Source organism: Amblyomma mixtum, chromosome 3 (genome assembly GCF_055824585.1).
Source record: "Amblyomma mixtum isolate Tamu chromosome 3, ASM5582458v1, whole genome shotgun sequence".
Lineage (NCBI taxonomy): Eukaryota > Metazoa > Arthropoda > Arachnida > Ixodida > Ixodidae > Amblyomma > Amblyomma mixtum.
Window position 1 is genome coordinate 127,561,277 of NC_143014.1, and position 72,089 is coordinate 127,633,365.

Genomic DNA, 72,089 nt, shown 5'->3' on the forward strand with positions numbered 1-72,089 from the left:
CGCAGTCATCCGCAAATAGTTTCATGGAAGACTGTATGCCATCTACAATGTCATTGATATATATCAGGAATAAGAGTGGCCCCAGGACACTGCCCTGGGGCACTCCTGAAGATACGGTTATGTATGATGAGCTACAGCCATTCAGAACAACACACTGTTTACGATTGTTTAAGTAATTACATATCCAGTTATGGGTTTTATTGTGTATGTTCAAAGAGTTTAACTTGATATTTAACAAGGGGTGCGAAACTGTGTCAAACGCTTTCTGGAAATCTAGGAATAATGCGTCTACATGTTTATTCTTGTCGAGGGAGTTACCTACAAAGTGCTGAAATTCGACTAATTGTGTGTTGCATGAGTGCCCATTACGAAAACCATGCTGTGAAGCGGTAAAAAAGTTAATGGATTCGAGGTATTTAAATAACTGACTGTACAATATATGCTCAAAAATTTTACAGGAAACTGAAGTCAAAGATATAGGCCTATAATTTTCCACCAGTTTCTTGTCTCCAGATTTGAAGATCGGATTGACAGCCGCGACTTTCCAGTCCTGTGGAACCAACCCGGTCTCGAGCGAGGCTCTAAATATGATACAGAGATACTGTGCAATTATGCCGTGACATTTCTTTAGAATGTAGGGTGGGATTCTATCAGGACCCATAGATTTAGAGGGGTCGAGTTCTTGTAAAATACAGTCAATACCAAGTACATCGATGTTTATTTCAGGCATGCAGTGATCAGAGGCACAGTTAGGAGGAAGTGATGCGGTTGTGGCAGGTATCAGTCCCTCAGAAAACACCGATTTAAAGTACTGATTAAACATTTCAACCTTTTCAGCGTCTGTCTTTATAGTGGTATCATTCGATATTAGTGCGGGAATGGAAGTGTCATCGGTTCTACTTGTCTTAACATATTTCCAGAAGGCTTTGGGGTTTTATTTCAGATCTGTGTTTAACCGGGCAAAAAATAAGCGCTTCGCATTCTTGATACCTAGTTTTACCATCCGGTTCGCATCCTTTAAATGTTGGCGGCTGAGGGAAGTATTACATTTAGAGCACTTTTTGTACGCACTTCTAGCTTTCCGTATTAACCTACGTACATCCGAATTAAACCATGGTTTATGTTTTTTCCTTAGCCGCAGGAATTTTTTAGGGACATATTTATCTAGGAGTTCCAATACTCTCATGCGAAACGCGGACCATAAATGCTCAGCGTCGCTACTTTCTGAGAGACGCTGAAAGATTGGAAAGATTGGCGATACTAGTTCTCCCTGGATGGCGTCAAAATTACCTTTCTCGTATATAAATACCTGCCGTGGGGGTTGCAGACGAGTCGGTACTATAGAAATGTTTAAGTTCGTTATCACCGCATCATGATCACTGAGGCCAGGTTGCGTAGACAAATTGGTCACAACGTTGGGGTCGTTACAAAGTACTAGATCTAATGTAGCCTGTTGTCTAGTAGGAACTAAAACTTATTGGGTTAAATTATTCAATGTAATCAGGTCACGAAAAGTTGTATTAATTCGTGCTTTATTAGTTATTGCACTTTTGGAAGTCCATGTTATCTCCGGGAGATTAAAATCGCCGCCCAGAAAAACGGTATCAGATAGCACTGATAAAATGTCAGCAAGATTATGAATTGGAGTTTCATTATTATCGGGTGGACGGTAGAAGGATTTCCCTTTGGGAGGCTCACTCGACACCAAACGGATTCCGCAGCACTGTGAAATTGAAGTTCCTCGCTAGGCAGGTCGTTTGATATTAAAATAAATACGCCTCCGCCATGCCGATGTCTATCTTTACGGTAGACAGTAAACCCCCGTGGGAATACTTCGCTATTCATAATATTATTTTGTAACCAGGACTCGGTGCCTAGTACAACGTGCGGCTGCACTGTTGCTACCATAGAGGAAAAAGCGTCCGTCTTATTTTTGATGCTTCTACAGTTTACCAAGAGCACCGAAAATTCTTTCGGTGCTCTTGGTTAGATTAGAAAATTGATTAGAAAAGCAGAAGAAAAAACAACCACTGCCGCCGGTGGGATCCGAACATATATATAGTAAGTTGGAGAAGTCACATTGAGAAACTTAACAGATTTATTCAACGTTTCGACCAGGGACTGGTCTTTTTCAAGAATGATCATACAGTGCATGGAAGGGTCTTCTTATAGCAGTGAACATGGCACACACAGGGCTTGAAAAAAAAAATGAGAAAAAATCAAAAGGGAAAGAGGAAGACAGCCGAGACACGAAACCCAAACGCCAAGGTGCGCCAGCAAAGGTGCAGCCGTGAAAGAGGTGAAAGAGGGTGGTGGGCCTGGGCGGGCACGCGACTAGTTAAGGGGGGAAAAAAAAAGAGCGTAGGGGTGGTTAACAAAAGAAGGCAAGTGCCTGCCAATTGTGTGCGTAAGTATCGCCTCTAGCCACCTCTGTGTGGCCCCGCGCGACTCCAGAAGAAAGCACGAGAACGCACAGGTTGCGGTTGAGCTAAGTGTCTCCACGGGTGGCACGCGGACCCCCAAAACCAGATGAGGTTGCATATGAAGACCATATGGAAAGCTCCTTCTTTAGAGGAGTAGAAAAACGAATAAGTAAAGACAAAAAATGGCATTGCGATGGCCGAAGGAAGAAAAACCACATGAGGGTCGCACGTGAGAACCACATGGATAGGCTCCTTCTTTACAGGAGTGGGGAAAAAAAAAGTATAAATAAAGCAGAAAATGGCACTGCGATGGCCGAAAGGAACAAAAACACACACACGCAGAGGCGACATGAATACACAGAATATACACAAAATTGTGTCACTTTTGTAGCATTCTTTAGCAGAGGATATGTGGGGAAATGCGTAAAAGCCCACAAATTATGTTAAAGGCAGCGCCAGAGTGTTAGAAAGTGTACCAAAAAGGCAAATTTCATTACAGGAAACACCGCTTAGGAATAACACAACAACAATATTAGAATAAATACAAATGGCACGCGAGATAATACAGGCGCCCACAATAATAGAGTTCAAGAGTGTGAAAAATTGTCCCAAGAAACAAAGTTTACCCAAACGCCGTGATCAGCACCAACAAAATGATAATAATGCGGTGAATACACATGAGACGAGCGTGACAGAATTCGTGCTTAACCACAACAAAAATAATGTCAGTACCTCGACTAGAAATGAAAGTGTTAAGTACATAACAAATCGTTATGCAACTGTCATCATAGTTGATTTAAGAAACAATATTTTCGATGCAAAAGAGTTCACAAGGAAAAAACAAACAAACAAACAAAACATTGCAGGAAGATTTAGCCAGAAAGGCAATAGAGTTTGCCAGGGCTTTCATTAATTCCAGCAGACAAGGTGTTAAATTTAAATATTAGATATGATTCACAGGCTTCCCTGTCGTAATGTGTCTGGAAGCCAGATTGGAGTATGGTGGCCTTGAAATTTCCAAATGAATGGCCTTTTGTCGTTACGTGTCTTGAAAGAGGCAGATCTGGCAGTGATCTTATGTGTGCTCTGTGGTTATTTATTCTCAATCGGAAAGGAGTTTCAGTTTGCCCGATATACTGAGCACGGCACACACCGCACTCGAGGAGGTAGACTACGTTACTGGTGTCACAGTTGAAATCTCCTCGAATTTTGAATGAGAAAGACAACGCTGTGCTGCGAGCTTCTGTGACCTTATTCATCATTGGACAAAGTTTACAGCGCGGTTTATTGCAAGGTGTGCACCATGAGACTTCACCGTTGTCTAGTTTCGAGGAGGTTACGGCATCTTTGATATTTCTTGCCCTCCGATATACGACACGGGGTGGTTCGGGAAGCAAGCGCTTCATTTTGTCGCTCTGAAGGAGAATGTTGTGATGCTTTCTGAGAATAGCGTTAACATTCGGTGCTGTTAGAGAGTATGTTAATATCAGATTAGTTGGGTAGTTCGTCTGCGCAGTCTGCATTGTACGGCGGTCTTGTACTGCAGCTTTTTCCAAGGCATCGTCGATGATAGGCTTCGGGTAGCGCTGTCGGACCAAATCCTTGCGGAGTGTCTCACAGTTAGAAGCGAAGTCCTCTTCACGGGAGCAAATGCGTTTAAATCTGAGAGCCTGGCTATATGGTATTCCTTTCTTGCAATGATTTACGTGGCTACTTTTAAAATGCAAGTATTGGTGCCTGTCCGTTGGCTTCCTAAACACGGAGGTGACAAGCTTGTTTTGCGAGATCTGAAGTTTGACATCCAGAAAGCTGATCGTAGTGGTTGAGTAGGTGTGGGAAAAAGAGATGCTTCTGTGAGCATTATTAAAGTTAGCGATGAATTTGAGTAGCTCTTCTTCACCATGGCACCATATAAGAAATATGTCATCTATAAACCTTCTATAAAAAAGGGGTCTTAATAGACAGCTCTCTAGGTATTGTTGGCGCTGCCACCAGTTGTTGGCGAAGATGGGTCGGTTCGGGGTCGTTGCTAGCTCGCTGCTGCTGCTGCTGCTCGCTTGACGGAACCGTGGTCAAGCTTCGACACCCGTTCCCACCACCACCAGGACAGGAGTGCCGCCAATGCAGAGTTAAGTGATGGGAGGAAGATTACAAGAGGGTTTATTTACATCTTTTTACATCATGGTTAAAGGTGAGGTTCCAAATGAGGGTCTATGGGAGGCTAAAGAGAGGCTTGAAGTGAGCTCAAAATGAGGCGAAGTGAGCTGATCTGCCGCATTCGTTCTCGACATTTATAGCCTTCTCGTTCCCCAAAGTCCCTAGGTTGAGGACGCCCACGCCGGGGTGGGAGGGGCCCAGATCACAAACAACACAAACTTGTGCGCACAAACACACCACTGCACTTAGGGCCACGCCCACGTCACATGTTGAGTCTGAGGGAGAGAAGGTTGTCGTCGAGGTAGCGTTGACTGGTAGGTGATGGCCTCCGGCCAGTCGAAGGTTTCTGCGGGTCACCGACATCTGCTGATAATCAAAGACACCCGCCGCTCGAGGCCGGACGCAAGGTCACGAAAACGCCGAAAGTGGTTCCTCGTGCTTGGGTCGGAGATGATGCCCGCCAGCTTGTCGCGGTGCTTGGCACACCAAAGAGCAACCGGAACGAGGCCCTTTGTTCCCCGGCATGGCCACGGCAAATGGGGAAGATAACGTTCGTCTCCCCGAGGCGACGGCGGCGTTCTACACGTGCAGGCACTTTGTGAAGGAGGTCTGGTTTTGGTCCTGCACTCCAACCGTGCAAACTCCGTAATTGAAGCCAGCTGTCACCTGGGTCCTCTCAGTGCGTGCGGTCCTTGGCGGCAGGCCCGAAGGTAATCACACTCTGCTCGCAGCCATACACAGTAGAAGCAGGCGTGCTGGCGGCCACCCGGCGAGACTTGTTGACGTCGATCTTAATAGTATTCAGTTTCCAGAATGCCCATAAATATATGGAGTCTGGAGTCGCGCGGGGCCACACAGAGGTGGCTAGAGGCGATACTTACGCACACAATTGGCAGGCACTTGCCTTCTTTTGTTAACCACCCCTACGCTCTTTTTTTTTCCCTTAACTATAGTCGCGTGCCCGCCCAGGCCCACCACCCTCTTTCACCTCTTTCACGGCGGCGCCTTTGCTGGCGCACCTTGGCGTTTGGGTTTCGTGTCTCGGCTGCTTTCTCTTTCCCCTTTGATTTTTTCTCATTTTTCTTTTTCAAGCCCTGTGTGTGCCATGTTCACTGCTATAAGAAGACCCTTCCATGCACTGTATGATCATTCTTGAAAAAGACCAGTCCCTGGTCGAAACGTTGAATAAATCTGTTAAGTTTTTCAATGTGACTTCCCCAACTTATTATATTTTTAATCATTTGCCTTGAAGATTTTGTTATCCCTTATATATATATATATATATATATATATATATATATATATATATATATATATATATATATATATATATATATATATATATTGGAGCATTGAAGCATGTAGATAAGGTTAGGCGATGCGCAGTTAAAGCCAGTCTTTATGTTGAAAATGAAGTCGCTTGCCGTGGTGTCATAAACGGTCATAAACGAGCTCATGGAGTTTGTTTATGACCGTCTGGATAAGATCATTTTTAGCAGTCGATGGCCGTGAGCTCATCGCCAGCCTTGGCAGCCGGGACCGCGGCTGAGCCGTATGCTAGCTATCACTGGTACTAAGAGCAAGAGAGTATAAGAGGGTGCTTTAGTAAGAGGATTTTCCAGTGCCAGTCCAAAGAGAAATACATGCTAGCACAAGGCTTACGTACATATCCGTCCATTATTCGTTACTTATTATCGCATACGGAAGCTTAAGGGGGCGATTCGCAGTGCATGTGCGTTATCAGCGCAAGTGGAAACAAAGACGTTGTGCTGCGGACAGCCGGTATTGATCTCACTCACACAAATATCACTTAAATCTGCCCAACGAGGACGCGGTTATTTTGCTCGTTTTACGTGTCTGCATTCTTCACGGAAAAGAAGACTTTCACTCTTGATATCACTACTTTGTTACATGCATTCATTCATACATACATATATGCATGTCATATATATATGAATGATGATTACGTACAAAAATTACATACATGTATTCAGCTATTGGTGCCAGTTTGGCTCAAACACGCAAGATGGAGCGATTTTGTTCGCAGCACAAAATTTGCGCAGGTTTTCGCGATTGCAAATAAAGTGATATGGTGATCTTTCTGAACCGCTTTTAATGAAAGTTAGGGTTCTATAAACAAAAAAAATAATTTCCAGTGCAGTCATAGTTGTAAAAAATTACAATAGTATTCAAATTGTTCAGTGGTTATAATTGAGCACGTTCAAGTATTGCGCCCTTCCTCATGTGTCAAAGTGGGCGTCCACAGCAGAAATTTTCATTGAGATTGGGCGTTTCCTGTGACACTTTCCGCTTCTTTCTTCACCTGTTCTCGTGGCTTGATTTGGATTTCCATGCCTTGGGTTGCTTTGAGTACCACTTCAATGGATAGCTGCAGCTGATCCATTCGAAGCTTGGAGGTTATGGTGTAACGCCGCATGATCTGTGTTAGCAGGATCTTTTCTTCCAAGTTGGCAAACCTTTGCCCTGGTGCGAAAAAAAGAAGCAGCTACTTGCACTTGCGCATATTCAAACTGCCACTTCTTCTCTTGATTACTGTAAACAAGGCTTGAAGGAAAAATAAGCGACACTTCCTTTGCTTGAAAACCAAGTGGCACCAAATATTCACAGTGACTACTGAATTCTATTGACCGCAGAAATAAAGGAGGTTTCGAGTAGAACAAACAAGAAGCTGTGAAGAAACTGCAGAAGATGCATCTGAAATTTCACATCGTGCAGAGTCTAGTTAAAGTGAATTCGCTTACTTCAAACTTTGGGTTATTCGAACCGACAATTGGGGTCCGGTAGCATAAAGCTTGTTAAGACGACTCTCATATTTCGAAACATTCATAAATGAAACCAATTTTTGATTCTTCTTTGGTGGGCAAGGATGAAAATCGGCTGTGCTATTCGTCCTGATACAGTGTGAATCTTATTGAAATGACAGTTGAGGCTTCGTTTTATTCACTTGATAAGCCAATCACCTTCTACTGGCTCTTCAATTCGAACTTTTTATATATTTTCTTTCTGATACTCACCAATGCAGTTCCTGAATCCACCGGAGAATGGAATGTACAGAAAAGGATTTTTTTCTTTGTTGTCAAGAAAACGTTCGGGTATGAAGCAGTCCGGCTTTTCAAAATACTTTGGATGTCTTTGTATGAAGTAGATGCCTGCCACTGCAACAGTTCCCTTGGGCACAGTGTACTCTCCTGTAATGGACCAAGGAATGGTGAGGTAGGAAATGTTGAAAACAAAAGCTAATTTCATTTTGTGCGCAGCATTTCTTCTATAAATGCATTGTCGAGCAGCACATACACAACAATGAAAAAGATTTAAACAAAGTCAACACAAAATGTAAAGTCTGTAAAGTTGAATACAGAACAGCGTCTACGCAGAAGCACGTCAACAACCCGTTTTCATAGGATCGCGCTGAAAATAAGACTTAACTGAGAATGCGAAAATTACGTCATTCAAGCAACGTGCGAACCCTGAATTGGATCGCGTAGCATAACTATTTCGAGCTATTGGAGTAAATTTTTATTTATCAAGCGCTCATGGATCGGGCAAATTCATTCTGGCAACGCGAACCACAATGAACTGCTCCAAAGCTCCTCTCGAGCACGAATAAAAGTACTGTCACTCGGATAAGCAATAATAGCGGCTTAGCATCAGTAGAATTACTCGCGGGCAGCCAAGGCGTCATCGGAACTGTGCAAAAGGATGGCCACAACTATTGCGGAACCCGTTCAGACCAATAAAACGAAAGCCGAATGAGGGACTTCCTTGCATGTAACGCGTGCTCTCGAGAATGTTACGCCTCTGGTCCAATAATGAGGTGTGCATGAATGTGGGCGCAGTTGTGGGGGCAGAATGGAGCACAACCAATCATTAAATGTCGTAGCCGAGAAGAAAGGCAAAATAATTATTCTCCTTTTTTTTAGCGAAAGACAGGAAACCAAACTAAAGGTATTAGAAAGGATCAATGTTGGCGATAATAGGAAAACAATACCGGAGTATTTTTTGTTCTTGTTCGAACTATTCGAAGAAAAACAGTGTTTGTCACATTGATATTAACGTAAAATGACGCATTCTGCGGCATAGTTGTTATACCGTCTAGCGTTCAATTATAAATTAAAAAGTGCGAACCGTCACCGTAAACAAAAAATAAAATGATAAAGTTTTAACGTAGTTAAACCTGGTAGACGTGCGAAAGAATGTGTTTAGATTGTTTGGATCATGGCTTTGCTTTGCTGGGTGGTCGGCACGTCTGGCGACGATATTAGACTCGGGTTAAGCTCTGACTGAGGTGAAGCTGATCTGACCTCTTCGCGCCGGAGATGGAAGTTCACGAAGACGATGTGCAATGCACAGCGCGAGACTGTGTTGCAGTTTAACAAGAGGCGTGTTCGGCTGCGGCATAGCATAGTGCTCTCGTGCAGGGGCCTACAAAGGGGATCTGTTCGCGTCGCCGGGAGTTCGAATCCCAGTCGTGGCAATATTTATTTATTTACTCAAGCTCAAGGCTTCAGCGATGGGCCGGCTTTTGGAGCGTAGGCCGTGAAGTAGAGCTTTCGCTCTAAAATTCCCCGTTATTTTCGCCAGTACGAAAGCTGCAGCGCTGAGCTTTATGCTCTCACGTCGCTTGGTCATAACGGCGTCGACATTCACAATGTTAATACCGTGGCGACTAGGCGCATTGTGACCTAAGAGACATTTGCTCTCAGCATATTTTCTTCCTCGGACGTCGCTGAGGTCCCGGGCAAGGCACTTGCTAGATGGAATAAGTAAAACAGGGAGAGCTCGCTATCTAACGTTCTTGAAATCATAACGTGTTTTTACTGCTCTCTGGCCTCCGCAGTCAGCAAAGCCCGTGACTGCACGTGAGTATCGGCGACAATTTTTGCTTCATAGCTAACTTTAGAAGCGCGGTTATTTTCAGTTGGCTTGGTGGCGTAGATGGCCGTTACTCGACTCCCAAACTTTGTTCATGCGATTTCTTCAGGATTGTCACGTGACGCTCTATTGCCGCTATCTTCATGGCGACAGTGCTCGACCGCTCAAACGAAAGCTGTCGAGAGCTAAATGTCCATACATATGTGTCGTGTCCGGTCGCTGTGTTCAATGCAGCGAAAGACGCACACGGTACTTGAAGACTTTGTTTATTTAAAGCTGATGAGGGTGCGACCAGCGTCGACCGAGGCAGGAGCCGAACTGGCCGCCCGAAGAAAGGAGGGAGCGGAGAAGCGTCCACGGGAGGGAGTGGCTTCCCAAAACAGGAGGAGGGTGCGGGGACGCACCGTGTGGGGGCATCTGGCGACAGCGCGCGAAGAGGGGCAAGTGGTCGTTAGGACGAAACACTGCACTGGTAACACACACACAAAAGCAATAAGGGGACACAACACTTCCTTCCCCCTTAGAAAGTTGCCTGGTAGCGTGCAGGTGGTCGGCGCTCACGCGTGGAGGCGCGCTGGCTTTGTGCGCTCGGGGGAGAAACACTTGTAGGCTGGCTGTTGTTCGCTGTGTCTGCTAGGTCTTTCCTGGGCGAAGTCTCTTCTTCCGGGGAGAGGTGCCAGGCTATGTGGGAAGATGGTGCACGCGTTTTATCCGCTGCCAGACGGCTCTCAGACGGCGTCGTAAATCTGCGCAGCTGGTTGAGGTGTCGGCGTGCTACTGTGCCATGTATGTTGACGAGCCAAGAGCGCAGGCCTATGCGTCTGACAATTGTAGCTTCTTCCCAGCGTGGCTTTTTGAGAAACTGGCGGGCGAGGACGCGCTGCCCCTCATTAAGCGTGCCGCAGCGCGGAATTGGTTTTTCTTCCCGGAACGTCTCTGGCCTGTTGTGCTCTGAACCGTCGTGTGCTGCTTGAAGAGAAAGCGCGCAAAGCGGCGCTGCAGTGAGCCTGTCTGATCTCTTTCAAGGGCGCGTTTTAGCTCGGCCACGTAGCGCTCAGCTTCTCCGTTTGTCGCTGGGTGGTAGGAGGCCGATGGAACTGATGAGATCCCGTTGTCGCGATAAAACTTGAGGATCTCCGCGGACACAAACGGTGTTCCGTTGTCCGATACCACCTTGCGTGGCAGGCCGAACGTAGCAAATAGTGATCGGAGGTTGTCAATGACTGCTGCTGAAGTCATCTGTCCCATTTGCCTTATCTCAAGCCACTTTGTGTAGGCGTCTACGACCACAAGGAAAGTGTGGCCCTCAATTGGTCCTGCAAAATCAATGTCCAATGTGTGCCAGGATGTGTCTGGCTTTTCCCATTATGGGACAGGAGCTTTCGGCGGGGCGCTCCGGCTGCTCTGACAAGGCTTGCATTCTCGCACCACTGTTTCGATGTCGTTGTCTATGCCAGGCCACCACATGTAGCTTCTGGCACACTTTTTCATTGCAACGATGCCCCGATGTCCAGCGTGGATGAGAGACATAGCTTGTGCGCGTAGTTCTCTCGGAATCACAACTCGGGACCCAAATATGATGCAGCCGCGATGGGTGCTCAACACTGTAGCTCTCCTGCGGTAAGCGTCGAAGTTGTCCCCTTTGAGTTTGTGCATGTTGCCTTGTTGAACAGCTGTGTAAACTAGCCTGAGAGCTGCGCACTTCTGCGTAGATGCTGCAACTGTGCCTGCTGTAAGCGGAGGTTCTGGCAGTGCTTCGAACATCAGAACGTCTCCTGGAGGAAACGGTTCGTCAACAGTTGCGTCAAGTGGCAGGCGGCTTAGCGCATCGGCGTTTTGATGCTTACTCCCATTGCGGTAGACCAGATCGTAGTCGGACGCTGAGAGTTTGATGCACCAACGTGTCATTCGCGGAGACAAAGTTGGTGGCATAGGCTTTTGTGGTCCCAGAATGCCCAATAGCGGTCGGTGATCGGTTATAAAGGTTACCTTTCGGCCGGCAATGTGCTGATGAAAATGTGTCGCCGCGTAGACGATGGCTAGCCGTTCTTTGTCAAGTTGCGCGTAGTTGCGTTCTGCTTGCGACAACGTACGTGAGGCGAAGGCGATGGGAGCTTCCCTTCCTTGGTCGTCAGTTTGAGACAGAACTGCGCCGACTCCGTACGGAGATGCGTCGCAAGCCAAAAGCAGAGGCTTCCTTTCGTCGTAGTGGTGGAGGACTGTACATCTTGGAATCAGATCTTTCAGGGCGTCGAATGACTGCTGATGGCGTGGCGACCATATCCATGTCACATCTTTCTGAAGGAGTTGGTATAGGTCGTTGGCCACGGTAGCACTTTGTTCCAAGAACCGGTCGTAGAACGTCAAGAGTCCGAGAAAAGCCTATAGCTCCTGCTTGTTTGTTGGAGCTCGTGCTTCTGTGATCGCTCGCACTTTGTCCTCGGTAGGGCGAATGCCTTCCGCATCAATTCGGTGTCCCAGAAATAGCACCTCTGGCACCGCAAAACAGCATTTCGATTTGCTTATGCACAAATTAGCGTTTGCCAGCCTTTCGAGAACGAGCTCTAGGCGGGCTGCATGCTCTTCAGAAGAAGTGCCACTGATGATGACATCGTCAAGGTAGACACAAACTCCTGGGATGCCCTGAAGCTCTGTCTCCATGAATTTTTGAAATATGGCCGGGGCTGCAGCTACGCCAAAAGGCAGTCGCTTGACTTTGAACAAGCCTTTCAGTGTGTTAATTGCCAATAATTCAGCAGTTGACTCGCTCACCTTCAGCTGCTGATACGCCTGGGTGAGGTCCAATGTGCTGAAGACTCTTGCGCCACGTCATACACTGAATACTTCTTCAGGTGTTGGTAGCGAGTAAGAGAACGCTTTAGTCGCAAGATTAACGGTGCTCCGGTAGTCTCTGCAGAGGCGTATGGTTCCGCTCTTCTTGCGAACCACCACAAGTGGTGTGGCCCATTGTGAATGTTGCGTCGGCTCGATGACACCTTGCTGCTCCAGTTTGTCCAACTCTTTTTCAACTGAAGCCCGGAGAGCAAACGGCACCGGCCTGGCCTTCAGAAATTTGGGTTTCGCGTTGTCCAACAACTCCAGTGTGACCGGGGGCCCTTCGTTTCCTGGAATGTCTTCCGAGAATACTCTTTGGTATTTGTCTTGCAGTTGCTCAACCATATTCTGGCTCGGCGTCTGGTGTATGCCGCATATCGTCACGCCTAATGAACAAAACCAGTTTCTCCCTAGAAGGCTTGATCCTGAGCCCTTCACAACAAGCAGAGGTAGCGTATGTGCCTGGCCGTTGTAGTTAACCTGCACGTTGGCAGAGCCCAATAGTGGCAGATTCTGTCCTGACCACGTTCGCATGTGCGTGTCGTCTTGTTGCAAGGCTGGTGCGTCAGATGGCCACGAAGTTCGGAACGTGTCCTCACTGATTAGAGTACAGGCCGCGCCGGAGTCCACCTCGAACTTAATCAGCTGGTGATGTACGCTTACTTCTGTAAAAATCTTCGGTCGCGTGCCGAGATTCATGGTGTTCAGGTCGTACAACAAGGATGGTGCTGCTGATGTTGTTCCATGGAGATCAGATCGCGGCGTATTCTCTGCGGCGTATTCTCTGCCGCGTCGACGCTGTGGTTAGGCTGGGACTTTGTCTTGGCAAGTCTCCGCTTCGTAATGCAAGCTCTTTCGATGTGCCCTCGCTTGTGGCAAAAATTACACGTAGCTGTCTGGAATCGACATCCCTGGGGGTTGTGTTGGTCGTCACACCGCCAGCAGCGTTGTGCCTTTTTGACCGATTTTACAACAACAGAAGGTTTGCGCACCTGGTTGCTTGTTTGGTGTACCGGCTCGGTGTTCCGGCGAATCCCTCTCTGCTGGTGACCGGCGCTTTCCGCTCGAATGGCGATGTCGTAAGCTTTGCTGAATGTGAGGTCCTTCTCAGCGAACAGGCACTGCTGCAGTGACTCGTCACTCAGTCCGCACACAAATCTGTCGCGTAACATCACGTCCAAGGGAAGCATTGTGGTGTTAGCAGAAGAAGCTGCGTCCATTTCCTGCCCGGTAGCTGTTGTGGTCAGCGTTCCAAAATTGCAGTCGGCAGCGAGCTTCTTGAGCGCGGCTACGTAGGCGCTCACAGTTTCTCCTCCCAGTTGATCTCATCGTTGGAAGCGAGCCCGGCTGTAGACCTCTGATGGCCTTGGGTCGTAGTGCTTTTGCACCGCTTTTACGATGTCGTCGTAAGACACTGCCGCTGGTGTGTTTGGCTGAATAAGGGCGCAGACAGTGTCGTAGGTCTGCTCCCCGCACAGCGTCAGCAGGTTGGCCCTCTTCAAGGCTGGGTCTGTGATGTTGTTAGCTTCAAAGTAGAACTGAAGGCGTCCAACTCACGATGACCACGATGAGCCGTTGAATTCTGGTATTTGATTGGGAAACCCTCGCGTAGCCATGGCTTGTCAATAGCGTTGCGTAGCGCGGGTCGAATCCACTTTCTCGTCGCCACTGTCGTGTCCGGTGCTGTGTTCAATGCAGCGAAAGACGCACACGGTACCTTAAGACTTTGTTTATTTAAAGCTGATGAGGGTGCGACCAGCGTCGACCGAGGCAGGAGCCGCACTGGCCGCCCGAAGGAAGGAGGGAGCGGAGAAGCGTCCACGAAAGGGAGTGGCTTCCCAAAACAGGAGGAGGATGCGGGGGCGCACCGTGTGGGGGCATCTGGCGACAGCGCGCGAAGAGGGGCAAGTGGCCGTTAGGACGGAACACTGCACTGGTAACGCACACACAAAAACAATAAGGGGACACAACAATATGTGAAGTGATTGAAAATATATATATAAATAGCAGGCACACTACTTCCAGCTCAGAATAAAGTCCGGCTTTGTTTAGGATCATATTATCTTATATTATTTATTGATAGATCTGAATGTGCATAAATGTTTCCGTCATTCATTGCTTTTCGCTGATCTGCAATATGCAGCGACAAACCTTCTGGTGTGACACCAGGAAGAAACATCAGGCATAACCTTAGTTTTTCGTGGTAGGGACGGCCAATAACAAAAATACGAATGAATTTTTTTTTGCAAACAGAACTACTCGAAAATAAGGCATCTATTAACATGTGCTGCCTCGCCAGTGTAAAGTGTGCGGTCAAGTGGCCTCTCTTCACACCAACTTAACCTCAGGCTCCTCTCCGTCCTTTTATTACCTTTTGAACACCGTGGATGACCCGGGGGTAGAAAGAAAACAATTGTCATTGTACTACCCGAGCGCTAATGATCACACTTAGCGCGCTAACTCGCAATGATTCCCCGATGTGAGCTGCAACTTTCTTGCTTTGCGCATTTAAAACAAGCTTCTCTCTCACCAATTTTCATGTCCTCGTCCACGTTGCGGGCAATTAACGGAACCGGAGGATAAAGCCGCATGGATTCCTGCAAAGACCCAGAGAAATGGTGGCATGGCGTATTCATTAGTATTGCACTTCATTTCGAGAACAATAAGTACGCATTCTAAAAGGAAAAAAATTAGCGTCTATATTTTGTATTCGTGCCCGGCTGAAACACTAGCAACTGAAGGACGGCGACTAGACGGCGCGACAAAATATATCCGAAATTCTGTCTTTTCAAAACGTACGTACCTTGAACACGCACTCCATGTATTTGAGCTGTTTCAGGTCTTCTATGGTGACATCTCTCTCCTTGTCGTCTCCAAAAATGCTGTCGATTTCTTCAAGCACCTTCGCCTGTACCTCGGGATGGTTGCCCAGCAAGAAAAGAGTATATGCGATAGCGCTTGCTGTTGTCTCGAAGCCCTATAAAAGGACAAAAAAAATTACACTTGTCAGGAATAGCTTTTGTTCTTAAAAGATGAAGAAAGCAGCAGAAAAAAACAGCAAGTACTGATACAGCCTCAGCCCCGCATGAGGAAATCGGAGGTCGCGGGCTAGGACCCCAGCAGCAACCTCTGGTTGTTTTTTCTACTGCTTTATAATCAATTATCTTTAAGCGAATAAATATTTGCACTGTTAATCTCCCATTGATGAGCACCCCAAATATGAAAAAAAGACATTTGCCTATGCTCCTCGGTTTGTGTCGTTGTTGGTTTCATTGGTGTATCTCATAACGAACCCCTCTTCTTTTTTTCCCTGCCCTTGTCTGCTAAATACCCTAACGAGGGCGTCGGTTCTGGCAGTCTAGATGCCATAGGTAGCATGAGAGGGTTCTCGCACAGCTTCTGCCCTGACCGTTCTTTCACGTCCCACGTGACACTAGCGGTGATGCAGGGCGTACTACGTCCACCGCTATGGACAAGGGTGTCACTGGGGAACACTGCCCAGGTTGCGCTGCATGCCACATAAATACCCCCGAAACCAGCGGATAGGACAGCCGTTGTCGTAGCTCAGATGGTAGAGTACCGGACGCGAAATTCGGATGTCGCGTGTTCTTATCGCACCGGCAGCTGCTTTCTAATCACTCATATTCCTTCCTTCATGTGCGTCCTTCATGTGCGTCCTTCATGTGTGTCATAACTAGGCCTTCTTTTTCCTTCCCCTGCTTGGTCTTAAAAGGTGCTCGTGTGTTTTAAACATTAATTTATAAGTTATCAGAAGTAAGGAAGGCTATTTTACGACTGCTATTTACAATATTCTTAAAGTTGCAGTGGTGATCAAAGATCTCTTCAAATTATCCGTGCGGCGAGCAACATTTCTGCTTCCTGAATTCAAACAACGATTCATGACTCAGTTTAAAATGTATACATTTAAAATGTGTCAGAAGCACGGAAACGAAAGTCAGTGCCAGCGAGCTGGAAAATAGGATTTGTGCCACTACTTCTACGTTGTTTCTTGACCGGGAAAATACTTCTTTTTCTTCGCACACACTTTCCCTGCAACCAAAACGATGCAACCAAATTAAACAGGTTGAGATTTAGCACCAGCAGTAGCTGAAGGTGTGGCTTCCGACTTAAAACAAATGACACCAGTTCACCTTGTGAGAGGAATATATTACGAAGGCAATTTGATGAGGAAAGAGGAAACCTTCGCAAAAAGAACTAGCACACTGTTCTTCCACAAGAACTTTCAATGATTTAGGCAGGATTCGATATGTGCAAGCGATTGTTACACGGCTGCAAATAACGGTGAATCAGGCGCAAATGTTAACCATGCATGGCGTAAAAGTTTGCATGGAAGCTGACAGAATTGTGTTCGAACAGCGTAATGACGAAGCGGTGCGTAGCCTTCCTCATCATAAATGAGTCAGAGATGAAATAGTGCTCTCAAGAGTGTAAGGACTGTAGATTACAAACTAGAAATACTTACAAAGCGTTTTTTTTTTATGCCAAAAGGTCATAACTTCGGGTGAATTTTAGGGCACGGAAAAGCCTTAAATTGGCGCTAAAGACGTACTCGAAAGACTGAAAGTTCACAAACCTAAAATGCCGCCGAATTAAATTAAAAAGAAAAACGAAGAACGCTTGAGATCGATAAAAGGAAATGACCGTATATAGCAGCCCTTCGTAAGCATTCCCACTATATGAATGAGCGCCTAAGACCATATTATGATTCATCCACGGGCTTGTCTGTGCTTTATTATTGCATTATAATATTATGCGGAGCGTATATTTACTGCGTGCATTTTCCTGCTTAAAAAGCCGGACAAGCTGAAGAAGCCTTTACGTATATATAAAGTGCACGGAAAGGTCCTCAATTAAACAAGACCAAAATTGTGTCTACGTTTATCATTGAATAGACTTCGAAGTGGGATTACGAAAAATGTCGATATAAACGAGAATATATCTCTGAACATCTTACATCTTCGAAGCAGTGGTTAGTAGGACTGTGCTTCTCGCTAAGAGCAAGATTGTAAACCGAAAACGGACGCACATTATCTACAGCTGACTGTACTTTCCATGCAGTTCTCAGGTCGAATGTATGACTGGGTTCTTGCGACGTTTTCTTTCTAATTGCGTTATTATTGATCATACTCGTCCCGACTTACTATTGTGGTAATGTACAGAAAAGAATAGGCTTGGACAGGTTGGTAATTCATTGTAACACAGTAATCATAGCGCGGGAACAACGCAAGACAAAGACGAGACGGTACAAGCGCTAACTTTGAACACAGCGGATTTATTGCAGATCAGGAGCATATATACACTACTGATAGAGGAGACAGAAAGAAGAAGAAACATGGAGAAACATAACAAAATCCTACATGCCGTCATGCTATGAAATCGAGCTCTTTCTTCGATAATGCCACAGACGGTCCGCTGACGCATTGATCTCCTGCCCGTGCTATCTCACAGGCTTCCTTGATTTCTCTGTCAGTTGGTTATGGTGCCGATACAAAATGACTGTCTTGTCGAACAGGGGGTGGCAGGGTGCTCCTGCGTCACATTTTTTGCAATGGGACGCCAGATGGCCGTCTGTAGTGACGTTACCAACTTTATTGTGCTCTAGGAAGCACACGTTCAAAGCACATTCAAACACGTATAATATACGCATTTGATTCCTGTAGATTTTGTTTTAAATGAAAAAAATTTTTGAAAAAAACTAACGTCAGTGGTATATACCTGTGACGTCAATGAAGATTATCCTAGCTTTTGACTAACTATTATGTTTATGACCATCTATGTTCTCCTTTCTTAATGCGCTTCCTCCCCTTCCCGCGTTCATCTGTGCATTCCAATTAATCCCTATGCGTCCGACACCGTAGAATTCATGTCTTCAACCATTAGTTCGCCCATTTGCACATCAGTGTGAGATTTCAGCATCATCTCTGCCCAATGCGTTCCGTAGTTCAGCCAAAATACCACGGCAGTACCTCACAAGCGGGCTTCCTCGAAACAACGAAAGAAGACGCCGTCCAGCCCAAATCACACACACCCTTAATGCATTTTGATCAACTTAGCGCAGAAATAAAATGTACTTAGTAGCACACTTTCTGAACTCTCCTTGGGCTAGCATTCGCATGGTGGGGCATAACCACATCTTTTTCGTGTGGCTTGCTTTGCGGCGCTGCGTTTTGTTCTCTTCAGTGACGTTGAAAATATTATTGTTAATTGAAGCAAGCATTTAGTATTATATCACTGAAAATACGGTTTAGGAAGGACATTCTAGGGCGCTGGCCTATCAGCGCCAGGCTTTTCGATGAACGTAAGAAGAGGGATACGTACTCCGATAAAAATGGATGTAACCTCATTCTTCACTTCTTCTTCCGTTAAGGTGCCATCCACCATGTGCATGTGAAGAAGAATGTCTAGGAATGACTTCTTTGAGTCGGCACCCACTTTTCCCACCTTGTACTCTGCTATCCTTTGTTTGACGATCTGAAAATATCGGAGAAATAGGGAACAGCAAAATAAGAAAACGGAACAACAGTTAGACTCCACGTTATCCCTTCTTTAACCTCCCTAACTTCTACCTGTCCGCTGCAATCTTGATTCCATTCAAATGTTTTTATTATTAGGTGCGGTATCGGGAATAAAGCACAAAAATAAGGGAAGAAGGGAGGCTTTCGAGAAAAGAATCAAATATTAATTATTTATAACAATGCCTACTTTGCTTACCCTGCTGTTGTACTCGTGGATGAACTTGATATTTTTCTTGAAGTCCTTTGATTCCCGAGTCATGTTGTAAATGACATCCCACCAGTGAATGAGATTCAACATCCTTGCTATTACACTCGCACCAATCCTGTTAACCAAGAAAGCATGAACGTCAGTTCATTAGTAATTACAGCGCTATCGCAGTTCTTTGCTCATACTCATCGTTTATTTCAAGCAGGCGTGTTCGTTGCACCTCCGCTTCGTCAATTTGTACCCCGAGGGCGGTTTCTAGAAGACGGAAAGAAGCACAAGCTTTCAGTACAAGCAGCATTTTCATGTCCGACATGTTGTGAGTGCCATTACAGGCGTGTTTTTATGTCCGTGAGTTCAGGAGTTTAACAGAGGCTGTTGTAAACGAAAGTTCATCCCGAACGAAACTTCTGACCCTGAACTCGGGGCAAAAAAGTGAGAGGAATATATGCGCCATTCCTCGTTCATGACCATTGTTTACAAGCGCGTGTTGACCACGTGACCGGATATAGCGCATTCCAGAGAGCGCCCTCTCCGCGGCAGACGGTCCCTTGCGGGCTCGCGCTAACCCGGGCAACTTTATCAGCAAGCGGTATGCGAACGCGGAAACTTTGCTTGTGATATACAGCGATGCCAATGGCAATGCTGACGGCGGGAGTCCTTATTCAGAAGAAGGTCCCACCCGCAGGCAGCTAGCACTCCGCAAGCTCGGCGGACTCACGAAGATTTGCTCACGGAGACTTGCTTGCATAGACGTAAGTCTATAAAAATTCAGGGGGCACTTTGGCTGTCTAAAGTGCGTAGAGGCGAAAGCGTTTTCCGCAACACTTTGACTGTCTCTGTGGCACTGGCGGCGTCACATGTAATTAAGTACTAATTACTAAGTGATGACACATCACTAATTAATGGTTAATTACTGATTTGTGCTTGAATACTAATTAACTGGTAATTAATGACGCTTAAGCTTCGCCTTTAGGAGTGGAACGCGACAGCGTGTTGTAGCGCTGCCAGGGAGTCCACGGAACGCCACCACCCGTTCGGCGCGATGCCTGGCCCTTTGAACGCTTTTTGAGGAAAGGAAATGACGCAGTAATTCTCTGTCATCTCGGTGGACACCTGAACCGCACCGTAGAGGAAGGGAGGAAGTGGGAGTGGAAGAAGAAAGACAAAGATGACCCGTAATGAAGAAAATGAAAATTGTATTTGAGGAAAGGAAATTACGCAGTAACTGTCTCACATATCTCGATGGACACCCGTCAAAATTCAGGGGGCCACTTTTTTGACCTAAAGTGCGGTCACTGATCTGTGGTTAAGATGTTAAGCTTCGCCTCTAAGAGTGGAACGCGACAGCGTCTTTCAATGCTTCCAGGGAGTCTATAGAACGCCATCTCCCATTTGGTTCTACGCCTCACTCATAGGTAAATTGGTTTTGGAGGAAAGGAAATGTATCTGTCTCTGATATCTCGGTGGACACCCAAACCTCGCCGGAAGGGAAGGGAGGAGGATGGGAGTGAGTGAAGACACCGTATTCACTAGACGCACCATTGTTCTTCCCAAACCATCGAGCTGGCATGGTGGAGTGGGTAGCATGCTCGTCTCGCACTCCGAAGACCGGGGTTCGATTCCCGAGCTCGACCAATTTCCTACTCGGTTTTATTTATTTATATGGCCTGGCTAGAAAAGGTAATTAGGCTAATTGAGCATATAAGCAATTAACTAAGCTCAGTCCCACTTACTTGGAGCACCACTATACGATCCCTTCAATTGGTTGCATGGTTTACTAGCCAAAGTACAATTGGCCCCGTTTGAAATTCGCGCACTGTGACGTCACGACCGTTTCGACCAATTGAAAAGCGTGACATTTCTGTCGACAACTGCTGCTTACAACGGTGAGACATTAAAGGCTTTCGCCTTAAAATGTCATGTTTCGGCAAATTGTTTCGTATTTCAACCCGAGCAGTAATCATTGAACGTAGAGTAACCTCCGCTGTCTAGCGCCTATCCTCGAATCACGAGGAGAGATTTATTTCTTGCTATCTTTAGTGCTATTGCAGGATGAGGGACGTTTTCTGGGTCTAATGGCGTGTAGATGCACAACGTGAGAACCGAAACCTCTCGCGTGCATTTTATGTCCTAAAACAGTGTTTACACTTTAGACGGAGCCATATAACAGGTGGGATGGCGAAGCAAGCGCATTTGATTATGTCCTGTCTGTGGTCACGTCGTCTAGGTGAGCCTGGGAGCTTATGTATACAAATCAGGGGGAAGCTGGGTGTGATATAACTATCTACCTTACTCCTTCACTTCCACTCTTAGATTTTCTGTGCTTCAATAATATCGCAGTCGCACTTATTTCGGCCCGTACGTTAACATGTTTGGAATAGAAATAACCTCAAAAATACCCCTTAACATTCAAACTTATTCCATTGTGGAGCTCATTCACTCACTTGTTAGCCACTTTTGTACTTCTCTTAACATCATAAAGTAAGTTCCAAATGATCAGTTCACCGAATTATTTGACTCACGGCTGTTCCTCATCACCACGAATACATCTGCTACTCTTTATAGAGTGCCAAGATCTCAAATATAATTTTGACCCTTGATTCATCTCTGGACACCTATCCTTTGCGACGTGTACATAATTACGTGGAAATATGTTATCCATTTGTTCAGAGAGTGAAAAGTTAAAGCAGAATCACTCTAAATTGCTTTTTTATTGGTTTACTGGGGTTTAGCGTCCCAAAGCAACTCAGGCTATGAGGGACGCCGTAGTGAAGGGCTCCGGAAATTTCGACCACCTGGGGATCTTTAACGTGTACTGACATCGCACAGTACATGGGCTTCTCGAATTTCGCCTTCATCAAAATTCAGCCGCCGCGGCCGGGATCGAACCCGCGTCTTTCGGGTCAGCAGCCGAGCGCTGTAACCACTGAGCCACCGCGGCGACGACTCTCAATTGCCTACAGGGCCCCGAATGTTCTTCTTCATATTGCTTGCTGGCAGGGCTAAAAGAAAAAAAGGAAGTCTAAAAGGAAGTCAGAGAGGATCCGGTGTGTGTTCGCGGGACTTACGTCCGGGACTTCGTCAACCACTTAATACTCTTTATATATTGGTGCGAAAGCACTAATGGCATGATAACCTGGAAAATGTGGGTGTGTGGTGAAGCATCTAAAGTTAGCCATGTGATGCGGTAAATGGCGAGAAATATATGAGACTGATTCAAAGGACATTGCCCAACCTGGAGAAATAAAATAAATATTCCGGCGACTGGGTTTCGAACCCGTGGCGGCGCGAGCAGATCAACTTCGCTGGCTACTGCACGAAAGCTCTAAGCTATCGCTGCACTTTTTTTTTTTATTGCACGGAAATCAAACCTGCTCAGCTACCAAATGCTCAGCCCATCACGCCTCGTGTTAAATTGTATCACACTCTCGCGCTGTGCATTGCACGTCGTCGTCTTCATCAGCTTCCTTCTGCGCGCATCAGGAAAGAAAAGGAAACGCCCTTTCAGGTACACGGCGTTGGTGTCCACCTAATGCAATAAAATATTTGCTTTCGCAAATATTTCAGGGCGAGCAGTGCTGAACTGCCAGCAGCAATTTTTTCTTTCACGTCGACAGCCATTATTGTCGCCAGAAGGAAGGATGGAAGAACCTACTTTAAGAGGGGGGGAATAGCAGAGCGTGGGAGGAGCGGCAGCTACAGAGCTAGAATAAAGGCGTCTCGGCAGCGCTAATCTTTCCGGTACTTTTCTCTATATTTTTGGTACCTTAATTAGGGTGTGGTGAACTTGGCGATGTTACATCGACGCCTGCGAAGAAGAGGTGGGTTGCCGTGGCCATTTGCGCAATATGGCAATGTAGCGCATCCCCACCGTTATTCAAGCAGCCGCCTGCGCAGCACAGAAGTCCAGCTTTCTGGGCATCACTTTTTATTCTGAGGCAAGTGTGGAATCTTGTAAGATGCTAGTATGAGCGTATTGATAAGAATGACCGAATCTTCCGTATTGTAGAAAAGTATAGCTCTTAAACTTCATCCTGCGCTCGCAGTGAGTACTGACGGGCTATGTTTTTGACACTAAACAAGAGAAAAGCAGAATCGTCCCGAGGAGGGACCGGCGGAAATATTTATTGTTACGGTGCAGACTTAAGGGCAAAAAATCGCGTTCATAAACAACTGCAAGTTGAAAAATGCGCTGGTTCAGTGGTTATGGTTCAATTCAGGTATGGTTCAATGCGGAACAATAAGTCGCTCGCAAACATCTGCAAGTCCTAGTTTATTGTCTTTGCCAGGCCAGCAAAACAGAAGAAACAGACTTGACCGTGCTCACAGCAAACAATAGGGAATTTTAGAATAGGGTGACCCTATCGGTTAGGGGGATAGCGAGACAGCTGAGTGCCATTGCGCGTGCGCTGTACGCAAGCGCTCCTTCGGTCTTTGGGTTTGTGAGCGAAGCTAACAAAAAATTAGATCACTGCGGCGGCCCGCACTGGGAGAATGCGAAAGCATTGCCGCCTCCTCTGCACTCGTCGCCTCTATTAATTTTTTGTTTGTTAATTAATTTCACTACTGAATTAGCTTAATTACATTATGCTTTAATTAAAGATCAATTTATTTACTCGCATTATACCTTCTTTAATCTCAATCAACCATTTTGGTTTTTCAAATGGAGCCGTGGTTGCTTTTCCGTCCACTTACTATATTCCCATCCAGCCCATTCAACGTTCCAATAGATTTGCTGATAATTAATTAACTAATTATTATATGACAACGAAACTTTTTGTTCCATTAATTATCACCCATAAAATATATTTCAATTCATTTCAAACTTTATTTTCATCCTTTTGCCGATTTTTCAGCTATTTTGCCGTCCGCGGCTGTTTTCCTGTCCACTCACTTCATCGACGCCCGCGCTATTTCGACGTTTTTTCGACATTTTCGGCTATAATTATTAACTTATCAACCTATCGAAATGTTTTTTTTTTTTGCGCAGCATCTTCACATCATCATCTTTCGATTACAATCACTTGTTTGATGCTACCTCTTCTGAGAACGTCACAACTGCTGCGGACATGTTTTGCGACACGTTTTGGTGACACGACACCGCTGACATAGCCTAGAAATGCTTTCGTATTAAAAACCTGATTAATAGCGCAATCCCCTAACGCCGAATAGGCTCCGGAAACATGGCGGGATCCAACGAAGCGAAGACCGCTCTCCTCACCACCAATTCGTCGTTTCCGCTTCACTGTGTCTCACATTGGAAAAAACGAATGGCGGACAGAAATTTTTATTTTTCTCAAGATGCCCGCACCACAAAATTGCAGCGATAAAATGCCGTAAATTTTACGATTGCTTTTGAGTTTGACCAGCTGCTAGGTTTAGCGAGTTGAAGTTCTGTGGTTGCCGGGGAGATAAGAAGCCAGAAATCGCGGGATGTTCAAAGAGGTTGGCGTTGATCACTTAAAGAGAACTTCGTAGACACACATGGCGGCATCACTCTCATCCACATGGCGGCATCACTGCGGACTGCTCCTAGAGGCCACCCCGCGCCCGATGAAAACTTTCGACTCCGCTTCCTCAAGGACGAAGGGTGACGTGACACTCACAGCGTTCGTGGTGGCCTCCGCGGAAAGTGGAGAGCTTGCGAAAGGTTTTTACCACACTAACGACGCGGCGGAGCCGCGGCAGCCCTAGAATCTGGCTACGACGACGCCGGCTTTTTCGCTTCACGAGCTCCGTCACGCGCTCGCGCTCAAAAGAGGTCACTAATACGGCAGTTTCACGGAATACAGGTTTTTACGGAAACAGCCGTTATACAGAGTACACCCCGAGCTGTCACTTGGATGAAGCCCTTCAAGGTCACTATATGAAGCGGCCAGGAGCGAAAGATACGTTAACGATTGGGGGTACGGCGATGGGAGAAAGAAGGGAAGTAGGTGGAGTAAACAGAGGGACACCGTTGCCGACAGACATATTGAAAAAAAAAAGATAAAAAAAACACAGGCCAGAAGTGAAAAAGAAACAAGAAAACAGGAAGGCTGGCCAAGGGAGAAAGAAGACAAGAAGAGGGAGAAAAGGGAGTCATGCTATTGCTGAGAGAAAAATAGATCTGAAGCTCAAGGGCCGCAGCGATGCCGCCCGCCGCTCGCTGTCGGAGCCACGAAGGCGATCAGCGACGTGAGCCTGCTCTGTGTCTGTTCCCGAGCGGCTGCAGCTCGGAAGCAAACTGCTCGATGAGAGGGTGCTCAATCAAGACTCCCAGCGGGCGGCCGAAAAAAAAGAAAAACTTGAGGGGCTCCACCTTAAGTGTATGACGCGATAGCGTCAATGGGTCCCTTCAGTGGCCTGGGGTCCTCTCTGCATGCCACTTCGCAGGCTCAGTCATTCTTTGCATTCACATATATTGGCGAGTCCTGATACCAATCCTGGTGATTTGGGGCAGCGGTTAAGCAATACGCCACTGCTCCGGCAGGTGGCTGCTTCAAACACAACCACTGGTGGGGCTTGTGGGACCAAGGTGCCACCTATGGCGACCAATCGCTAATTTCACTGAGACCTCCCACGGTCAGCAGTTTGCTCGCAATCCTGTGGGCATGTTGCCACCTGCCACGGCGAGCAGGTTGAGATGACGTCACAAGGTTATGTGACGTCGGTGGCAGGTGGGCCACTTACTTTCTCACTCACAACGCCGACGCCAGACTTTCTGCCGAACGGGAGCCTTAACACTATACCTTTAAAATAGCCAACCGAAAAACCAGCTATCGCGCTGCATTGCTTTGGGTGATGCAGAGAATGACTGTCGTGCTCGTGAGGTTAGCCTTCGACAAGACCTAGTTGTGTTCGCCTCCGTGCGAGAAGCCGATCGGTGGCTGGCCAGATCGAGGAACGGCGGACGACGCAGACCTCGCACGGCCGGTAGCGGCGCCGGAAACAATGTGCAGAGGGCGAACCTCAACTTCCGGAACTACCGCTGTGGACTAGGTTGGTCCTAGGAGGACCGTGCTGGAAAGAGAGCGTAGAAAGCGTCTGCAACAAAGCAGCTGCCGCTGCCGCGGCCCAATCGCCGGGTCATGCCGATTGTTTAACTTGTGCTTTTCCTAAGTTCAGCCAGTTTTTTGTTATGCCTTACTGCTTTTGGCCTACTCTAATGTAAATAACAGTGCTAATAAAAAATCGCAGGGTTTTAACGTGGTTAAACTGAGCAGACGTGCGAGAGCATGTGTTTATCCTGATTGGCTCATGGTTTTGTTTTGCTGGGTCATCGGCACGTCTGGCGACAATATTAGACTCAGGTAAAGCTCTGAACGAGGTTGAGCTGATCTGACCTGCTCGCACCACCGATGGAAGTTGACGAAGACGACGATTTTGCTGTTTAATACAAGGTGTGATTTCAGCAGAATGATTGTTTATGTAAAGGAATGCATGCCCAAACGAGTTTGAGCCGGAGTAGCAAGCACTCCCAGTGTTGTGCTATTCGTTGGTCTATTTCTGGTGTATTGTTTCTTAGGTGTGTCCTATCATGATGAAGTAGTGATGTGTTCTTTGTTGCGGTTTTTCTCGCTCTTGGTTTAGGTGTTTCTTGTTATGCGTTGCGTTGATTTGCGATTTTTTTTTCATGGTTTGTACATAGTTCATGTACGTAGCGCATTGCTTCACTGTAATAAATACAATATTTAGAAAAAAAGAAAATCGACGATATCATAGTGCTCTGATGCACTCACTGGCCAGCGAAGCTGGTCTGTTATCGCAGCCATGTTTTTTAATTTTTTATTATTCAAGGTTAAGGTCAAGGCTTCAGCGATGGCCCAATTTTACAATTTTGGATGTGAAGTAGACGTGTCGCTTCAAAATAAATTTGAGAGATTTCCAATTTCGCACCTCGCTTGCCAGATGAACTGGCCCTGCGGACAGCTAACGTAATCTAGGTCGAGTACATGCCACAATGCTGTTGAACGCAGGGCTCTTACAAGTTTGGGGTTCCCGAGTGTAAACCTTTTTAATATTGGAGAGCAGTAGCTGCGGATAAAACCAAGTTAGAAGCGAATGTTTAAATGACACACAAGAAAAAGCGAGCTGCCTGAATGTTCATAACGGGAAATTCCACAAACAACAAAGTTCCACAAACAACCACTCAGTGTCAGACAGTGAGTTTAGCAATTACTTCAGAGCGTCGATTGCTACCGGCACCCTTCGCTTCACACAATCTTGTTGATATGCATTCGAAGGAAGCCAACAGCCACTGAAACCTAGGAAAGCATAAGAAAATGTATTAATTTGTTAGAGTTTTTGACATTGATGAATAGGAACTGTGCATTCATTTTACTGCTGAAATATAATTGATTAGAAAGTAGAAGAAATAACAACCACATGCCGCCGGTGGAATCGGAAACCACGACCTCCGCATTCCGCCTCCGGTACTCTGCCAACTGAGCTACGGTGGCGGCTGTCCGGTCTTTCACTTTCGCGAGTATTTATTTTGTATGTATGCTAACCTTGATAATGTTTACTAGCGCTACCCTCGTCCGTAGCGGCGGACGTAGTAAGTCTTGTATTAATGCGAGTGTCGCGTGGAACCGTGAAGCATGATCGAACGGTGAGTTGAAGCAGTGCGAGAACCACATTATGCTACCTATGGCATCAATACTGCCAGAACCGAGGCCCCCGTTCAGGTATTTGGAAGGCAAGGTTGACGAAATGAGGGGCTCGTTATGTCATGCATATGTAGAAAGGCAGCAGCCACCGAAATCTGCGCCATGAATTTTGGATCGCATTCAGAGATCAATTCGAGCACTTTAATGATCTGTAGTCTGTGTGCTGCACAGGCTCCGAGCAGTATTTGCAGCGCCTCGGCTGTCAACGCTCTTCGCTTGCACTGTACGGGCAAAAAACCCCGAATGCTTTTTTTTTGTCTTGCGTGCCGCGAATATGGCGTTTGCACGCACTATATAATTTTTTATACATATTATGCACAATGATATAAGAAATTTTCTCCAGCCTTTACCTCCGCGTTTACTAGAATTATTAACAGCGGGCTTAATTATTTTCAAGGCACATGCGAATTTATTTTTGTTCAAAGCTAGCGACCTTTTAGCGACGGCCTGATACGATCCAGATCAATAAATGATCAAGCACACAAGCCGCCGGTTTGTGAGAAAGAAGCGGCAAGTAGACGACGAGAGATTTCATCACATTCGAGGATCAGACATCGAGGGGTTTCTATAGTATTTGTCCGCCCTCATTTTCGCCGTCGACAGAGCGTAACTGGCACAAGGTCGCGACGTTTCACCGCCTTCTAGGGTTGTTGTTGTGTGAACAAAAATGTAATGTAGGATACAGAAGGCACGCGTCACGTTCTCTGTGTCATCAGTCCCTGGCTAATGGGTGCGGCTGAGGAGGAGCACTTAGAATGACGAAAATTGCTGGTGTCGTTATCATAATCAGCCTGCTTTCAAGCAATGGGACATTTTTTATGTAAACGTAAGTCTACAGCCAAGGTTGAAACGTGTAGGTGCTTCCTGGAGGATACCGATTCGTCATTTGAAGAAAATACAGGACATTTATATGCGCAGCATAACTGGAAAGTTCACCTCTTTTTTGGGCCCACTCTGCTTCGTGCACCTCGATGTCGTTGAAAAGTTTGAGGTTTTCTGTTAGTACTGAATCACTTTTTATGGATTTTCCGCCCCTTCGAATCACATTTTATAGACTTTGGCCCAGAACCACAATAACCAACGCAAAGGAAAGGGCAGAGAAATAGGAGCCTGATGACATCGGTAAACATGCATCGTGTTTCTTTTTTTTTAAATAAGTGCAGCCTGATACTTTTCAGCGAATGCTTCCTGGTTTAGAATTACGCATTCAATTTTAGATTATCGGGCGATTTGTCTGGAACAAATCGTTGTTTAGCAGCTATAAAAAAATTTTAAAACAGTTTTTCATTTAACCGTTTTTCTCTGAGCAAACATGCCGAACTACACTTACCTAATTACGCATATCGCTGAAGTTGTTCGCAAGGCCGTAAAAAAAAAAAAAAACACCGATGCACCAAGGAAAAATATGCATTTCATGGGAGTGCAGTTGTAGTGTGCATTCACACATGGGAGTGAATAAAGCACATTTGAGCGAGTGTGTTCTGCAAACTAAAATTTAACCCAAAACTGAAAGGACAAATAGCAACGGCCGACCTACTTTGCCGCTTTCACAGCCATGGTAGACTCTGTTAGGATCTAGCTATTGTATGTATGTATGTATGTATGTATGTATGTATGTATGTATGTATGTATGTATGTATGTATGTATGTATGTATGTATGTATGTATGTATGTATGTATGTATGTATGTATGTATGTATGTATGTATGTATGTATGTATGTATGTATGTATGTATGTATGTATGTATGTATGTATGTATGTATGTATGTATGTATGTATGTATGTATGTATGTATGTATGTATGTATGTATGTATGTATGTATGTATGTATGTATGTATGTATGTATGTATGTACGTATGTACGTATGTACGTATGTATGTATGTATGTATGTATGTATGTATGTATGTATGTATGTATGTATGTATGTGTGTGTGTGTGTGTGTGTGTGTGTGTGTGTGTGTGTGTATGTAGGTATGTATGTTTGTATTACATCAGCGTCTTGGAAAGTTGCCCTCTGTCTATTTGCCCTGTCTTTGTCGCGCTAAATGTTTAAAGCAAAAAGTAACACATACGTTGATCATAATGCATAGAACACTGCGCTGTATTCTGTCGTCCTCTCTTGTCCTGTCTTTAGCCCTGTAACTACGGAAGATAATTTACCACAAGTCACCCTCACTACAAACTTTTTATTAAATGATTTTCACTACCGCCGAAGATGCGCCCAAGAATGTGGGAAGCATACAGAACAGGCTAAGTAAGTAAGGAAACGTAAGTAAACGTTGCGTAAGTAAACGGCACAGACACAGAGACAAAAAAAAAGGAGGAAATGCAGCGACAAAGAATTTCACATTATTTGCTTAGCCCCAAAGTTATCTCCGGATCGCATTGTAAACGTGTGATGACCTCAGCGAGCAGAAAAAACTCTGTGCATGCGGATTCTTACCAAAAAGTATGCCAAACGCTGCAAGGCGAACGATGGGCAGCACGTCAAAAAAGTCTGTTCCCACGGCGTCCAGTTTGCGCAACATTTCTCGAGCTTTGCGGTTCATGACCGGTGCGTAGTCATCCATCACCCGAAAATTGAAGGCTGGCGTCAACAGCTTGCGACGGCTTCGCCACGCGCTTTTCTCACTGCAGTTCAAGAAACATCCCCCTCATCATCCACACAGGCATGTAAACAAGAAAAAATGTCGGGAATTTTAAAGAGCAACAACGCAGAAAAGAAAAACATGCTTGCTCCCTTCACATTATGGTCGGGGAAATGGGAGAGGAAACAAAAAAAATAATTAGTGAACAGTTACAACGTGGGATGAGGCATACCTTGGGTCATGCACGCTGAAGTTACAGACAAAGCAGATATAGTATCAATAAAATTCTTACCTTCGTTATCTCACTTTAAACACTTACTTTCAAAATGTTCTGAAAAATCGTACCGCTCTCAGCACACTTGGTCAGACCAGCACGTTCCTAATAACATGGAGGCTTTTGGCTCAGGCTCTCTTCTGGAGGCAACTTTTCGCTTGTCTCGTGTGCTTGCCGTGTCAATCGTTCACTGCTTGCGTTAAAATACTTACTGACTCTGCTAGGCACCGCTAAATGCTCTCTCCACTCTCAAGAGAAAGCCGTCCACGCACTTTAATTAGGTAAGTCTGCTGGAAGTTGTACACCAGAAGAAAACGACACACTCGTATGTTCTCATTTTGGACGCTCAGCTATGTGGCTATGTATCCGCATAAGAAAAAAAAAGCCAATTTATTCTAATCGCTATTTCTATGACAAAAGTGCAGGTCAGAAATAAGACTCCGTTTCAAAACGTCACTATAGCTTGTCCCATTCTGTTTCAAAGTCCGAAACGTCCGTTTAGAGCAGGCGCATGACAAGGTGTGGCTTAGAGGCAGGAAGTACTTACATCATTAGTATTCCATTTCCTATCCAAGGCTTCATCATTTGGTACAAAAATGCTTTGTTCAAGTTATGACTATTAGTGAGGACCACCTGTAAACGAGAAAATAAACATTAATTCTCACAACACCATCTTTAGAGAACAAAGATGCAAAAAATCTGTTTCATTAGTTTGCACTTACTTCAATGGCCTTGGGTGTCGTGGCTATGAGGAACGGCTGTGGGCCGTAGTACGCAATGGTGACTTCTTGGTCGTATATTGTTTTAAACATTTCTTCAAAATAGTTGAATATTCCTGCGTTTCATGCATGAAAACAGCAGAATGTTGAGCCTATAATTTAGATTTTTGGGTATTGTGCAAAATAACAAGCGTACACTGTTTTCGGAAAAAAATTAAAGATACGGCTTCTTGAATGTGCGGTTTAAAAATGATTGACATCAGTAATTGTGGCATGCCTGCATGCCATTGCCAAAATAGGCATAAAATCTGAAATCTGCATGGCCGGTTCTTTCGGTTGTCAAATTTTCTTGTCTCAGATGCGGCAAAGTATCGCGCCTATGCTTCAAGGACAATGATCTCACCTTTACTGAACCTAGTTGAGCGTACCTGGACATAATTGGGCATGTGCAACCTCTGCTGTGACGCAGCTGTACCCGTGAGGTGGTCCCTGCCTTCACTGCCTTAGAATACTGCTCCCGAAGGCGCATTTTGTTTCCTTTTCTCTTTAGCAGTCGCAGTAGAAATTTAGACCGTCCGGTGAAGCTGAATGAGGCCGTCAATCGGGCTTCAAAAAGTTGTCTGCTTGAAGAATTTAGTTTTGGAGCAATTCGTTCGTCTTCGAAAACTCTTCGTAAAAACGAGGTCTCTATAGATATGCGTGATATGTAAAGCGGGGTTGTCAAGCGTTTAAAACGGCTATCTTTAATTTTTGGAATGAAGGTTGCAAGTATGCGCTAAGTGTATGCCTTTTCTTCTCTTCCCGTCCTTGTTTTTTCAGAAACTGAAATTTGGTTTTTGAGGAAATGATATGGCGCAGTTATTGTCTCACACCTCGATGGACACCCGAACCGCGCCGTATGGACATGGAGGGAAGGGGACAGTTCTCGAAAATAAATGGATCTCTTCAACCTCCAACAAAATAAGAAATACACATTGACCGCAACGAAAACAGCAGGTCACCATAATTACACACTGAAACCAAAAAAATAACAACAGATACTGTGCAAAGCATAAAGTGTGAGTTTTATCTTTATCTCAGGCAATATAGCTTCTTCCATGCTTATATGGTGGTGAACACAGGCTTAGAAACTGGTTACCTGTAATTTATGCAGCTGAGTATCATCTCACAAGCACAAATGAGGATGTGACAAATGCACACTTAAGGCATCTTAAGAAATACGTGAGGAAAGCTGGCATTTCTTTACTTCATAGAACCTGCCATGTATTTTTATTTTGTTAGCCGGCAAATATGCACCTGATTGAGGTTATTGTGAAATTGTTAGGTTGCTTTCCATGCACTGCACGACTAGGTGCCTTTTCCTCGTTTTCATTTTACTTTGCCGGCTTAACATGAGTATCTTTAACTCTTCACAAAGCAAAAGGAGCGTTGCGAAATGCAGTACAACAGAAAGCGATTACTGTGCTCGCTATTTCGTCCACTTCAGTGGCTGCAAATTTCTTCCCTACACGCCCAGTAGTGACCGCTTGTTCTGGATCTCGTAGGAATAAAATGTGCTAAGGCTACTCCTTGCTTGAAAACGGTTAACTGGCTTCTGTACTGCTTGATATTGAGCGCTTGTGTACATGAAGTTACATACACCTGCACCGTTTTACACTGCAGACCGCATAGCTTGCGTGAGCGTTAATTTCTCAGACTAGAAGAGCAGTTTCGCGCCAAGAGCAAGAAAACGCGTGAAGCTGCGATCACAGCGTAGCTCCGCGCGTTTTCAGGCTTCCTATCTCTCCTTACTTGCGGTTACTTCCAGGTTGGGGTCCATTTTGGCGAGGGTTTGCCACATGTCGATGGCGAGAGAGAACGGCCACCGCTCCTTTGGTTGAGGCATGTTACGCAGGCACCAGTACATTCGAATCCACCTGGCCAAGGCTATGACGACTTTTGCGAGGACTGCGGTGACCAGCGCGAGGAGCAGAAGCGTCCCCGCGGGGCTGGAACCTGATGCCGAGGCCGCGATCTTGTCGTGCGCTGACATGGAGAAGCCGTCGCTTGTCGCTCCACTCGAGACCGAAGCAGTTTGGCCAGTCGGTGTGCGTGTAGGCGTAAAACTGTCGTTTTCGTGCCGCGCGAGCAGCCTTGCGGGTGTCTTTCGTTCGGAGGAGACACCTTCTCCCCAGAACAAACAATGAACTTCGCGCCGGATGCTAGTGAAGAGGGGAAGGAGCAGAGACAATGGTGGCGGCGCGGTTACCTTATGGGTGCGAACAGGAAGGTGGCTTGGAAAATATGCGCGTCACTGAGACGACGATTCAGGCCCCACGTTCGTGGCTTCTCGTCCCATATACGGCCCCTGCAGAGAACAGGCTCGCACAGGCTCGCTCCACTGCACAGAAATAAAGGCTACCGCTTTTTCACCTGGCCACGTCATGTTGCGCTCTGGTGTGGACACTTTCGATGTTTCGAGGCCCACGTATAAGTGACTCACGAAGGCCAGGTGTGCGCTGTTTAGTACTAGCGCACATTTACTACGGTGCGATTTAACTCGCGCTTCTTCAAATGCCTCCAAGAGGTCCTTGTAATATAACAGCTCGGCATGAATAGTGCAGTTAATCTTGCGGATAAATTAACATTTTCAATAAATTAAAATTGCTTTCAAGAACATTACTATTAATATGCTCGACTGGAATAATGCCTATGAAGCGTTCATGGGTTCCCCGGAAAATGTGTTTAAAAATTTAAATCCTCTTTTGCAACATTGTAGCTTAAATATGCTACAGTGTCCACCTTGTTTCCCGAACTTGTTTTGATAAACACTGCGCCATTTGCCACTCGCCGTTCGGTGTTCGTGCACTGCAGAAGCTTTTTCCATTCCGTGAAAATGATCTCAGGGAAGCCACGGAAGCTTACCAGATTTCAGTCTGGTTGTTCGCCTAACGTGAAGAAGGAAAATAAATGGGCTATAAAGTAGGACGGAGAGGGAGCGGAACACAGGCGGAGCGCGGACAGAGAAGGCTGCTCATAAAACAAGAAATTGGTTCAGTGCTATTGACTTCCGATACTGAACTAACAGAATTTATGAAAGGCTGAATTACTTTGTTCAGTTACCTTAAGCCGGCGTCAGTGGTTGTTTGTCTCCCTCTCGCAGTGGATGAGTGCTTTAGTTTTCGGCTGCTGATCCCAAGGTCGCAGGATCGATCGTCGCCGCAGCGGACCTATTTCGAAGCAGGCGAGATACAAAAAAACTGACAGATGCCCAGGTGGTCTGGCGTGATAAAATGCGTAGGCAGAATGAGATTTTCGGATAATGCTGCACCGTTCTGCTGCATAGCATTGCGTGAGAGTTGCGTCAAATAATCTCGCTTGTCTTTGGCTGGCTTTTACGGCTCGCTAATGATTTCATGCTTTAAATTTGCTCTATTTACACTTTGCTTCACTTTGGCTGACTTTATGGCTCACTGATGATTCTTTTATTGCTTTACAAATTTTGTTCCATTATAAACATTTCGTCTTGGCGCGCTGCGTTCTAGCCGAAATTTTGGTTCAAGAATTTTTCTTCTCCTCGGGATTCAGCAATGCGCAAAACTTCCTTTCATTGCCCAGTTCATGTCTTTACGTTTCGTGTTCTTTTTTTTTTTTGAGATTGTATGTGTGTTTGCAGAAGATTATTATTAGCAGTCGTATGATCAGTTCACAACAGTAAATATTCTTTGAGAGCTGCCTTCCTCTCATAAGTCTCAATCGTTTGGTAACGGACCTCTCTTCTTGGGTTAGCTCTCAAGCCTTCTCCGAGTGATATTGGTCAGTCGCATCCGTGTACTTTTAATGCGGTAGCGTAAAGGGTCCCGTTCTGCAGAAAATCCGGATCTTCGGTATCGTCGCTATCGTCAACGTTATGCACGTTAAAGCAGGCGGCCCACCTTCCACCTAGGGCACGTGACCTTGTGACGTCACCACAACCTGCCCACCGGAGAAAGCGGCAGCCTGTCCATCGAGCTGACAGCAAACTGCCCGTCGAGGCAGATGGCAGCTAAATGATTGGTCGGGTAGGTTGCTCGGGAAGAGCAATCTGTGTCTCGAAAGCCCCATCGGTGGCTGCGTTTCAAAACAACCACGTGCCGGAGCAATGAGAGAGAGAGCGAAATTCTTTTACTGACCCTTACAAAAATTGTCTATAGACAGTCTATAGACTTCTTAATAACTCTACTGACTTCCTATAGATATTCTTTTTTGTCTATTCATAGTCTATAGACTCTCTATAGACATAAGTCTACTAAAAGTGTATGACCATAAATCTATAGATTGTCTATAAAGCCTGTCTATAGCATCTGCATTGCCTATAGACTGTTCTCTAGGATTTGTCTATAGACAGTAGACTTTATAGAGAGAAGTCTATACACACTCTATAGACCAACAAAAACTTTTTTTGTAAGGGGAACAGCAGAGATTTTAGCCGGTAAGAAAAATTCTCTCACATCCTGCTCTGCCAGGGGAAAGCTATTTGAGATAAAAAGACGGAAGGAGAGAGGCGCACAGAATTATAAAGAAGCAAACGAAAAAAAAAGGATAAATAATAAAGCAATAAATGGGCACGAATTTGGGCTCAGATGCGTCAGTGCGCAATACTACAAGACATAAATGGTGATGTACATTGTCTTCCAAGGGGCTCACGTGGTTCACTTCATGAAGACTACGTATTCGTGAGCTGTATCTAGATGTTAGCTGCATGTGAGAAACCGCTGCTGAAGGCATTAATGAGCAAAACTGATATTATCCGTAAAAATGTTAAATAGGTTTGGTTGGTTTATGGGGTTTAACGTCCCAAAGCGACTAAGGCTATGAGAGACGCCGTAGTGGAGGGCTCCGGATATTTTGACCACCTGGGGTTCTTTAACGCCAGGTGGTCGAAATTTCCGGAATAGAACGCTAGATCCATAATTTCTTACGTCTCTCCACTGCTGTGCTCACTGCCGTGCAATAAAAAAAATCACATGTTAATCTCGTTTCCGCCAGCGAATGGTCTCATTTCACCGAAGGCAGGCAGCAATACCGCAATGGTCCTCTAACTCACTAGAACCGTCTCCGTGGCGTTTTTTCCCTCCCGCTTCTCCAGGAACGGAAAGCCGTCTTGTTTGCAAGAAAGTCTTCATTTTCTTCTTGCAAATTCCTCCTGTAACTCAAATCTGTTCGTGTCGACACTTGTGCAGCTACAGTAGATCTGCGATATATGCCACGTAGGGTGTTTCCTGATGTTCTTCCTCCACTTTGCGACACAAGTCGGTGCGGACTGTTTTTTCCCTCGCAGATCAGTAATATAAGCGTAGCTGAGCCAACGTAATGCGTCGTTTGTGCTTTTTGCCAAGGGCGTCACGGAGTTTAGTACGTACCAGTTAAGCTACGCTGAGTGCAATCCTTGTTCCAGTACCACTACTGGCTTACCTCACCAGGAAAACCGATGAACTGGCAAAGAAAATTAAAAGAAGATATACACACCCATTGCGCGACTTCTGGCACAAGCACTTCGCATATATGAATGCTTTTGATATGGCTATTTCTCAGTCTTCCTTTACGCGCACAATAACCGCTTCATGGCGCAGATCTTTGGTCCCTTGCTGAAGAAAACAGCAATAAAAGGCCTGAATTCGTGTACTTGTTTATTCTTATAACTTTCATTGTTATCTAACTTGAAGTACTTTGAGAGAAATAAAAGAACATTGCTTCAATGCGTGGGTAGCTATGAAGTTACGTAAATTAAGTTAATTTCAAAAAAGAACGTGCAGAATATTCTATAGTTCTTTTATTTACTGCAAATTTCTCTCAAGTTCTGATTCTGCAAATATATTGTTTCAACCCACTGCGTCATCACAGATCTCTCCTACCATACCTGCCGTGCTTCACGCCAAGAAGATAAGCTCGGCCTGGTGTGACCGGTGAAGCCTATTTTGAGCACTTCAGTCGTGTTATAAAATAGTTGTACTACTGCTGCAAAATTAGTTAATTATTCTGAAAATTTTAAACTAATGGCTGGTTTCACACAAGCTTTCCCCACTGCATACAGCAGTTACAAGATCATAGGTTCCGAAATTCGCCACATTTTTTATTAACAGATGCACGGAAAGAAAGCACCAGATGCCCAGACGTTGCTCCGCGCTTAACGCAAATAAGGAAGGTATCGCAACGTGCCAGCTCTATCTGACGCAATATCGTCGTCGCCGCTCTGATCATCGGAGTAGCAGGAGACAACAGGGAGACGCCGCACGAAGATAGACTCAGCAAAAATAAAAATGACTAAGAACAAAATTACTCGGAAAACAGCAGGCCTACGCGCAAAATATACAACCTCCCGAAGTACAATCCGTGCAAAAATGAAGCCTGCGGGATCTCCTCCTTCTAACAATGCTCAGATATCAAACTGCGTCTCACAAGCCCTACCGGTGGCTGCGTTTGAAACAGCCACTTGCCAGTGCAGTGGCGCATCGATTAACCGCTGCGCCATTGTGCTGGTAGCGGTATGAGGACTTACCGCGATCTATGAATGTGAGCCATTTTGCCTTGTTGTCTAGTGGAAATACGAAGCGAATCAGATTTGTAACGTATTAGGTAATGGTTTGGTTTATAGGGTTTAACGTCCCAAAGCGACTAAGGCTATGAAAGACGCCGTAGTGAAGGGCTCCGGAAATTTCGACCGCCTGGAGTTCTTTAACGTGCACTGACATCACACAGCACAAGGGCCTCTAGAATTTCGCCTCCATCGAAATTCGACCGCCGCGGCCAGGATCAAACCCACGTCTTTCGGGTCAGCAGCCGAGTGCCATAACTACTGAGCCACCGCGGTGGCGCAATATATTAGGTAATGAAAGACAATGAACTCAGAATTGGTGTAGGAGCAGAACTGGAATAAACGATATGCGAAACTGCTTGGCAGTCTGGCAACACTGCGCCCACAGCCTCCAGTTTCCATCTTGGTTTCGGTCGAGCTCTTCGAGCTGGTGCGTCGTTTGCTATGTGTTCTTTCTTGATACCGGTGTAGCTGTCGTGAATCTTGCGACTGGAATTTAAAAATCCAAGCTTCACTCACTGGGCTGCTTGCACGGCTCATCGTTTACCAAATGTCGGTCCCTTCAGTCAGCGCCAGCATGCTCTTACCGCATCCTTAGCTTCGCGTGAAGATGGCTCTTATGATGGCAAGAATCGGCACTGGAAAATGGTTTGCAAAGTTGAACTCTGTGCCGTTGCCGTTTTAATGTGCCGGTTCAGCTGTCGCGTATTATCATCACTGTTTTATTTTCAAGTGGACGCAAATTCATCTGGTAGGGTAGCGAGCGGTTATTTAGCACTGAATGCACAGAAGTGTTCACCAACTTCTGTGGCAGTGCGAACTATCGGGCGCGCCGGCTGTAGCAACTGCAACATTGCAACGTAATCTCACAAGACCCTCGGCCGCTGCGTAATGCAATTCCTTTGACTCCAATTTGCAATGTACATCTACGGTTTTCAACGTCACCGTCTCGAAGCCCGGCGCCATTGCTAGTGTTGACTGAACGCGGCGTACGCCTCGTTGAAACTTCGTCTTACGTAAGACGCAGTTGGAGAGAATATTGCACTGTTCGCAGTCGATATTAACATGAAGCAAGTAGGCATATGTAATTCTAAATATTGTAAAAAAAGGACGCAATATGTTTTTTGCTTTCAGATATTCTGCTTGCGACATTAAATTGAATTGCGTTTTTCTTTTTCAAGGAAGAAGTCGCACGGAAAGTCAGGAAAAAAGACGGATAAACAGCTTGAGAGATCCTGAATTCCTCTTTACACAACAGCACTAACGGAAGCGCGGATCCTTCCTTGCTGCCATGAAGAGTGCGCTTGTTCAGAGAAAGAGCCTACAGCAGTGAGTGCGTGCACGGACTCCATTCGCTGGTAAAGATATGTGGGCAGGTGTGAAATTCGCATGTTTTGGTTGCTTCCGATACCTAATTGACTTGCTCCCAAAGCTGGACATCTTTGTAAGCGGCGCAAGCTGTTGCAGCTTACCACAGCAATAATAAAGTCAAATGGTCTCAAGCGTTTCGAGCACACTGTCGTGCGTACTTTGTAGCTTATAAACGCATCTTTTCTTCAAAATAAGATAGCTAAACTCATATTCGTGCGTGAGGTTCTCCTTAAGGGGGAGCCAAACTTCACCGCAGCACCCCCCCCCCCCTCTCCGCCAGCCCCCTCACACCCAGGCCCCTGCGGTCAAAGCGCAGCGTAAAGATGAGGAATGGTTACAAAATACTTATTTTGAATTTGATGGAATTGAAAAATATAACAAATATTACTGCGCCGTAACTTTTCCTTTCATGTGTAACATCTGCACAGGAAGGCAGCCTCTTCGCCGCTTAGGCATCAATGTAACAACGCGCTCCTGAAGGAATTTCCATTCTCTGTAAACGACACAAAATATAGGAATCATCTGTATTTTGTTAACTGCAAAAAAGCACCTGAAAAGAATGCCTCATTGTGGTCCCGCCATTAAATCGTTCTTGGCACGCAACATCATGGGTCCTCGGCCGCCAGTATCGTCAAAAAACTTGCATTACCATAACATTGCACCATAACCGGACAGGTCCGACAGAGAAAAGGTGTGGGGCAAATATGCTGCCTCCCCCCCCCCCCCCCCGTGCGTACGCCTATGGCTACATTATCCACTTTTTCAACAAACTTTCGCCGCCTATAAATTTCTATAAATCACCTATAAACCATTATGAAAAATCGGCGCAGAACGCGAAACTGTGGACTGGTCGGTGGGCTGACACATAATACCTCGCGTGGCATTTGGTGTAAAACGTTGGCGCAGAGAAAAAAAATTATAAAAGCGAGAATCTGAAACGTACCTGCTTTCCGCACGTATCGTAGTGCCCTCGCCGAATGCACAACGTAGCGCAACAGCTCATCGGCATTTTACATATAAAGCAAAGCGCACCCGTTTCAGCCCAACGATGGGCAGCGGTTTCGTTTTCTCTACCGAACCAACATGGCGAACCTAGTTCTTGGAGCGCCAAGAGATGGCGCTGCGCATTTCGCATACTGTCTATTGACTGCCGATTAAAGACGTATGCCTTCGCATTTCCTCAGCATCAATCACATTTATCGCCCCTAAATGTTTCCTTGCTGACCTGCTTATTTCTTCACACAGAAATACCGGAAAATGATGACTGATAGAACACGATAAAAATCTCTATTTTTTGTTTGACTGGAAGGAATTAGTTACAAATCCAATGTTGACTGGTCTTCAGGTGTAACCCTACTTGGTTTACCAATTAAGTTGACAAAATCTCAGGATAACACAACCATATTGAAAGCAATCTATGAGTTACTATTGGTATATTCATGTCAATGTTGTAATGCCCACGAGCTATTAAAGTTTTGTAGTTACGATTTTGAACCACATATGCAAGAAATTCATCGCAGAACCGTAGAAAGGCGCATATATTGCCAGTAAGAGGTCGATAACACCCTAAAGATACATGGTTATCAGTGCACGCTGACAACGTTCTAACGTCTTGAGAGCTGCAGTATACGAATCAAAGATTTCACGTTCAACGTAACTCGTAATCAGCAAAGCTATTCCACCCGCTCGAGAGTGCGACTTGTTTAGAGAGTAGATACTATAATTAGGATGCCTAAAAATCTCACTTTCATTAGTGCTTCCTGTTTCAGTTAAAATGATAACCAAAAATTGAAAAGAAAAACCAGTAAGCAGCTCCTCCAAGCACGACACCTTGTTGCTCCAGAACGCGTATCTAGGTCGACAATATTTTAGGCACGCTGCCGGAAATGCAGCTAGTTTCATCTACATCATTAGGGAAGTAAAACTCCACTTGATCATGAATCGTTCAGTTATTGGAACAAATTGTACTCCTTACAGCTCATCAGGTTCACTCTTATCCTTAATGTGAATTGCATGAGCTGCTTTGACCTTTCGAGCAAGGACTTTGCCGTTGACGTACCAAGCAAGCTTGCAATTTTTATCTTTTGCTACTTCTTTCGCAGACCATAGAATATCCCTGTTGTGCCGAATCAAGTTTTCTTGAAAGTAAATTGCGGGGTGTTGCCCCAAAGTGCTTTTTTTCTTGAACTACGAGTCTTTTGTACCTAGCTTTGTGAAGAGGACAGTAATTCCTGGCCCATTGCCTTGCCAAGCCTGCAACGAACGCATGGATGGAATGTCAGCCTCTGCAAGCTCAGGCACCTGGACCTTATTAGCCACTTAATTTAGGCAGAACATCAAGTTTTCACCTCCACAAGAGGTATTCGATACTCTTCTAGGTTCCGTCACCTACTTCAAAGCTAAAAGTCATTCACCTGCCGTTTCAGGTCACATTCTACAGATGCGTGCACCTGTTCTCTTTCTTTCAGTTCTGTCAATCTTATTCTTAGCCCCTTGATTTCAGTGCCTTGCTTAAAGATCTGTTCCTGAAGTTTCTCGAATTTCTGCGACAGAAACTAAACCCCCTTTTCCATGTTATTCACTTTTTCTACTAGATCCGAGAGGCCCTCAAGTTTCTCGTTGATTGACGCAAGAACTAAACTCACTTCGCCTGCATCATCACTAAGGGTGGTGCGCCGGCCCGAGCTCTAACATGTCACGCACTTTCAGGCCTTTTTTGCCGTCTCCGATTTAATCTGTCAAATTTTCCTTCCTAATCAGCATTCTTCCCGAAGTGATAAATCTATATACTCACTACATTTCACAGACCCTTTATCCTGTACAGGCAGCTGGCACGATGAGCTAATGTCAGGCATGGTGTAAAAATGGAAAAAAGAGAGAGAAAAAAGAACAAGAACAACCAGAAGCTAGAAAGTTCTAAACAGCAACTATTGACTAATCCCATTCCACAATTCTATAGCAGCGGCAGCAGTGGCATCAGCGATAGGGTGAATAAAACCGCAGCCGTACAAATATAATGGCAAGGAATACTAACCTGCAATAGCAGACTTCGACGATTAGACGTGTTTCCAGATTATGCCGCCGCTGCCATATGACCGCCGACTGGGAAATGCCCCACTATATCAGGCTGCGATGCGTCAAACGGCCCTTGCGTAGACACTGTCCGTCCCAGGGGCGTAACCAGACGCCGACTACAGGCGAACCTCCGGATAGTGAGTGCAAGTAAAAAAAAATGGGGCGTGTCCGCTTGCCATTTTGTCTCGAAAACCGGGCTATTCTTATTCACTAAATGGTGGAAAATCATGCAAATAAATCATGTTCAGAAAGATATCTGCGTCTGATATTAGAAGAAAACCGAAAATTGAATTATAATCGAAACTACTGCCTCTCTCGCGCCACTGCTGCTCTCTAAGTTGCAAGCAAAATAACTCCATTTATGCAATGAAGCATGTGTTATAGAAATCATATTTTCGCATGGCTGTCCCGACAGATACATATGCAGACGAAAGACAATGATTTTTGGTCACATCGAATGAATGAACAAAACTTTAATTAACACGCGCTCACCAAACCGATGTATTAGGCGCGCAGACCGGAAAACCGCTCGGCGGTGGCGATCTGTTGCGCTACGATCAGTTTTAAGGTAACAGGGAACTTTCTAGATAAGGCACGTACGACAATCCCATACATCGAAAAAAGCAGTGGTGGTAGCTACCATCATTCAAGAAAAGTTTTACGCCTCTCGTGTCTCAAAATTTCCGAGCGCACGAGAACGAAACGAAGACTGACAGAAAGGAGAGCCAGAAAGGACAGAAAGGACGGCGCTTTGTGGTGTGTGTCCTTTCTGTCAGTCTTCGTTTCGTTCTCTTGCACTCGGAAATTTTGAGATGTGTAACCAACTAGCCCGTCAGTTCGGCCTTTCGTGTGTCCAGCCGAGAGACAAGGCCGTGTGACGGCGTCTTTCAACAAACAACATTAAAAAACAAGCGCTGCCAAGCTTTCTTTAAGTCTGTTTTCTGTTCATACAGACGATTGTTGCCAGTGCAGTGCTTATTACCTTATTACGTCTATGCTTCGCTTGGGGCCTTCTCTCCATCCCTTACCTCGATTACTTTTTATTGTGCTTTCTTCTACAATCCAGGCTCTGTACGCTTTCCATGAGGGAAGATAATTTTATTTAGCGCTAAATTTCTGCTTGTCCTATGCAATAATTTTCCCCTACTGCGAACTTTAGGACGCAGGCACAATGCATAGATATCACCCGGACAATGCTGAAGCAAAAACTAGGCGTTTCATACTGAAGAAATCGCGCTCAGGGGTAAAAGGCGTGAACACCGACGGATGAAGCGCGTACTTTCAACTGATTTATTTCAAAGGATGTGGCGCTGTTATACAGAGCAGGATGACATGAAAGAGTGAAGAAAAAACAAAAACCCGAAGAAACATGCAAGCCTCAACTCGACGACACCACCATACTAGGTCATGCGAAAACAAAAACTCAAAGAGAAATTATCGAAGCCTTCAAGATCAGGCATATTTCAACAAAAACTGTATTAGCACGCCGTCAATAGCCCTCGAAAATTGCGAAATAGAATAGTTTAGGCCACGGGCCAGATTACGGACAGGAAGTGAAAAGTTGTTTATCGGATGCAAATTGTTTATTATTTCCTTCTTCATTCTTTCATGTCATCCTGTTCTGTATATAAGCGCCACATCTTTGAAATAAATCAGTTTAAAGTACGCGCTTCGTCCGTCTGTGTTCGCGTGTTTCTATACCGCTTAGCGCGATTTCCTCAGTATGAAACACCAACTAGTCCCCGCTCTTGCCTTGTTGACTAAGCGTTTGTTATGCCACAAACGCCTATAGATAAAAAAAGTTGTCAAAATTTAACAGTTCCTTTTCAGTTACAACCAAGCTCTTTGTGTAATGAACCTCGTATTGCTATGAGTGCTAAAAAGTGGCTGACCGTTTAGCATTGCTGAGAACAAAATATTGCATGAATTTCACACCAGCAGCTTTTGCTGATGGACAGCACCGCCACGTACATGAAAGCGCGATTGAGGTGTCCACTGACCCAGGGAGCTAGTTAGGCGCGTCTTCAACTTTTTGATCGCCAATACCAATTTACTCAGTGTACGCCGGCGGCGAATGCTCCAGTGCCGCGTTTCTGCAGAAATGTTGTCAACGCTCTGCCCTGTTTCTACGACAACGTTATCCACGCCAACTCATGCAGCGCACATCACTCTGTCACTACCACCACATAGCTCAGAGCGCAGTTATTAGTTTGATAGTGGTATTATTTGATGGAGAGGACCATGGGCAATGCACAGCGCGGGCCCCGCCGTGGTGGCTCAGTGGTTACGGCGCTCGGCTGCTGACCCGAAAGACGTGGGTTCGATCCCGGCCGCGGTGGCCGAATTTCGATGAAGGCGAAATTTTAGAGGCCCGTGTACTGTGCGATGTCAGTGCACGTCAAAGAACCCCAGGTGCTCGAAATTTCCGGAGCTCTCACTATGGCGTCCCTCATAGCCTGAGTTGCTTTGGGACGTTAAACCCCAAAAAAACAAAAAAAAAACAATGCACAGTGCGAGAGTGCGTTGCAGCTTAACACGCGGCGTGTTAGGCTCCGGTGATAGCCTGGTGCTCTCGCGCAGTGGCCAAGCGAGGCTTATCTGTTCGCTCCACCGCGGGATAGAACCCCATTCGCGGATGTATTTTTTATTTTTATTTATTTATTTATTTATTTATTTATTTATTTATTACACTTGGCACAAATCCACAAACATCGCAAAATCTTGCTCTTGCTAGAAGTTTACCAATCGTAGTAGTGTTTTCGCCCTAATATTAAGCGCCCTTGGATTGAAGCGTGAGATGGCTGCGCGAACCGAGATAAGATAACCAGTCTAGCGGAGTTCATGGCGTTTGTTTGCGGCCACCTGACCATGGTGGTGAATGGGTCTGGGGAAGTTTTAATACCAGTCAGGAGGCATGCCATGTTGGCCCACCCGGTAACGTGGCGTGCGTTGCCTGCTCAATCGGATATGCGCTGTCTGCGCTGCTACCGTTTGGTGGAAGAGCGCAGACGGCAGGCAGTTGCGTTCTGCGCTCACATGCGCTGCGGTATAGCTCCCTCTTTGCATTGTTACAACTTTGTGGAGAATGGAATACGAAGATGCCAGTCTATCACCTGCAGCCGTGAACGCCTCAATCGCTATCAGTATTACAGCGTCCCTAATGCGGTTCTGCCAAGAGCATATGACTGCTCGAAAGAGCTTAGAAAGCGTCTTGATGGGGTCTGCTTTGAAGAAACAGACGTGCACCAGGAACTTTTTAAATAATTAACACCACTATTTCATGATTGCATTTGTTTTCGTATATAATAGGGCAAGTCCACTTAATACAAGCTTCGGATATAACGAACGCAATCCGCGTGACCGTCAGGTTCGTTATAAGTAGGCTCGACTGTACATACTTGCACAAGTCTTGCATATCTCTGCTATATTCACTTGTTTTTCTACTTGTTACTTAAGGCTATAGGCATTGGGTCGCATTATAATCCCCCGATCAGCGCAGGTAAAAACCAATGCGGATCCAGCGAACTGGGTCCTATTAATCAACTCTTGGAGAGAACCATTAATGCTGATCAACCGACGCCCGTGTGCTTTACAGAAAGGAGGTCTGTACGTCGTTGTTATCGTTACTTGTGACTGGGTTTTGGACTTTTCAGTTTTTTATTTTTAAAAATTTCGCTGATTTTTTGTGTGTTTATTTCAGAATGAAGTTTTCGCTTTTTTGTGTGAATATTATTTTCTAGCGATGGTGGTATAATGGTGGTTCTTTTCTTCAGTGGTATAATGTGGTACTTTGGCGGTCAAAAGTCACCGAGAATTTCTCTTGACCTATTTGTCAGCCCGATAATTTAATTCACCAGCAATTAGAGCAAAAATGGTCGTACTTAGCATGGTGCTTCTAGGAAGGAATGCCATTGCAAAAAAAAAATTTGATTGGATACTTAAGGTCCGCCTTAAGGGCATGACGCGGTAGGTTGGATGGGTTAACGCCCATATACGCGGAATTGGTCCTCCTCGAATTTATATTCACAGATCCCTGGGAGTCCTCATACCACTCCTGGTGCAGTGGTGCAGGGGTTAAGCGATGGCCCTGCGATGGCCGGTGCTGCCATCGGTGGGGCTTGTGCGACCCATGTTGCGTCTCCCGGGCAGCCTCTCGCGACCAATCATTAATTTTTTAACAGCCACCTGCCACGGTGGTCAGTTTGCCCACAATCAGGTGGCCAGGTTGTGATGACGTCACAAGGTCACGTCACCAAGGTTGCTTCTGCGGGGATTTTTCGCTCACAACGCCCATGCTGGATTTTCTGCACAACGGGGGCCTCAACGTTGTCGCGTTAAAAGGAACGGAAGGAGCCGCGAGACAATAACTCAACTGGAAGTTGAGCTCCAAAAGCTAGGTTCCCACTTTAATGTTGGGTTTCTGCACTGGGTGGAGCGAGCGATCGGGTGTCACGTGGTCTGTATGGTGTACGACAGCGACGGAACAGCCGCTTAACCGCCGAGGTAGCCAAAACATGACACTTTGTCTTCGCGCTTGTGCACGGCTTCGAGTTAGCGTGCTTACGTGCAGTGGAGGAGCCTACTTAACTAAGCAACTGCCTTGGTTAGGTGATGGCAGTTAACAAGGACAACGTACAGATGGTTTTTTATAACTTTATTTACAAAGCGACCAAGGCGATCGATATCATACAAAACGATCACGATCGCTAGGCCAGAGCTCGCTCTTCACGAAAGTCGGCCAGCCTGACCGACCTAACTAGCGCATAGAGCAGCCGTCCCTCGCTCTTCAGACCGGCCCAAGCACCAAGCCTGGCCCCGTCCGCTGTCTCAGTCATTCTACCAAGTGCAGAGTCGGTTCTCCCATTTTGGGCCAAAAAGCCACCTTGCCAGAAGCACTCACGTTCCCACGAGGTTTACTGGCTAGTATCGCGTGCATTCCACGAAGTCATTTGCTCGCAGTTACAGCATAAACCATGCATTCAAAAGGACAGCGTTAATTGAACGGGAGGCAACATATAGCCCGAACTGCGCGCACCGCTCTATCCGCGCTCGCTCTTTGCTGTCCGTCGCTGGGACATTTCACGCCCTTTTTCAAGCCCGAGAAGCCAATGTGTAGACTGTGCCTTGCAGGAAGGAAGCTTCCACTTTTCGCAGTCGGCTAACCGCGCCGGTGCTGAGGCTTACAACGTTTGTTTTCAACAAAACTGATTCGAGCGGTGCCGGGTGGGAAAGGGGGCAGGAGGAATGGCTGCATGGACAGCCTTAATAGCCAATGAAAGCAATGAGCTAACAGCGTTCGGTTACTGGCTGCTTTAAGCCCGTGATACATGCCACGTTTTTTTCGACGACATTCGCGCGGCAGAAAACAGCGCGGCGGCGCGGCGCCCGGCTCAAGATACACAGAGCGCAGAAGCGGCGGCCGACGCCGCGTATCCTCCGATGCGAAAGCAAATGTGATCAACAAGTGGCAAATACCACTGTGCAATTAGATGTGTGAAAGCAGCGACGCTGACTCTTCTGGTAAAATCACGAAAGTGTTCACGTCGGCACCAGTGTAATTATTTTAGCATGCGTGCATAAGTATCTATAAGAATTTGAGTGCTCGAATGCATGCCGTCGCGTACCATTGAACGACCGCTGAGCCGCGGACACCACCGGCTGCGCTTTCCTTCGATACTTTCGCTTCAGGAAGGAAACGCAGGCATTTGGGTCCAAGATTCGGTCATGTTCTCCAAAAAAGGGACATTTCATGTCTGATGAAGCTTTTATTTTCCTGATAACAACAATTCCGTGCCAAAATTTCTGCGTAGCTCGTCGGCCATGGCGACCATTCTTGCCGGCGGCGGGCAGAGGCAGCCAAACCGGAAGAGCGAGTGTTCTGCGCTGCTCTTGGCTAGCTTCAGCCGCCGCTTCCGGTCTCACCGGACGCCGCGCGTGAATATCTGGCGGGTCCAGATCGGCGGCGGCGGGCGTTTTTCTCGACGCCGGGCGTCAACTGCGCGCCGTGGGGCGAAAATCGCCGACATGCCGTCGTAAAAACGCTCCATGTATTTCGTCCTTCATGACACTCTGCACGACTGCCCGCCAAACTGACTCTTGGAGCCGCCTCCAGAAGTTGATTTCACGACTTCTCCAGCCTTTTGAGTAATTCATCAAAGAGCATTACTGCGCTGCTTACTCTTTTAATATTCTTCTTTATCTGAGTGTAATTCCCATCGATAGCCAGCTAGTTGTGGCATGCATAATAAATAATACTGATATTTTTCAGCAAAAATCAAATTTTGAAAACGGAATTCGAGGTGTGTTTATTGTTTTTGTTGTCGCTTCAAATCGAAAGCCCAACCTCCCCTTTTGACTAAAATAAATGAATATTCAGAGAATATAATTAATTTGCGAAAATATTGCGGAATGGGAGAATCAAATTTCCGTGCCAAAGTGTGTACTGGTTTCCCAGTACAGATAGCAATTTCATTGAATCGTGTTTAGTGGAATCTAGGGCTCTCTAAACGAAAAACAAAAATAATCTTTAAATATAGTCACACACATACATACATATTTATTTTGTCATATTTATACATGGAAGTATGTGTGCCCGCGGAAGCGCAAGACAGGGCGTTTGTGGGCGGGCCACGGCAATCAAACAAAGTGCAGACTCAGTGCAGACAAAATTACATGGTTTGCAATATAAAAGAGAGAAAAAAAAGAAAAAAACACATATTGATCGGAACAACAATCACACTTGTACACACTGAAAAAGTAGGTTATATACATAGATTATGAGGATGCAACAACAACAACAACAAAAAAGCAACCGTGCTTCATAACACATAACAAGACCTTCAGAGTGTTTCGAGCCATGATGTCAGTGTACCGTTTTTAAGGTTCTAGACGTAACTAGCCAGGATTTTACTTGTGATTTGACCTCTTTGATAGTCTGCAATGATAGTATTTTTGTTGGAAGCTGGTTAAAAAGGAAGGGGATGTAGAACATTCGGCACCTTTTTCCATAGTGTGTATATATCTTGGGAAGTTTAAACGGCTCTACTTTTCTTACTATTTTAGGTTTGTTCACAGGAAGCTTAAAGTTATTAGAAAGTAGTTTCTACTAATTACTACATGTGTAAATAAATCTTGAATGAAGTACACATCAGCTGCAATCATTCTTTCAGCACTATCTAAGGTCTCCTTAGACGTGCCATACAAAATGTTTGCGGAAATTCTGTGTAGTAATCTATCAATTTGGTTCCTTCTAGACAACGCACATGAGCCATAAACAGTGACACCATACCTTAATATAGACTCTCCTATAGCCTTAAACACAAGCTGACGCAACCTAACAGAAGTATTGAATTTCATTCTGTAAAGATACATAGAAGTAACACGGAGTCGTTTGAGGAGATGCTCAACATGAGAAGACCAAGACATGTTGGCGTCGAGATGAATACCTAGATATTTGACTCTTTCAGACAAGGGCAGTGAAACACATTGACATCTAGGGCAGAAAGTACCGTGCACAATAACAGATTCCTTTAATATGACCTTTTTGTGCGGATTTCTAAAACAAACCAGAGCCGTTTTCTGCTTGTTAATGTAAATCTGGTTACCTGAAAACCAATCACACACTTTTTTTACATCCGTTTGTAGCAGCTCTGCAGCCCTGTTGTACGACTCATTCGGAACAAGGAGCGCTGTGTCATCAGCGTACTGGTAAAGTACCGAATTCAGTCTAAGATATGCCAAGTCATTTACATAAATATTGAAAAGGAAAGGTCCTAAAACGGAGCCTTGTGGCACGCCATATAGAAGAGGTTTGAAGTCACTGAAATTATCTTTGACTCGCACAACCCGAACACGATTTGAAAGGTAGTTTGAGAAAAACATGAGGTAAGGTCCGCGAAATCTAATGTTCTCTAATTTCTGCAACAGAATGCCGTGGTCCACTGTGTCGAAAGCTTTGGTTAAGTCTAAAAACAATCCAAGGACAATCTCATTTCTATCTATATGCATGTTAATTTTGTCACAATAATCTTCTAGAAGATCTACAGTGCTAGTCTCGCGCCGGAAACCATACTGTGTGCCATTTAGGATATCAAATCGGTCACAAAACGACAACATGCTCTGATATACGATTTTATCCATTAAAATAGTAATGGTAGGCAATATAGCGATTGGTCGGTAGTTTCTCTTATCAGTTTTTTTGTCCGACTTATAGATGGGCCGTATAACGGATATTTTCATACCTTGGGGTATTTCCCCTGTTGAGAAGCAACCGTTAAGAATATGCAGGAGCACAATTTTTAGTTTGCTGTAATTATTTCTTAGATCTTGTAGTCTGATCTTATCGTATCCGGGATGTTTGCTCAGTGGGAGGACCTGAAGAATATTCCATAACTCAGTGTCATCAACTGTCGGTAAGTACGCAGAGTTTGGTACGTTTGGACCATAGTATGGAGCCGGAGACACTTTCGGTTGCGCTTTTAATTCCTTCACAGATGTAGCAAACAGTTCGCTGAACGAGTCCGCCGTAGATTGATCACTTTCACTGCCAAAGGTACGGGTTAATTCAGTATCTAGATTTTTGTTCTTAGTTTTACCCATTATGTCATAAAGAAGTCCCCACGTGTTTTTCATATTACCGCGGCATTTTACAAACTCAGCAGAGTAAAACCGCCGCTTTCCTAATCTTAACTTTGATGTAAGTTTATTCCGAACTGTACGATACAACTTCTGTAACTCAGTGTCGGAGGGACTACACTTACAAAGTTGCCAAAGCTTGCTTTTTTCAAACGATAACGCCAACATGTCATTTGTTATCCACTTCTTTTCAGGGTTTCTTAGTTTTTGCTTCACCTCTCTCATGGAGCATGAGTAAATTTCGTTGAATTTCTTAACAAGTAAATCATATGCGTCGGTGTGATGATGTATTGTTAAGCTTTCCCAGTCAAAGTTCTGGATCAGGCCATTTACACGTCGGTCGTCTAGAATGGTTATTGTACGTAAAGTTGACATTGGTGTTACAGGTTCGCTGTTGACCAAACAAAGAGCCTGAAAATAATGATCTGCCACTTTTTCTCGTATCACTGCAGCCACTAAGTCTAATGTTGGGCATCTTACAACAATGTGATCAATACAAGACTGAGTAAGCCGGGCACCAGCAAATTGCTCGCGAGTATAACTACGAATAGTATTGTCTATGCCATAACTAGCTAATAAATCGAGATAATCCTCAACACCACTTTTCTTTGGCTGTAAAATGTTAATGTTAAGGTCTCCTGCTAATATAACATTACTCTGAGAATGTTTGCACAAGAAGCAGGAAAGTTCAGAAAGAAATAATTGCAGGTCAGAGTTAGGCGGACGGTAGACAGTAATAACCACAAAAGACTCATCATGATTACTAATAGAAAGCGCAAGAACCTCTGCAGCCATAAAAGTGCAAGTTAATTCCTCAACAAACCATGCATCTCTAACAAACACTAAGACGCCGCCACCTCTACCTGAGGAACGACAGAGAGAGAATGACTGAAAACCCTGCAATATAAACCCGAGAGCCTCTGGCTTATTTAAATTTATTTCAGTTAACACCACAACGTCTAAATGCTTTAATAACTGACACAAGTAGACATTTAGCTCGTCCCAGTGCCTTCTAATGCTCCTGATATTTACATGTACGAGGTCAAGTACAGGTTTTGAACATGAAGTCGTGAAGACGCGATCTCTGTGTTCTTTCCATTCAGGAAACGAATCAAACATTTCGCACATATTCATTGCAGTTTGTTGATATCGTCTTCATTCTGTATCTTTATCACAGTAGAACCCTCCACTTTCCTCATGAGCACGTGTCCATTCTTTGCCCAAGCATATTTGTATGATTTTATCTTGGCAGCGTTTTTAGCGAGCCACAGTAGCTTTTTTGTATAGGCAGTTAAGTTCTCATTGATGTAAATGTTCTCATCACTCAGTGTGTAGCGCTTGAGAAGCCAGAGCTCACGGTCACTCATTGACTTGAACTTGACAAGAATTACAGGAACTTTGCCATCTCTGGCCGGCAATCTGTGTACGGCGTCTACACATTCAACAGTTTCTTCCGGGATTTCCAACCTGTTTGCAAGTGACTTCAATTCAGATACCAGATCCTCCTTGTCTGCTTTCTTAATTCCATGTATCTCAATGTTCTGCCTACGAGAATAAGCTTCGAGATTGTTCACTGTGTTTCTAAGTTCATTTATTACAATAGAGTTCTCTGCTAAACTCTCAGCCTGTTCAACGCAATGCTTTTTTAGTTCAGCTACCTGAGTGTTCTGCGCGGCCAGCGACGTCTTAATTTCCTCGTAGTTTGGCGAAAGCAGGTCCATCGCAGTTTCGACGCTCTCAATGATTTTGCCCTGCTTGTCAATTTTTTCTATTACAGAATCATTCTTTGCAGATTGATGGTGAATAGTTTTGTCAATTTGGTCCACACGCAAACTAATTTCAGACAGTTTATCGCTAAGCGCACGGATAGCGCGCAACAGTTCTGTCCTAGTCGGTTCACCCTTTTTTACGCTACTGTCTGAATCAGAATCATGTAAATCTGTTGACTTCAGGGTCAGGCAAGTTGAGCACACCCACTTAGACCTATCAAGTGTCTTCAAGGCCTTCTTATACACGCCAGAACATTTGCCAATGTGAAGCCAGCAGCTACATTCGGTGCAATTTAAGCAATTGTCAAGCAGCACAAGTTTAGAGCACACAAAGCATTTATCATCGGTATTAGGCGCAGCCATTGAAGCACAAAGCAAGGAAACAACCGGTGAGATTGCAGTCCGACGAAGTGGTCAAAAGTTACATCGCTATCTAGCTAGAGGAAAACTCTTACCTAGAACGATAATGCGTGCGTCAGTACTTGAGCCCACACTCCGTCTGACTGCCTAATTAATTACACTGGTACTCAAATTGTTTCGTGGTTATAGTTGACCACGTTCACGTATTAAGCCCTTCCTGATTATGTAAAACGGGCGTCCACAGCTGAAATTCTCATCGAGAATCGGCGTCTTCTGTGAGGCGTTCAGCTTCTTTCTTCACCTTTTCGCGTGGCTTGATTTGGATTTCCAAGCCTTGGATTGCTTTGAGAACCACCTCAATGGATAGCTGCAGCTGATCCATTCGAAGCTTGGAGGTTATGGTGTAACGCCGCATGATGTGCGTTAGCAGGATCTTTTCTTCCAAGTTGGCAAACCTTTGTCCTGACGAGAAAGACGAGTTACGCTTGCCTGAGGACGCAATAAGCGGCACATCTTTTTCCTGAAATCTCAGTGCCCCAAAATCTTCACCTGCGCTACTTCAATTCAGTCGTCATCAGAGGTGTACTCAGTATGAAATAACGTTTTCACTAGAACGAATAAAAAGCTGTCAAGAAACTTCAGAAGAGACATCTCAGATCGCAATTATGATAGTGGACTCTCGTTCAGCTGAACTTTCTTAATTCGAGCTTCCTATAATTCGAGCCGGTGTTTCGGGCCAGGTAACGTCAAAGTTTTTAAAACGACTCGCATGGTTTGAAGTATGCCTAAAGAAAGAATTTTTTAGTTCTCTTTAGGTTCGAAATGATAAAAGTCGGCTGTGTTTTTCTTCCTGATACGATGTGAAAAATATTAAAAGCTAAGACAGTGCTTCCATGTTATTCAGTCTGACAAGCCAGCTAACTTTTGCCAGTATGGTAAATTTTGTTTCTAACATTTTCTTTTTGATACTTACCAATGCAGTTCCTGACACCACCGGAAAATGGGATGTACAGAAAAGGGTTTTTTTCTTTGGTGTCGAGAAATCGATCGGGTATGAAGGAGTCGGGCTTTTCAAAATACTTAGGATGCCTCTGGATGAAATAGATGGCTGCAACTGCGATGGTTCCCTTGGGCACAGTGTACTCTCCTGTATAGAACCAAGGAACGGTGAGTTTAGAATACTGAACTTAAAAGCTAATTTCTTTGTGTGTGGTGCCCTTGTTCTATAAATGCATCATCTTTCACTCTGTATGCAATACTAGTACACGTATAAACAAACACAAGATAAAACAAAAGTCTACAGACAGGAATAAAACGGAGTGTATATGCATAAGCACACCAAAAAGACAGATTTAAAGCATGGCGTGAAATACCGGTGATGGGCAGCGGCAGCAGCCGCACCGCCAGCCCAGGGCGCGAGGTCGTTGCGTTGATTGTCGGAGCTCGGACTGCCATCTTTGCTTGCCCTCCTCGGGCTGTTTTCCCTGGCAATCAACCCTGTACTATCGGGGCCAAAAGTTTGCGGGACGCGAGTTCTTGGAGAAACGTTTAATGTAGCTTTACCTCACTACCCAGTCGCCTGATACTGTAGGAAGGTATTAAAGGCCTAAATGCTCCTTCCTCTGGAAACGATGTCTGGCGACAAGGTAGCGAGGTGGAGCGACAATATACGTTTTTCGAAAACTTGCGTCCCGCAAACATTTGTCCCCTATAGTACATCCCGTTACAACTTTGTGGAGCTGTGTTGGGTACAGTTTTTCGCCTACGTCCTATAGCTTTGCAGGAGAACCAAGGCGTCCACAAGGACCACCGACGCAAGCTAGTCGCCTGCCCCTTCGCCCAAGCCCACCGTTTTCCCTGGCGCTCTGCGACAGCGGAACCCAGCCATGGTTAGCGGGTCCGATGACGACGACGTGGAGGATTAGCTTGCCTCTTACGATGGGACGACGCCATGGGACGGTGGGACGATGCCATGACGCTAAAGAACTTGGTGTTTTACCCGTCATACATGGCCAGCCTATGGTACAAACTCCATGAAGCGCACTTCACCACCTGTTCAGCCTTTAAACGCAGCTTTTACAATACTTTAGTACGCCCTGCTGTGCGCAAGTTGCGAGCCGAATAGCGCCTGTGAGTAAGAGGCCAGTTGCAGGGTGAATTGCAGTTACATCGAGGATGTAATCAACCTCTGTACACGTATGGGCTCGTCTGTGTCCGAGGCGGACCGGATCAAGCACGTTTTGAAAGGCATAGGACCTGAGGCCACCTTCGATCCTGGCCGCGGAAGTCGCATTTCGATGGAGGCAAAATGCTAGAGGTCCGTGTACTGTGTCATGTCAGTGCACGTTAAAAAAACCGAGGTGGTCGAAACTTCCAAAGCCCTTCGCTACGGCGTCTCTCATAGCCTGAGTCGCTTTGGGACGTTAAACCGCCATAAACGAAACCAAACGAAACCAAGCCAACCGCCCAATTCCCCCTTTCCCACCATATTCCCTCTGTGCTATAGGTGCCAATAGCTTTTCAAGTAGCCCATTTTGGTGCAATCAAGTAGTTCGCAAAAATAGCCTGACAAGCGCTAGGAATAAGAGTAGTCTGAGTTCGGACAGTGTACGCAACGATTTCACGCAGAGCGTTAGCGCTGCGGCCGCAGCCGCTGCCCATCTTACTCTTTACAATAAAGTTATTCAATAAGCAAATTGCATATTATGCAACTGAAGCCATGCGGAACCACTGAATTAGAAAGAGTGAGGTGTTATTGTAGTTTGATATCGGAGTACATCGAAATTTATTCACCACGCATGCAATATGTATTTATTCAGTGATTTATTCGTATAACAACAGCACCCATGCGGGCATTGTATAGAGTGCAAAAAAAGATGCAATATGAAGCCACGGATAACAATAAAAGTCAGCTTCAAATTACTTACCAGGAAATAGAGATGGATACAATTGTTTTCCATTATATTTGCATATTTAAATCCTACACTAACACGGCAGCTATGAATCACGCGTGGCAGAAATTTCAATCAAAGGCCAAACGTATTCAGACAGAACACTTCACAGATCTGAGAAAAATGCCTGTTCTTGAGATACGGATATTCTGAAATGGCGATAAGAACATCTTTTCCTCGTATTTTGTGCAGTGGCCACCACAGATGTTTACCAATATCGCGAGGTCTTTTCAAAAGTCAGTCACCAAACCCAAAGCAAGCAGCACATGCCTCTATGTGTTCAAGTTTCAAGTGCAGGCGCTTCTGAATGAAAGGAATATGCAGCTATTGGTTCTATTACTTAGCCCAAATGAAAAGGCAGAGGTGACGACAAATTTGGGAGTTATTTTTTTAAACTAGCAGAAAAAAATTCCGCAACACACACAAACAAAAGATAGTGCAAAACACCAGCAATGAAACGCAATGAAAAACGTACCGACGAGGCCTTTCTTGTTTTTCTTTATGTTTGCCATATTATGAGAAAAACACTCTATGATGTTAACGGATGTTAACATTAAGCAACACATTCAACGGGTGACCTATTAGGGGCTATTCTTCAAATATGAAAGGAAATGTGCACGTTCCCCTGAAACTAAAAGTTCTCCCTTACTTTTATCCCTCTGATAGCGGTCGCGCTGAGCTTTATGTCCTCTCATTTGGCGCGGTCATGTACGGCGCCGACATTCGTGCACCTGGTATTTTGACCATTACGATCCATTGTGGCCAAATCAAATTGTCCTGCATAAATTCTCTTCCATGGTGGTAGACACTTGCTCGGTGGTAGAATAGATATAATCGCTAGGGTGGACGATAAAAGAAAACAGGTAGAATTGAAGTGTTTGTATTGTGAATTAAGTCACGAAGGCTTCGCAAGTTTAGCCTTAAAATGATCTGGGGTTTTTGCCTCCTCTCTAACTTCGTACATGCGGTTATGCGTGTGCTTGCCGCTGGCTCAGCCACACTGATGTCCAATTTTCATCCTCTCAAATTTTTTGATGCCACCTCGTCGGGCTTTTAACTCCCTCATGGCTTATCACTTCATTGTTGCGGTGCTTGGAAGATCAAGAGAAAAGTGGCAAAAGTTACACGTCAGCGCTTTCCCGAACTATCTGAAAATGAAATTACTAACAGGCACACCACTTTGAGCTCGCAATAAATAACCGGCTTGCTGAGGCACGTACTACTTTCTGATTCTTGTTCCTGAAGTTGTATTTCACAGATTTTTTTTGTTCATTTTTTTTCCCGTACGCCACTCGAAACAAGCGTCTGTGTGGTAGGGGCAGAAATATAGCATGCAGTATGTCAGGCGTAACCATATTTGCAAAGGCAGGGCCGGCCAATAACAAGAATTAAATGAATTATTCCTTAAAAACTGCTCCAGAACAAGGCAACTGATGCAACGTGTGCTGACTGCACTGAGGTATTAAGTGACATTGCTTAACGCGTGCATAAAAAAGGAGTGGCCAAGTGGCCGCTCGCCTCATTACTTCGTGTACCCTTTCGCACTTTGAACTGAGTAGGTAACCCAGGGGCAAAAAGAAGATACCTGCCGTTGTACCACTAAAGCACTAAAGATGAAACTCAGTGCGCTGACTGGCACTGATCCGTCAATGTCTCTAATCACCTTTTTGCCTTGTGCAATAAGAACAGACGTCTTTCTTACCAACTTTCATGTCCTCGTCCACGTTGCGAGCAATTAGAGGAATAGGAGGATAAAGCCGCATGGTTTCCTGGAAAAGCCCAGAAAAATTGTAGCATGTGACATTCATTTGGATGAAGTTATATTTCGAGAATAAGCAGTGCGCCTTCTAATCGCAAAAAAACTAAATAGCATGGACTCTGTGCCCCTGCAAGGGTGGTTTTTACGCTGTGAGCGAAGCACTGCAATAAGAAGGAGCGAGCAAATAACGTCCGCAATTCTGTCTTTTCAAAACGTACGTACCTTGAACACGCACTCCATGTATTTCAGCTGTTTCAGGTCTTCTATGGTGACATCTCTCTCCTTGTCGTCTCCAAAAATGCTGTCGATTTCTTCGAGCACCTTCGCCTGTACCTCGGGGTGGTTGCCCAGCAAGAAAAGAGTATATGAAATAGAGATGGCTGTGGTCTCGAAACCCTGTAATAAAGCAAACGTAAGCAGTGGTCTTCAATGGTTTTACAGCGAAAGCACTAATTTGGAAGTTCAGAGCCTAGCAAAATCGTCTAGTGTATGTCGGAGTAGCGTGGCCTAGCGCGAGTGCTCTGGTACTGCCCTAAAATCGTCGACTTCTACGCAGCACAAATCCGTGCTTTTGCGCTATTTGAAAGTAGTAAAAAACACTCTCTCTGAATATTTTGTTCATAAAAGATGATGGTGTTTTTTAAAAGACCTGATATTCTATCCCACGTGAGCAGACTACCTTAGGAAGGATATTTAGAATATTTTGAGACCACCGGTGGTATGGTACATGGTATTCGGTGTTTAACGCCCCAAAGCAACATGGGCTTTAACGGACGGCGTAGTGGAAGGCTCCAGGAATAATATCGACCATCAGATGTTCTTTAACCTGCTGTTACATAGCACAGTACGCGGGCGCCTTGCATTTCGCCTCGACCGAAGCGTTGCCGCCCGCGTCCTCGGGCTGAACCACTGAGCCACCGCAATGGGGCAATATTTCCAGTGATTACCAAAGATTTGTATTTCTCTTTATCTTATATCTATTCGCTAAAATTTCCGGATTGGACTGTAAAACTTTCCTTTCTGGACTTTACAATTTGTTATGGTCTGATAAACAGTGAATCAAAGTAGAAGGATGTCGCAACGTGGAAGTAAAATTCAATGTTTCGAAGCAGAACCGCAAAGCGTTGAGTTGGGCAAATTGGTGAAGATTTATATGGTAAAACAGCACTAAAGCTTTTCGAATGACTGCCTTCTGAAGTGCGTGTAAATGCGCATGACAGAAGTGAATGACGAGGTGACCTTCACAAAATGTGGACTGACGGTTTAAAGTGTCCTGTAACTGCCGCGGATCTTCTTACATTCCAACTCTTTAGGATGGAAAGGCAAGCTGTATTTATAGTGAGCAGAAACGTGCATCGGGTCCAGCGTCGTCCTGGTCCTAAGTGAAATTTTTCTAATATATGTTGACAAGGGCCTTGTAAGCAAGCAACTTCTCAAGGCTATACCTTAAGATCTAAGAAGAGCAGAAAATTGGGCAATTTATTTATAATTCATGGTTCAAAAAGCGCACAAAAAGACAAACGGATGAAGAAAGAACGCAAATGGTTTTGTTGCCTATTTATGCGTGTTCCTGTCTCGAATGAAGTTTCAATTGCGAGTTAGCGTCTGTCCTTGTGCTGTTTCTTCGTCCTTTTGTCTTTTTTCACGGTTTTCCGGCCATGCACCCTAATATCTTCAGGTATATTAGTGGCTACCTGGTCATAACGGCATGCGGGTGATTTTGCGGCCTGCATGAGTGACATTGTAAAGGTCTTCAGGGAGTGTGGTTCAGGGTTTCGGTTCATCTTCGAGGCACCAATAGTCGAAGAACTGCAATATTTGGATAGCGACTATGTTTCAACCATGTCATGCTGGAAGTACAACCCGCGATAGACGAAGGCACTTCTCATTTCCCACTCAAGCCATTCAGAATTAGTGAGAAACTTCGTTGCTAGTTCCTGCCTGCAAAATGCATCCACCAGATCTTGCTTCTATGGTCTTGGCAACGGTTTTCAGTCGCAATTTCAGTCGCACTGTTCGTGCCCTAATTAGCCGCGATTCCTTACCATTTCCATCGCTTCGTTAAGAGCTACTGTAGAAACATTATTGTAGTTTTCTGCATATTGTTTTTAGACCCAACCTTCTGTTTTCCTGTATAGGTCTTTGATAATACTTTGCAACTCATCCCCTGGGTTATATAGCAAGGCAATGCCATCAGCGAATCGCAAACTACTAAGGTAATCCCAATTAACTATGCCCCAGCTGTTCCCAATACAGGCCTCTGAATACCTCCTGTAAACAGGCGGTGAATAGCATTGGAGAAATTGTCTGCTTGCCTGACACCCTTCCTTATTTTAATTTTATTGCTGACTTTACGGAGGACTATTGTGGCAGTGCAGCCGCTAAAAATATCTTCGGATATTTTTACATAAGGCTCATATGCACCATGATTCCGCAATGTCTGCATGACTTCTGAGGTTTGGAGTGAGTCAAATGTTTTTTAATAATCTAAGCTGTCCTCTAGGGCACTCCATTTTAGGAAAGGGTTTTCTACTCAAGCCCCGGGGTGAATTTCTACCATTAAAAATATGGAATATTTATGGTTGACAACGAAACAAATACCCCCTTCAAAACATGCGATGTTCTAGCAATTACGAGGATTTGAACCGACGATTCAACGTCCTCATTTTGTTAACCTCAAGACATCTGGTGCCGTATTTAAAGGACTACTCCCATATTGTCTTAAGCAGGAAGCTCCACGTACGTTTTGGTCGATGTGTCCTGTTATAAATTCATATCCTGTGCTTCATGGATTGGCGCCGAATGCACGCTTTTATTGCATGATAGTATGCGGTCGGCTTGAAAAAATAAATGCGTTCGCCGAAAATTTATTCGACCACAGCCTCTGAAAACGCACAGCTGGTATATACTCTGCCTCTCTCTGCCCTTAAAGAGCAGAATGTATGCACTCCAGGCGCTCCGTATAGCGTCGTCGGCTGAAAGGGGACCGACTACGTTGGTGGGAAACCGAGAACAGAGAGAGATACACAGGAAGATGGAAGGCAGGGATGTTAACCATAAGGGTGTTTGGTTGGCTACCCTGCACTGAGGAAGAGAAGAGATACGATGGGACTGATAAGAGAAAGAGAGAAAGGGCGAGGAGCACAATCCCAACTGGACAAGGCTGCGGAAGGAAAACCCTTGTGCGGTGGTAGCGAATTTTTGGCTGTACAGAATGCGAAACTACCTGTTAAACCAAGGAATCTTGAAAAAGCAGCGCTGGCATACGAGGGACAAAGGAGAGACGACACACACAGGGCGCTGAACTAAAGTTGTTAGTTCAGCGCCCTGTGTGTGTTGTCTTTCCTTTGTCCCTCGTCTGCCAGCGCTGATTTTTCAGGATGTAAAACCAACTTGCCCAGCAACACACCCTGCTCAAACCAAGGAATGCTGGGAAAGTCGCTGCGCGTAACTCAGTGCATACAATAGGCGGCAGCAGCTTCAGCCACGTATACTACAGATCTACGGTCCAGACATTCGTTTTGTGAAGTAATACGTGAACAGTTTCAAAATTACCCCATTTGAATTCTTGTCATTCGTTTTTAAACGTATATGATTTTTGAAGGACGTATCGAAGATGCGAGAGTGCCACAGTAGATGAAGATGCCTCTTCACATGAGGTTGTACAACAGTTTCGACAGTTTATTTTTGGTTGAGTTCCTGTGAATAGAGGAAATGTGCAGTACATGCGTTTCGTGCAGTCTCTAAGACGATCCCGTGCGATCACTTATCACTGTAATCCGTAAGGCGTCGCGCAGAGACACTGCAATAGCTAACAACCGTAGCTGTGTGAAGGTCTGTCTGAAGGGGAAATCCCGTAGATGTACCACGTCATTATCTCAAATTGTCGCGTTCTTTTGGAGATAAAAAGAATATTAAGTAGGTGTACCAGGGCCTCAAAGTACATGTTGGCTGTGGAATAGCCGCAAGCCAGAATTGGCCATTTGTGGTCGCGTTATGCAGACACATATGGAGAGAGTACTTAAGGATGTATGGGCGCGGATGCAGCAGAACAATATCACCTTGACTTTCTCGCCTTTGGAGATGCCAAATAGGGCGCAAAAATATATTTTTTAATAATTAGCCTATTTTTATCTGTCCTTCTACATGAACTTGAGGAAGAAGACTGCCACTTACACCGAAAAAAATTGCTGTGACCTCATTCATGACTTCTTCTTCCGTTAGGGTGCCATCCACCATGTGCATGTGAAGCAGAATGTCTAGAAAAGACTTCTTTGAGTCGACACCCACTTTTCCTACCTTATACTCCGCCTTCCTTTGTTTGACAATCTGAAAATGCCAGAGGAATACAGGACAGTAAAAAAACGAAGAAGGAACCAGAATTAGACTTCATGTCCACCCTTCTTTAATTCCTCGAACTTTAGATTTTCTGTCACTATCTTGATTTTTTTCAAATTATTATACTGTGAGGCGCATTGTCAGGCATATATAGAAAAAATAAATTAGGCAGAAACAGGATTCAGTAGGAGTGTAATGCTAATTAGTGATGATACAGCACACATTACTTACAGTGGAGTTGTACTCGTGGATAAACTTGATATTTTTCCTGAAGTCCTTTGATTCCTGAGTCATGCTGTAAATAATGTCTGGCCAATGGAGGAGATTGAACATCCTTGCTAGTACACTGGCCCCAATCCTGTTAAACAAAGAGGGCACAAACGTGAGTTCTGTGATAACCACAGTGGTATCTCTATTCTTTCCTCATACTTATCGCTTATTTCAAGCAGGCGTCTTCTTTGCACCTCATCTTCGTCAGTTTGTACCCCGAATGCTGTCTCTAGAAAAAATAAACAAGATTCCATACCGTAAAGCCTTTAAGCAGCGTCTTCGTTTTTCGCGTCTTTGAGAGGGGCATTAAAAACGCGCTTTCGTATCCGATATTTTGGATGTCTAATCGAGTCCATTGTACGGGAAAGTTTATCGCAAACTAATCTCCCCGCCATTTCGCTCTTTCTTCGAGGCAAAGATATAGCAATGTCTGTGCGACGCCCCGTTCCTCGACCTCCATTTACAGGCACATTTGGCGCAGGTAAACAAAAATGGTGCATTCCACACATACCACCTCTCCGGCAGACGTGTTCCTCGCGGCATCAGGCTAACTTGCGGAACATTATCAAGAAGCAGGAGGTGAACGCGGTAGCTTTCCTTGTGCCATTCTAGGATGCCAGCTCAAAAACGACGGCGGCAACACATTGTCCCTGAAAAATCCCTCGCACGGGCAGCAATCGCCATAACAACACGGTGGTCTTTTGCCTTGATCTCGGTTGTGCGCGCCAAAAATCTCAAAATTCTCAAAAAACCGCAGACGTTTATTAGCCCGCTTGTATGTCTGGGAAATGTCGAATTTCGTCAAAAAATTACAAGGAAGACCACGACGTCATGGGCTAGTAAACATAGCTCTTTAACGGATATTCTACGTTCACAAGAAGCGATTTATTTTTTAATCTTAATTTAACTGCTCTAGCATAGCAAAAATAGTTTCCACGTCAAATGGAGTCACAGCGTGATGTGTCATAAGCAAAAACACGCGCATGCAGATGTTATCTGAAAGCAACGTTTCCATTCGGGCAGGAACCACCAGGGATACGTGGGTGGGGGGCCTGCACTCGTCAGGACGGCACGTCTGTCGTGAAATTTCAGGCGCCCTTCACTACGGCGTCCCTCATTACCTGAGTCACTTTGGGATGATAAACCCTATAAACCAAACCATATTCCAGACCAACGAACCAACCAACCAACCAACCAACCAACCAACCAACCAACCAACCAACCAACCAACCAACCAACCAACCAACCAACCAACCAACCGACCGACCGACCGACCGACCGACCGACCGACCGACCGACCGACCGACCGACCGACCGACCGACCGACCGACCGACCGACCGACCGACCGACCGACCGACCGACCGACCGACCGACCGACCGACCGACCGACCGACCGACCGACCGACCGACCGACCGACCGACCGACCGACCGACCGACCGACCGACCGACCGACCGACCGACCGACCGACCGACCGACCGACCGACCGACCGACCGACCGACCGACCGACCGACCGACCGACCGACCGACCGACCGACCGACCGACCGACCGACCGACCGACCGACCGACCGACCGACCGACCGACCGACCGACCGACCGACCGACCGACCGACCGACCGACCGACCGACCGACCGACCGACCGACCGACCGACCGACCGACCGACCGACCGACCGACCGACCGACCGACCGACCGACCGACCGACCGACCGACCGACCGACCGACCGACCGACCGACCGACCGACCGACCGACCGACCGACCGACCGACCGACCGACCGACCGACCGACCGACCGACCGACCGACCGACCGACCGACCGACCGACCGACCGACCGACCGACCGACCGACCGACCGACCGACCGACCGACCGACCGACCGACCGACCGACCGACCGACCGACCGACCGACCGACCGACCGACCGACCGACCGACCGACCGACCGACCGACCGACCGACCGACCGACCGACCGACCGACCGACCGACCGACCGACCGACCGACCGACCGACCGACCGACCGACCGACCGACCGACCGACCGACCGACCGACCGACCGACCGACCGACCGACCGACCGACCGACCGACCGACCGACCGACCGACCGACCGACCGACCGACCGACCGACCGACCGACCGACCGACCGACCATACATACATACATACATACATACATACATACATACATACATACATACATACATACATACATACATACGTACATACATACGTACGTACGTACGTACGTACGTACGTACATACATACATACATACATAGATACATACATACATACATACATACATACATACATACATACATACATACATAGATACATACATACATACATACATACATACATACATACATACATACATACATACATACATACATACATACATACATACATACATACTATCCTCCGCGGTGGCTCAGTGGTTATGGTGCTAGGCTGCTGACCCGAAAGACGCGGGTTCGATCCGGGACGCGGCGGTCAAATTCCTTTGGAGGATAAATTGTAGACGCCCGTGTACTGTGTGATGTCAGCGCACGTTAAAGAACACCTGGTGGTCGAAATTTCCGGAGCCCTCCACTACGGCGTCTCTCACAGCCTTAGTCGCTTTGGGACGTTAAACCCCATAAATCAACCAACCAACCAACATACATACATACATATGTCCTACGCTGCGTTAGCGTCTGCCTTGTGTATAATGATAACTTCGAAAGTGCCTGTGCAAGTCACCCATTTTGTTTCATTTAGTTTACCTTCAATGTAGAGAGTAAGTTAGAGAAGGGAGGGGCTAAGCCAATAGATGTAGACAAGTAAACACGTTTTACATAGATGTACACATGTTTTGCATAGATGTATAACAGCAGTTAAAACTACGAAGGAAAAGATTCGAAATTTCTAGTTGGTATTTCAGGATTAAAACACACAGATACTGTGATACAAAATACAAAGCTCGTGACGCAAGCAGATATCAAGACAACAAGTAGTCGGACAGGTGTTCAAAATTTTGTTATAAAGATTTTGAGGATGACGCTGACGAAACTGCTGAACACAGAATAATATGTACGCGGTGGCAAAAATAATTGTAAGTACATGACAAAATCGGATTTTCAAGGGCACTTCGAAACATAACCGGAATTATTTTATTTCTTAGTGAGGTAGATAAGCTGTTCCATTACTACCTAGTTTTAGGAAAGAATTAGTTGGCGCCCTTAACAGGGTTAAAATGTGGTAGGCTGACTTTCGGATATTGATCAATACTGGAAGAGATCTACGGTGCTCGCCTGGCCCACAATGCTTGTAAGATGCAGTTATAGTAATGAATTTTGTGCAAGAGAGAAACGCGGGAATGTTTTAAGGTTTAATACGCTTTTCATGTATGTTACTCTTCGTGTCCGCTTGAAGTTGTTTGAAATTAAACGGAGTGAGCGAATTGGTACAACCTACAGAATATCTTCTAATCTGTTGAGCATACAAGTGAAGGGAAAAGAGGTGCTCGTTTTGACATGCATACATGACTGAAGCCAACAGCCACGGAAACCAGGGAGCATAGGGGATGTCTTTTTTGAATGTGTTGTTTTTCATCAATTAGGAATTGATAAAAGCAGACAGGAAAACAACCACATGTCGCCGGTAGTATGACAGGGATTTCAAATTGACGAAGCATACTCAATGATCATGCTCACTGTCATGCGGTGCATCATTGCGCTATATTTTTTTAAGTTCGCTGTACTAAGGTTACCCAGCGACATGCATTAATCACTGCGATGTGATGTTTCCCCCTTGAGCACGTTTCAGTTTTTGCGTTTTTGCTTCTTTACCTTGTTTTTTTTTTCGAGGCAGAAATAAAATGTTAAGGTGAATCAACCTTCCCGGCAAATAAATGGAGAAGTATACATATCTACAGTATCGAGTAAAACTGATTAGCACGTCGAAAAATGTAGCGCTCGAAACACAAGACAAAACGAAGACGTTAGCACAAGTGACCGACGACCGGCTGGGCGGGTGAAAAAAAAGAAGAAAAATCGAATCCTTTGCAGGCGTTTACTTTCTGCTGGTACTCATGCAAGAATGAGGAATCGGGAAGCTCGGCCACTGTCGCGTTTGGCGTTTTCGTGAACAATAGTGTGCGAGGCTTAGCTAAGATTAAGCCTAGTCAGATGCGAAGCATATTGATGGCTAGGCTTGGTAATACATGGCTTTCCTTGGTTGACGTTCATCGCGCTCTTCATCGGTCTCTGTGGCACGCTGAAGCTTTCGCTTCTCGTTCAAATCAGCCCTGCTTCTAGGCTGCATCCCAACACCTGGCCGCCTCGTAAGTGCCCGGAGAGCGGGGCAAGCTCAGCTTTATAGCGCTGCTGTAGCGTCACGTGGTCAGCTGCAGCGCCTCTGATGTGGAGCCTCCACCGCCGCGGCCGACCGCGCGAGCCGGCAGCCCAATTCTCCTCTGGTGTCACAGTCACAGCGTGATGTGTCATAAGCAAAAACACGGGCATGCAGCTGTTATCTGAAAGCAACGTTTCCATTCGGGCAGGAACCACCAGGGATACGTGGGGGGGCTGCACTCGTCAGGACGGCACGTCTGTCTTGAAATTTCAGGCGCCCTTCACTACGGCGTCCCTCATTACCTGAGTCACTTTGGGATGATAAACCCCATAAACCAAACCATATGCCAGAATATCTCGAAAGTTTGCCTATTCTGGGCGGCCAGTCTTAAAATAGATGTCAATGTCTTAGCAAAAAAAAAATATTTCGTTTTGGTGAGAACTATTTTCAGAGTTTTTTGTATCTTCAAAACACACACTTTATGCTTTGATTCATCGCCAAGATTACAAAAAAAAAGAAATGGGATAACCGAGAAATTGGCCCTGGGTCGCAGATGTGGACATGCCGAGCTTACGCTTCCTTCCTTGTAATTACCCTTTAGATTGTCAAATTAGATTTCGATTAATTTTGTAGGAAAAATATTCTAATACTGCAAATAGAAAATACTCTAAGACGGCCTTCCGTTAAGTCGTTTGCCGGGGAAAACATGCATGATCACGTTACACTAAGTATAGTTGAATGTAAAGGAGATTAGCACAGGTAAGGATCAATCACTGATGTGAAGTAACTTACTGTTATGCGAAGAATATTACTAGAGCTACACTACAGCCCGTCGAGCGCGGCGGTGGAGCTACCATTGACCTGCGTCATGTTGCCACGTGACACCACGTGACAACATGACGTCACAGCAGAGGAGAGATGGGCTGCCGGCTCCTGCGGTCGGCCGCGGCGGTGGAGGCTCCACACCAGAGGCGCGGCGGCTGACCACGTGAGAACATGACGTCACAGCAGAGGACAGATGGGTTGCCGGCTCGCGCGGTCGGCCGCGGCGGTGGAGGCTCCACATCAGAGGCGCTGCAGCTGACCACGTGACGCTACAGCAGCGGTATAAAGCTGAGCTTGCCTCGCTCTCCGGGCACTTACGAGGCGGCCAGGTGTTGGGATGCCGCCTAGAAGCAGGGCTGATTTGAACGAGAAGCGAAAGCTTCAGCGTGCCACAGAGACCGATGAAGAGCGGGCTGAACGTCAACCAAGGAAAGCTATGTATTACCAAGCCTAGCCATCAATATGCTTCGCATCTGACTAGGCTTAACCTTAGCTAAGCCTCACTCACTGTTGTTCACGAAAACGCCAAACGCGACAGTGACCGAGCTTACCGATTCCTCATTCTTGCATGAGTACCAGCAGAAAGTAAACGCCTGCAAAGGATTCGATTGTTCTTCTTTTTTTTTTCCCGCCCAGCCGGTCGTCGGTCACTTGTGCTCACGTCTTCGTTTTGTCTTGTGTTTCGAGCGCTACATTTTTCGTCGTGCTAATCAGTTTTACTCGATACTGTAGATATGTATACTTCCGCATTTCTTTCCCGGGAAGGTTGATTCACCTTAACATTTTATTTCTGCCTCGAGAAAAAAAACAAGGTAAAGAAGCAAAAACGCAAAAACTGAAACGTGCTCAATGGGGAAACATCACATCGCAGTGATTAATGCATGTCGCTGGGTAACTTTAGTACAGCGAACTTAAAAAAAAAATAGCGCAATGATGCACCGCATGGCAGTGAGCATGATCATTGAGTATGCTTCATCAATTTGAAATCCCTGTCATACTACCGGCGACATGTGGTTGTTTTCCCTTCTGCTTTTATCAATTCCTAATTGATGAAAAACAACACATTCAAAAAAGACATCCCCTATGCTCCCTGGTTTCCGTGGCTGTTGGCTTCAGTCATGTATGCATGTCAAAACGAGCACCTCTTTTCCCTTCACTTGCATGCTCAACAGATTAGAAGATATTCTGTAGATTGTACCAATTCGCTCACTCCGTTTAATTTCAAACAACTTCAAGCGGACACGAAGAGTAACATACATGAAAAGCGTATTAAACCTTAAAACATTCCCGCGTTTCTCTCTTGCACAAAATCCATTACTATAACTGCATCTTACAAGCATTGTGGGCCAGGCGAGCACCGTAGATCTCTTCCAGTATTGATCAATATCCGAAAGTCAGCCTACCACATTTTAACCCTGTTAAGGGCGCCAACTAATTCTTTCCTAAAACTAGGTAGTAATGGAACAGCTTATCTACCTCATTAAGAAATATAATAATTCAGGTTATGTTTCGAAGTGCCCTTGAAAATCCGATTTTGTCATGTACTTACAATTATTTTTGCCACCGCGTACATATTATTCTGTGTTCAGCAGTTTCGTCAGCGTCATCCTAAAAATCTTTATAAAAAATTTTGAACACCTGTCCGACTACTTGTTGTCTTGATATCTGCTTGCGTCACGTACTTTCTATTTTGTATCTCAGTATCTGTGTGTTTTAATCCTGAAATACCAACTAGAAATTTCGAATCTTTTCCTTCGTAGTTTTAACTGCTATTATACATCTATGCAAAACATGTGTACATCTATGTAAAACATGTTTACTTGTTTACATCTATTGGCTTAGCCTCTCCCTTCTCTAACTTACTCTCTACCTTGAAGGTAAACCAAATGAAACAAAACGGGTGACTTGCACAGGCACTTTCGAAGTTATCATTATACACAAGGCAGACGCTAACGCAGCGTAGGACATATGTATGTATGTATGTATGTATGTATGTATGTATGTATGTATGTATGTATGTATGTATGTATGTATGTATGTATGTATGTATGTATGTATGTATGTATGTATGTATGTATGTATGTATGTATGTATGTATGTATGTATGTATGTATGTATGTTGGTTGGTTTATGGGGTTTAACGTCCCAAAGCGACTAAGGTTGTGAGAGACGCCGTAGTGGAGGGCTCTGGAAATTTCGACCACCTGGGGTTCTTTAACGTGCGCTGGCATCGCACAGTACACGGGCCTCTATAATTTCTCCTCCAAAGAAATTCGACCTCCGCGGCCGGGATCGAACCCGCGTCTTTCGTGTCAGCAGCCTAGCACCATAACCACTGAGCCACCGCGGCGGCTAGTATGTATGTATGAATGTATGTATGTATGTATGTATGTATGTATGTATGTATGTATGTATGTATGTATGTATGTATGTATGTATGTATGTATGTATGTATGTATGTATGTATGTATGTATGTATGTATGTATGTATGGTTGGTTGGTTGGTTGGTTGGTTTTTGGTTGGTTTATGGGGTTTAACGTCCCAAAGCCACTAAGGCTATGAGAGACGCCGTAGTGGAGGGCTCCGGAAATTTCGACCACCTGGGGTTCTTTAACGTGCACTGACATCGCACAGTACACGGGCCTCTAGAATTTCTCCCCCAAAGAAATTCAACCGCCGCGGCCGGGATCGAACCCGCGTCTTTCGCGTCAGCAGCCGAGCACCATAACCACTGAGCCACCGCGGCGGCGTATGTATGTATGTATGTATGTATGTATGTATGTATGTATGTATGTATGTATGTATGTATGTATGTATGTATGTATGTATGTATGTATGTATGTATGTATGTATGTATGTATGTATGTATGTATGTATGTATGTATGTACGCGCGTGTGTATGTATGTACGTACGTACGCACGTGTGTATGTATGTACGTGTGTACATACGTATGAATGTACGTACGTATGAATGTACATACGTACGTGTGTATGTATGCATGTATGTATCGATGTATGTATGCACGTGCGTAAGTACGTATGTATGTATGTATGTAGAAACACAGCACTAGAGCAATACCCGTTGGCGTTGAGAACATTGCTTCAGAAACGCGGCAATTGAGCATAGGCAGCCGGTGTACATTAGGTGAATTGGCATTGACAATGAAGAAGTTTAAGACGCGCATAAACTGGCTCCCTGTGTCAGTGGAAACCTCAATCGAACTTTCAAGAAGGTGGCGGTGGTGGCCGCCTGCGAAAAACTGTGCTTTCACACAATATTTCGTGTTTTCCAGTTTTAAACCTCCAGTATTTTTTTAATGGCTTGCCACATGGTCAAGTATACATTTCTCACACCTAGTTGGATGAAGTCGGCCAGCTGAGAAGCATGCAGTGGAACAGAGTAGCCCGAAACACGAAAAAGAATAAGAACTGACAACCATTTTGGCTGGTTTGGTTGGTTTATTTGGGTTTAACGTCTCAAAGTGACTCAGGCTATGAGGGATGCCGTAGTGAAGAGCTCCAGAAATTCCGACTATCTTGGGTTCTTTAATGTGCAGTGACATCGCACAGTACACGGGCGTCTAGAATTCCGCCTCCATTGAAATTCAGCCACCGCAGCCGGGATCGAACCCGTGTCTTTCGGGCCAGCAGCCGAGCGCCGTAACCACTAAGCCACCGCGGCGGGGTACCATTTCGGCATTGAGTAGCTTAGCCACAACGTTGTTTGGGGATGGTGTTGTGAGCGTGGTTTAAGCGTAACGATCACAGTGAGACGAAAACATTTTGTGCATGGTGACTCTTACCAAAAAGAATGATGAACGCTGAGAGACGCACGATGGGCAGCACGTCAAAAAAGCCCGTTCTCACGTTTTCTAGTTTGCACACCATTTCTCGGGCTCTTCGGTTCATTATCGGTGCATAGTCGGACAGCGTTCGAAAATGAAAGGCTGGCGTCAGCAACTTCCGGCGGCTTCGCCACTCACTTTTATCCCTGCAGTTATAGAAACGTCACTGTCATTACCTTTAGACCACGTAAACAAGGGCAATGTTCGCGAATTTCACAGACGAACCGCGCCAGGAAGAGAATCATGCTGCTTGCTTCCCTATACTCATGGTTGGGTGAGACTTTGTTTTCTAAAAAAGATCATTTTTCAGATTTTGTATCCTGCTGATAGAACATATCTTACATTATCAAAAAGTATATTTCATTTCGAGTTTCACGGCTGCAGAAATGCTTTTTGATCTTTTATTTTTGTGGTCAGGTGGAGCTGAAAGCTGGAAGTTTTCAGAGGTTTTACTGGGAGTTTTTCACCACACTCTGTTTCCAATTGTTAGGTTAGGCAACCTCCTGACACAGCATTTCTTTAGCTTTCAGAAAATACATTACACTTAGCTCTTCGCGAGTTCAAAAGTATTTTTTTCATCCTTTTTTGTTGCTACCTCGAGCGCAAAGGTGCGAGTTTTCGAATGTTGTAACGGTATTTTTCTCTAAATATAAGCTTCGGAGGTTTATGTACCTTTTCTCCAGAACTATAAGGCGTAAGGAAACAAAATTTCCTCACAT

The 72,089-nt window shown here is 45.3% G+C and overlaps 3 protein-coding genes across 3 annotated transcripts in view; all 3 read right to left on the reverse strand.

Moving 5' to 3' along the window:
- Positions 1-6,673: 6,673 nt before the first annotated feature.
- On the reverse strand, positions 6,674-33,440 carry LOC149351774 (cytochrome P450 4V2-like). Its single transcript, XM_089577086.1, has 11 exons — positions 33,079-33,440; positions 31,291-31,403; positions 31,116-31,201; positions 30,150-30,337; positions 19,238-19,307; positions 19,041-19,167; positions 18,648-18,800; positions 15,112-15,285; positions 14,839-14,905; positions 7,616-7,789; positions 6,674-7,064 (listed from the first exon to the last, which is right to left on the reverse strand). The coding sequence occupies exons 1-11, from the start codon at positions 33,317-33,319 to the stop codon at positions 6,856-6,858; spliced, it is 1,602 nt and encodes a 533-aa protein (XP_089433212.1). The 5' UTR covers positions 33,320-33,440; the 3' UTR covers positions 6,674-6,855.
- An 18,610-nt stretch (positions 33,441-52,050) lies between these two features.
- Positions 52,051-52,641, reverse strand: LOC149351775 (uncharacterized). Its single transcript, XM_089575646.1, has one exon. The coding sequence runs from the start codon at positions 52,639-52,641 to the stop codon at positions 52,051-52,053; it is 591 nt and encodes a 196-aa protein (XP_089431772.1).
- Positions 52,642-53,302: 661 nt separating this feature from the next.
- Positions 53,303-72,089, reverse strand: part of LOC149351776 (cytochrome P450 4V2-like) — a 25,602-nt gene continuing 6,815 nt past the window's right edge. The window contains exons 4-11 of the mRNA XM_089575647.1: positions 71,329-71,516; positions 62,527-62,596; positions 62,329-62,455; positions 61,936-62,088; positions 57,982-58,155; positions 57,703-57,769; positions 54,023-54,196; positions 53,303-53,511 (exon numbers count right to left, since the gene is read on the reverse strand). Of these exons, the coding sequence (XP_089431773.1) occupies positions 53,303-53,511; positions 54,023-54,196; positions 57,703-57,769; positions 57,982-58,155; positions 61,936-62,088; positions 62,329-62,455; positions 62,527-62,596; positions 71,329-71,516 (1,162 nt within the window). The remainder of the gene's footprint in view (positions 53,512-54,022; positions 54,197-57,702; positions 57,770-57,981; positions 58,156-61,935; positions 62,089-62,328; positions 62,456-62,526; positions 62,597-71,328; positions 71,517-72,089) is intronic.

Excerpts from the sequence above, each read along its gene's own strand:
- LOC149351774 (XM_089577086.1), bottom strand. The coding sequence starts at position 33,319 with ATGTCAGCGCACGACAAGATCGCGGCCTCGGCATCAGGTTCCAGCCCC. Across the intron at positions 30,338-31,115 it reads GGAAATGGAATACTAATGAT|TGAGAAAAGCGCGTGGCGAA; the intron begins GTAAGTACTTCC and ends CTTGAACTGCAG. Across the intron at positions 15,286-18,647 it reads TTACATCCATTTTTATCGGA|GGCTTCGAGACAACAGCAAG; the intron begins GTACGTATCCCT and ends GTCCTTTTATAG.
- LOC149351775 (XM_089575646.1), bottom strand. The coding sequence starts at position 52,641 with ATGGACCTGCTTTCGCCAAACTACGAGGAAATTAAGACGTCGCTGGCC.